The sequence below is a fragment of the Gossypium hirsutum genome, chromosome A06 (genome assembly GCF_007990345.1).
Source record: "Gossypium hirsutum isolate 1008001.06 chromosome A06, Gossypium_hirsutum_v2.1, whole genome shotgun sequence".
In the NCBI taxonomy this organism is placed as follows: Eukaryota; Viridiplantae; Streptophyta; class Magnoliopsida; order Malvales; family Malvaceae; genus Gossypium; species Gossypium hirsutum.
In genome coordinates, this window is record NC_053429.1 from 47,547,620 (window position 1) to 47,617,626 (window position 70,007).

General features: G+C 34.9%; 4 protein-coding genes across 9 annotated transcripts; 3 read left to right on the forward strand and 1 right to left on the reverse strand.

Moving 5' to 3' along the window:
• The first annotated feature begins 40,614 nt into the window (after positions 1-40,614).
• LOC107961762 (probable plastid-lipid-associated protein 8, chloroplastic) lies at positions 40,615-42,097 on the forward strand. Of its 2 annotated transcripts, none has more exons than XM_016897882.2 (4): positions 40,615-41,004; positions 41,083-41,206; positions 41,291-41,470; positions 41,713-42,097. In XM_016897882.2, the coding sequence occupies exons 1-4, from the start codon at positions 40,810-40,812 to the stop codon at positions 41,919-41,921; spliced, it is 708 nt and encodes a 235-aa protein (XP_016753371.1). In that variant the 5' UTR covers positions 40,615-40,809; the 3' UTR covers positions 41,922-42,097. The 2 variants fall into 2 exon arrangements, with proteins under 2 accessions (XP_016753371.1, XP_016753370.1); XM_016897881.2 differs by having other exon boundaries at positions 40,709-41,004; positions 41,279-41,470.
• Positions 42,073-43,382, reverse strand: LOC107961765 (protein FAM32A-like). Its single transcript, XM_016897888.2, has 3 exons — positions 43,251-43,382; positions 42,982-43,129; positions 42,073-42,628 (listed from the first exon to the last, which is right to left on the reverse strand). The coding sequence occupies exons 1-3, from the start codon at positions 43,380-43,382 to the stop codon at positions 42,375-42,377; spliced, it is 534 nt and encodes a 177-aa protein (XP_016753377.1). The 3' UTR covers positions 42,073-42,374.
• A 144-nt stretch (positions 43,383-43,526) lies between these two features.
• On the forward strand, positions 43,527-46,192 carry LOC107961764 (putative RNA methyltransferase At5g10620). 5 transcript variants are annotated; one of them, XM_016897884.2, is made up of 8 exons: positions 43,527-43,659; positions 43,736-43,767; positions 43,873-44,015; positions 44,096-44,162; positions 44,278-44,355; positions 44,632-44,777; positions 45,311-45,405; positions 45,803-46,192. In XM_016897884.2, the coding sequence occupies exons 1-7, from the start codon at positions 43,581-43,583 to the stop codon at positions 45,315-45,317; spliced, it is 552 nt and encodes a 183-aa protein (XP_016753373.1). In that variant the 5' UTR covers positions 43,527-43,580; the 3' UTR covers positions 45,318-45,405; positions 45,803-46,192. The 5 variants fall into 5 exon arrangements, with proteins under 5 accessions (XP_016753373.1, XP_016753372.1, XP_016753376.1 ...); XM_016897883.2 differs by having other exon boundaries at positions 45,336-45,405; XM_016897887.2 differs by having other exon boundaries at positions 44,636-44,777.
• A 3,447-nt stretch (positions 46,193-49,639) lies between these two features.
• Positions 49,640-53,312, forward strand: LOC107961766 (cryptochrome DASH, chloroplastic/mitochondrial). Its single transcript, XM_016897889.2, has 13 exons — positions 49,640-50,066; positions 50,279-50,418; positions 50,514-50,738; positions 50,849-50,974; positions 51,074-51,148; positions 51,271-51,387; positions 51,496-51,542; positions 51,715-51,791; positions 51,968-52,043; positions 52,146-52,215; positions 52,365-52,488; positions 52,708-52,757; positions 52,939-53,312. The coding sequence occupies exons 1-13, from the start codon at positions 49,673-49,675 to the stop codon at positions 53,134-53,136; spliced, it is 1,719 nt and encodes a 572-aa protein (XP_016753378.1). The 5' UTR covers positions 49,640-49,672; the 3' UTR covers positions 53,137-53,312.
• The last annotated feature ends 16,695 nt before the right edge of the window (positions 53,313-70,007 follow it).

A 70,007-nucleotide genomic window follows, 5' to 3' on the forward strand; every position in this document is an offset into this window, starting at 1 on the left:
AATCACCTTGTAAAAGTGATTTATCTATCAATAATCTTTCATTTTCTATCAAAAATTTCAATTTACAGCATATTCATCCATGGGTAATTTTCTAAACTTTGATTTTCTTTCAATTTAATCACCCAAATAAAGAAATTAAGCTTTCCCGATCTCAAAAATATAAAAATCACTAAAAACAGGACATAGAACTTACCATATCAAGCTTGAGAAATTTCTTTTCTCCCTCCTAGGGTTTCCATGTATTTTATGTAGAAGAAGATGATATAAAATGGATTTAATTATATTTAATCATTTATCATACTTTATTTAATTCAATTTCCAATTTAGTCCTTAGCCTTTTTCAATTTTTCGATGGATGACTCATTAAAAATATCTACATGTTTTTCATCAATAGTCTAATTGTCATATAAGGACTTCTCATTTTTAATTCTATAGCTATTTAGTCCTTATATCTACTAGAATTCAACTTTGACATTTTATTCAATTTCATCCTTTTTGCAATTAGACACATAATTGATAAACTTTTTTGATAAAAATTTTCATGCAATATTCCTATCATAATACCTATCATTTTATGATATTTAAATAATTTCATTTTTCGAACTCGAATTTGTGGTCTTAAAACCACTATTCTGATTTCACTGAAATTGGGTTGTTATAACTCTCCCCCCTTAAGGATTTTCGTCCTCGAAAATCTTACCAGTGAAGAGATTTGGGTACTACATTTTCATGATATCTTCAGGTTCCCAAGTAGCTTCTTCAATTCCATGTTTCTGCCAAAGAACCTTTACTAGTTCTATCTTTTTATTTCTCAATTCTTTTGTTTCCCGTGCTAAGATCTTAATTGGTTCCTCACTATACGTCATGTCGGGCTGAATTTCTACTTCTGTTGGAGAGATAACATGTGATGGATCCGATCGATACCGTCTTAACATTGACACATGGAAAACATTGTTAATTATTTCAAGTTCTGGCGGTAATGTTAACCAATAAGCTACTGGTCCAATTCTTTTAATGATCTCATATGGTCCAATAAACCGAGGACTTAATTTTCCTTTACGGCCAAAATGGAGAACTTTCTTCTAGGGTGACACTTTCAAGAATACCTTATCACCAATCTTAAACTCAATTTCCTTTCTTTTAAGTTCAGCATAAGACTTTTGTCTGTCCGAAGCTGCTTTCAGGCTGTCTTGTATCACCTTTACCTTTTCTTCACTTTCTAGAATTAAATCAATGCCATGAATCTTCTTTTCTGTGAGCTCTGTCCAGTACAATGGTGTTTTACATTTCCAACCATATAAAGCTTCATACGGTGCAATTTTAATACTAGATTGGTAACTATTATTATAGGAAAATTCAATCAGAGGCAAATACCTTTCCCAGTTACCTTCAAATTCAAGCACACAACACCGTGACATGTCTTCTATGATCTGGATCACCAGTTCTGATTGACCATTAGTTTGAGGATGGAATGCAGTACTAAAATGCAACAGTGTTCCCAGTGCTTCTTGCAATTTATACCAAAATCAGGATGTAAACCAAGGATCTCTATAAGAAACAATAGAAACCGATACACCATGCAATCTAAAAATTTCAGAGACATACAATTCAACTAATTTATCTAATGAAAAGTCCATATCTACCGGTATAGAATGTGCCGATTTTGTTAACCTGTCAACAACTACCCAAATGACATCTTTCTTTCTTGGTGACATATGCAATCCCGTTACAAAGTCCCTTTCCCATTTCCACTCCGGTATATTGATTGGCTGTAATAATCCTGAAGTCACCTGATGCTCAGCTTTCACTTGTTGACATATTAAACATTTGGCTACGAATTCAGAAATATCTCTTTTCATTCTCGGCCCCCAATACATCTTTTTCAAATCATTATACATTTTATTACTACCGGGATGAACTGACATTGTACCATTATGAGCTTCATACAAAATCTTTTGTACCAGTTCTGAGTTCTTCGGAACACATATTCTGTTTTTAAACAACAAGCAATCATCAGACCCAATTTGAAACTCTGAATCAGAATTCTTTTGACATTGTTCCCGTTTAACTTGCAACTCATTGTCACTCTTCTGTGCTTCATAAATTTGTTGTATAAATGTCGGTCTAGCTTTCAATTCAGCTACAACCGAACCATCATCTGAAAAAGATAACCGGCTGTTCATTGCTCTTAAAGTAAACAAAGATTTCCTGCTCAGTGCATCCGCCACAACATTGGCCTTTCCTGGATGATAGTCAATAATCAAATCATAATCCTTTATTAACTCGAGCCACCTGCGTTGCCTCAAATTCAAGTCTTTCTGTGTCATTAAATACTTCAGACTTTTATGGTCAGTGTAAATATGAAATTTTTCACCATATAAATAATGCCACCATATTTTCAATGCAAACACTATGGCTACCAGCTCAAGATCATGTATCGGGTAATTTCTTTCATGTGGTTTAAGTTGCCTTGAAGCATAGGCAACCACTATACCTTCTAGCATCAAAACACAACCTAAACCATTTAAAGATGCATCACAATAAATTACAAATTCCTTACCCGATTCAGGTTGTACCAACACAGGTGCTTCAGTCAACAAAGTCTTCAGTATATCAAAACTCTGCTGACATTTATCTTTCCACTCAAATTTTACATCTTTCTGCAGCAAACGAGTTATCAAAGAAGTAATCATTGAAAATCCTTTAACAAACCTCTGATAATATCCGGCTAGACCCAGAAAACTTCTAACCTCTGACACGTTCTTTGGTGGACTCCAATTAATAATTGCTGAAATTTTATTCGGATCAACCCTGATGCCTTCAACAGATACAATATGACCAAGAAAGCTAACTTCTCGTAGCCAAAATTCACATTTACTAAACTTTGCATACAATTGTTTTTCCCGTAAGGTTTTCAACACAATCCTCAAATGTTTAACATGTTCATCTTCACTTTGAGAATAAACTAAAATATCATCTATGAATACCACGACAAACCTATCTAGGTACGGTCTAAAAATCCTGTTCATTAAATCTATAAACACTACTAGTGCATTTGTTAATCCAAATGGCATCACAAAGAATTTGTAATGACCATATCTAGTTCTCAAAGCTGTCTTTGGAACATCTGAATCCTTCACCCGGAGCTGGTAATAACCCGAACGAATATCAATCTTTGAAAATACAGTAGCTCCCTTCAACTGATCAAATAAGTGATCAATTCGAGGTAGTGGATATTTTTTCTTTATAATAACTTTATTGAGTTGTTGATAATCAATACACAACCTCAAAGATCCATCTTTCTTTTTTACAAATAACACCGGAGCACCCCATGGTGAGAAACTAGGTCGAGCAAAATCTCTGTCAATTAATTCTTGTCACTGCGTCTTCAACTCTTTTAACTCGGCATGAGCCATTCGATAAGGTGCTATCGATATTGGTGTTGTTCCCAGAATTAAATCTATGGAGAATTCCACTTCTCTGACAGGTGACAAGCGAGGTAATTCTTCCAGAAACACGTTTGGAAACTCACATACGACTGACACAGATTGAATCATTGACTTCATTACCTTAGTATCTAACACATAAGCAAGACAAGCATCATACCCCTTCCTCATACATTTCTGTGCTACTATTGCTGAAATCATATTAAATAATCCATCTAGCTTGTCCAATTCAACATGAAGTAACTCACTGTCTTAACATTTCAACACAATATACTTCTACTTACAATTAACCACTGTATCATGTTGGGTTAACCAATCCATTCCCAATATCACATCGAATTCATCAAAAGGCAGTAGTATTAATTCAATCAAGAAACATTTATCCTTTACCATAAGTGGACAGTTTTTACAAACTTTATCCACATTTACACATTGACGCAAAGGATGTGAATCTTCCACCACAAATTCAGGGAATTCAACAAGTAAATTTTTAACATATACTAAATTTTTGCATATATACAAGTATGTGGAACCAGGATCAATTAATGCAATAATATCAGTATCTAATAAAGAAAAAGTACCAGTAATGGTATCTGGCACTAAAGCATCTTCTCGGGCTCGTACAACATATATTTTTACAAGAGCTCGGGCCTCAGCTTTAGCATTAGAATCTTTTGTGGCGCTTCGGCTACCACTAACATTTCTGGGGTGTCTAGGTGGTCTGCCCCTTGAAGTAGTGCTACCTAGTTTTGAAGTCTATTCAGCATCTCTTTCTACTATTTCTAAACAATCTTTCAAGAAATGATCAAATGAACCACATTTGTAACATGCATCGGTTTTCATTTGACATTCCCCATGATGAAATTTGTTACAATGTTTACGTTTTAGCTTCACGTTCCCCACACTTCCAATACTAGTAACTGACAGTGACGAAGACTTGGGATTAAAGCGTTGAAAACCACGCTCTTTACCGGAATACCCAACTGAAGTAGTAGATCCTTCTTGATACCTCTTTGATTTCTTTGAAGAAAATAATTGAGACCTACTAATAGGTCTTTTCCAAGAGAATCGGGCTTCTCTGTTTGCCTTCTTCTTTTTTTTACTTAGCTCCTCAGCTTTCTTTTCACGATCAGCAAGTGCTACAAACTCTTTTATTTTCAAAATACCAATCAGTAATTTTATATTTTCATTTAATCCTTCCACAAAACGTTTACACATTTCTGTCTCTGTTTGGACCTATTCACTAGCATATTGGCTTAACTGAACAAACTCCCTTTCATATTCTGCAACGGACCTATTCCCTCGCTTTAATTCTAGAAATTCTTTCCTTTTCTGATCTAAGAATCTTTGAGTAATTTATTTCTTTCAGAACTCAGATTGAATGAATTCCCAAGTAATATTTTCTTTTGGAACCACTGAACTTACTGTTTTCCACCAGTGATAAACCGTGTCCTTTAACTAAGATACAACACATTTCAAGCATTCAGCTGGAGTACATGATAATTCGTCCAACACTCGGGTAGTATTTTCCAGCCAGAATACAGCTTTTTTCGGATCATCTTCAATTGTAGCTCTAAATTCCTCAGCTCTATATTTTCTGAGTTTATCCACTGGAGCCTTACCAATTTTAACAATTTCAATACCCAATGGTCTCTCAAGAACAATCTAAGTATTTGGTGGGGGGTTGTGATTGGAAAGCAGTTAAATTTCTTCTCAAATATTCAGAAAACCATTTATCCAACATTTCAAAGAAAGCCTCTTTAGCATATTCACTTCGGCGCTCTGATTCAGACCTTCTACTACTACTACCATTTATAGCTCGTCGTACGGAAGCTTGAGAAGCACTCTCAGCTTCCTCAGATTCTGCTCTTGCTCGGTTGGAAGACATTTACTATAAGAAAAACACATTTAAAATGGTCAGGAGATATCACACTATCATTAATTATATAATGGCATGTATAGCTAAATTCACACTTGCTACGTTAGTTCGAGAATCGGCTAAGCCGTAGCTCTGATACCAATAAATGTAACACCCCTAACCCGTATCCGTCATCGAAATAGAGTTACGGGGCATTATCAGATTTATACACTAACATTTATACATAACCGAGTTATAAATATGCATTTCAAAAAATTCTTTTCAAATATTCAACTTAAAGTCCATAATATGGGCCTACGGGGCCCAATACATGCTTTGAAAATAATTCGGGACTAAACCGACAACTTTGAAAATTTTTCCTTGAAGGTAGGAGCACACGCCTGTGTGACCTGAGACATGGCCGTATGGCCAGCCCGTGGGGATCCCATAGTCGTGTGGCCAGCCCGTGTGGAATTCTAACTTCCAATTTCTTAAGTATTAAAGGGGCACACGGCCTAGGCACACGCCCATGTGGCTAGGCCGTGTGATACACTGATTTTTCACCATTTTAAGCCATTTTTACACGATTTTGACACACGGCCATGCTTGAAACTCGTGTCCTTCACACGACCAAGACACAGGGCTGTGTCTTCTACCCGTGTACTATCCTAAATTCATATTTAAAGATGTAGGGGACACACGGTCATTTCACATGCCTATAGACTGTTCGTGTGTCACGCACGGTCTAGGCACACGCCCGTGTGTCTTACCCGTGTGGATGAAATAAGGCCATTTCCTAGCCCTATTTCTCACCCAAGCTTAACCATTTTCCTGCATGAGAACTTATAAATATATACCATCCAATTCAACCAATTTCCATCATTCAATCTAACATTTCCAACTTTTAAACATACTTTAAAGCTTACCTTTACATTGGTTTGTAAATCAAGTTTTATGACAGGTGATTTGTATCTTGTTAAAAATGAACATACCACATTACCACAAAATACATATTACTAGCCATTCCAATGACTAAGTTGCAAACAAACATTTTACATTATCATTTGGCCTCATTAGCCTATACATGCCATTATATCAAAATGAGTTTATCGTTTATACCAATATTAAGGAGTTGATAGTGTGATGATACTCCGACCCGATCCAACCTTCACGAGCTTCGAGCACTATAAAACAGGGAAAAATAAACCTAGTAAGCATTATATGCTTAGTAAGTTCATATAACCAAACTACACTTACCACTCATATATAACAAGTAAATCACACATAAAGCAATTTATCCATCAATTTAGCAAACTAACAAATATGACCTATACACAATCATTCAACCAAAATTGGTTAGAACAAAAACATTATTATCCATAGATGAGCTCATCATGTCATTTCTTCTTATTTCACTTGTTAATACATTTCTGTTGAATTTTTGAATTTCCGATGGACTTTTCCTTTTCTAGTTGTACACTCAATGCGCACATTCCCTTTTCAAGTGGTACACACGAAATGTACATACCCTTTTCCATTTGTACACTCAAAGTGCATATAACCTTTTCAAGTGTACACATATAGTGTACCTTTCCTTTTCAAGTGGTATACACGTTCCTTTTCATATGGTATACACAAAGTATACCTTTCCTTTTCAAGTGTACACACAAAGTGTACATAAACTTTTCAAGTTGTATCATTCGGGTACATAAATACCCTGTCGGGTTACATTCTTTTTCATAATGAGATCAATACACAACCTCAAAGATCCATCTTTCTTTTTTACAAATAACACCGGAGCACCCCATGGTGAGAAACTAGGTCGAGCAAAATCTCTGTCAATTAATTCTTGTAACTGCGTCTTCAACTCTTTTAACTCAGCATGAGCCATTCGATAAGGTGCTATCGATATTGGTGTTGTTCCCAGAATTAAATCTATGGAGAATTCCACTTCTCTGACAGGTGATAAGCGAGGTAATTCTTCAAGAAAAACGTTTGGAAACTCACATACGACTGACACAGATTGAATCATTGACTTCATTACCTTAGTATCTAACACATAAGCAAGACAAGCATCATACCCCTTCCTCATACATTTCTGTGCTACTATTGCTGAAATCATATTAAATAATCCACCTAGCTTGTCTAATTCAACATGAAGTAACTCACTGTCTTGACATTTCAACACAATATACTTCTGCTTACAATTAACCACTGTATCATGTTGGGTTAACCAATCCATTCCCAATATCACATCGAATTCATCAAAAGGCAGTAGTATTAATTCAGTCAAGAAACATTTATCCTTTACCATAATTGGACAGTTTTTACAAACTTTATCCACATTTACACATTGACCCAAAGGATTTGAATCTTCCACCACAAATTCAGGGAATTCAACAGGTAAATTTTTAACATCTATTAAATTTGTGCATATATACAAGTATGTGGAACCAGGATCAATTAATGCAATAATATCAGTATCTAATAAAGAAAAAGTACCAGTAATGGTATCTGGCACTAAAGCATCTTCTCGGGCTCGTACAACATATATTCTTACAGGAGCTCGGGCCTCAGATTTAGCATTAGAATCTTTTGTGGCGCTTCGGCTACCACTTACATTTCTGGGGTGTCTAGGTGGTCTGCCCCTTGAAGCAGTGCTACCTAGTTTTGAAGTCTATTCAGCATCTCTTTCTACTATTTCTAAACAATCTTTCAAGAAATGATCAAATGAACCACATTTGTAACATGCATCGGTTTTCATTTGACATTCCCCATGATGAAATTTGTTACAATGTTTACGTTTTAGCTTCACGTTTCCCACACTTCCAATACTAGTAACTGACAGTGACGAAGACTTGGGATTAAAGCGTTGAAAACCACGCTCTTTACCGGAATACCCAACTGAAGTAGTAGATCCTTCTTGATACCTCTTTGATTTCTTTGAAGAAAATAATTGAGACCTACTAATAGGTCTTTTCCAAGAGAATCGGGCTTCTCTGTTTGCCTTCATCTTTTTTTACTTAGCTCCTCAGCTTTCTTTGCACGATCAGCAAGTGCTACAAACTCTTTTATTTTCAAAATACCAATCAGTAATTTTATATTTTCATTTAATCCTTCCTCAAAACGTTTACACATTTCTGTCTCTGTTTGGACCTATTCACTAGCATATTGGCTTAACTGAACAAACTCCCTTTCATATTCTGCAACGGACCTATTCCCTCGCTTTAATTCTAGAAATTCTTTCCTTTTCTGATCTAAGAATCTTTGAGTAATTTATTTCTTTCAGAACTCAGATTGAATGAATTCCCAAGTAATATTTTCTTTTGGAACCACTGAACTTACTGTTTTCCACCAGTGATAAGCCGTGTCCTTTAACTAAGATACAGCACATTTCAAGCATTCAGCTGGAGTACATGATAATTCGTCCAACACTCGGGTAGTATTTTCCAGCCAGAATTCAGCTTTTTTCGGATCATCTTCAATTGTAGCTCTAAATTCCCCAGCTCTATATTTTCTGAGTTTATCCACTGGTGCCTTACCAATTCTAACAATTTCAATACCCGATGGTCTCTCAAGAACAATCTGAGTATTTGGTGGGGGGTTGTGATTGGAAAGCAGTTAAATTTCTTCTCAAATATTCAGAAAACCATTTATCCAACATTTCAAAGAAAGCCTCTTTAGCATATTCACTTCGGCCCTCTGATTCAAACCTTCTACTACTACTACCATTTATAGCTCGTCGTACGGAAGCTTGAGAAGCACTCTCAGCTTCCTCAGATTCTGCTCTTGCTCGGTTGGAAGACATTTACTATAAGAAAAACACATTTAAAATGGTCAGGAGATATCACACTATCATCAATTATATAATGGCATGTATAGCTAAATTCACACTTGCTACGTTAGTCCGAGAATCGGCTAAGCCGTAGCTCTGATACCAATAAATGTAACACCCCTAACCCGTATCCGTCATCGAAATAGAGTTACGAGGCATTATCAGATTTATACACTAACATTTATACATAACCGAGTTATAAATATGCATTTCAAATAAATTCTTTTCAAATATTCAACTTAAAGTCCATAATATGGGCCTACGGGGCCCAATACATGCTTTGAAAGTAATTCGGGACTAAACCGACAAATTTGAAAAATTTTCCTTGAAGGTAGGAGCACACGCCTGTGTGACCTGAGACATGGCCGTATGGCCAGGCCGTGGGGATCCTATGGTCGTGTGGCCAGCCCGTGTGGAGTTCTAACTTCCAATTTCTTAAGTATTAAAGGGGCACACGGCCTAGGCACACGCCCATGTGGCTAGGCCGTGTGATACACTGATTTTTCACCATTTTAAGCCATTTTTACACGATTTTGACACACGGCCATGCTTGAAACTCGTGTCCTTCACACGACCAAGACACAGGGCTGTATCTTCTACCCGTGTACTATCCTGACTTCATATTTAAAGATGCAGGGGACACACGATCATTTCACACGCCTGTGAGCTGTCCATGTGTCACACACGGTCTAGGCACACGCCCGTGTGTCTTACCCGTGTGGATGAAATAAGGCCATTTCCTAGCCCTATTTCTCACCCAAGCTTAACCATTTTCCTGCATGAGAACTTATAAATATATACCATCCAATTCAACCAATTTCCATCATTCAATCTAGCATTTCCAACTTTTAAACATACTTTAAAGCTTACCTTTACATTGGTTTGTAAATCAAGTTTTATGACAGGTGATTTGTATCTTGTTAAAATGAACATACCATATTACCACAAAATACATATTACTAGCCATTCCAATGACTAAGTTGCAAACAAACATTTTACATTATCATTTGGCCTCATTAGCCTATACATGCCATTATATCAAAATGAGTTTATCGTTTATACCAATATTAAGGAGTTGATAGTGTGATGATACTCTGACCCGATCCAACCTTCACGAGCTTCGAGCACTATAAAACAGGGAAAAATAAACCTAGTAAGCATTATATGCTTAGTAAGTTCATATAACCAAACTACACTTACCACTCATATATAACAAGTAAATCACACATAAAGCAATTTATCCATCAATTTAGCAAACTAACAAATATGACCTATACACAATCATTCAACCAAAATTGGTTAGAACAAAAACATTATTATCCATAGATGAGCTCATCATGTCATTTCTTCTTATTTCACTTGTTAATACATTTCTGTTGAATTTTTGAATTTCCGATGGACTTTTCCTTTTCTAGTTGTACACTCAATGCGCACATTCCCTTTTCAAGTGGTACACACGAAGTGTACATACCCTTTTCCATTTTTACACTCAAAGTGCATATAACTTTTTCAAGTGTACACATATAGTGTACCTTTCCTTTTCAAGTGGTATACACGTTCCTTTTCATATGGTATACACAAAGTATACCTTTCCTTTTCAAGTGTACACACAAAGTGCACATAAACTTTTCAAGTTGTATCATTTGGGTACTTAAATACCCTTTCGGGTTACATTCTTTTTCATAATGAGATCAATACACAACCTCAAAGATCCATCTTTCTTTTTTACAAATAACACCGGAGCACCCCATGGTGAGAAACTAGTTCGAGCAAAATCTCTGTCAATTAATTCTTGTAACTGCGTCTTCAACTCTTTTAACTCAGCATGAGCCATTCGATAAGGTGCTATCGATATTGGTGTTGTTCCCAGAATTAAATCTATGGAGAATTCCACTTCTCTGACAGGTGATAAGCGAGGTAATTCTTCCAGAAACACGTTTAGAAACTCACATACGACTGACACAGATTGAATCATTGACTTCATTACCTTAGTATCTAACACATAAGCAAGACAAGCATCATACCCCTTCCTCATACATTTCTGTGCTACTATTGCTGAAATCATATTAAATAATCCATCTAGCTTGTCCAATTCAACATGAAGTAACTCACTGTCTTGACATTTCAACACAATATACTTCTGCTTACAATTAGCCACTGTATCATGTTGGGTTAACCAATCCATTCCCAATATCATTTTGAATTCATCAAAAGGGAGTAGTATTAATTCAGTCAAGAAACATTTATCCTTTACCATAAGTGGACAGTTTTTACAAACTTTATCCACATTTACACATTGACGCAAAGGATTTGAATCTTCCACCACAAATTCAGGGAATTCAACAGGTAAATTTTTAACATCTATTAAATTTGTGCATATATACAAGTATGTGGAACCAGGATCAATTAATGCAATAATATCAGTATCTAATAAAGAAAAAGTACCAGTAATGGTATCTGGCACTGAAGCATCTTCTCGGGCTCGTACGGCATGTATTCTTACAGGAGCTTGGGCCTCAGATTTAGCATTTGAATCTTTTGTGGCGCTTCGGCTACCACTAACATTTCTGGGGTGTCTAGGTGGTCTGCCCCTTGAAGCAGTGCTACATAGGTTTGAAGTCTATTCAGCATCTCTTTCTACTATTTCTAAACAATCTTTCAAGAAATGATCAAATGAACCACATTTGTAACATGCATCGGTTTTCATTCGAAATTCCCCATGATGAAATTTGTTACAATGTTTACGTTTTAGCTTCACGTTTCCCACACTTCCAATACTAGTAACTGACAGCGACGAAGACTTGGGATTAAAGCGTTGAAAACCAAGCTCTTTACCGGAATACCCAACTGAAGTAGTAGATCCTTCTTGATACCTCTTTGATTTCTTTGAAGAAAATAATTGAGACCTACTAATAGGTATTTTCCGAGAGAATCAGGCTTCTCTGTTTGCCTTTTTCTTTTTTTACTTAGCTCCTCAGCTTTCTTTGCACGATCAGCAAGTGCTACAAACTCTTTTATTTTCAAAATACCAATCAGTAATTTTATATTTTCATTTAATCCTTCCTCAAAACGTTTACACATTTCTGTCTCTGTTTGGACCTATTCACTAGCATATTGGCTTAACTGAACAAACTCCCTTTCATATTCTGCAATGGACCTATTCCCTCGCTTTAATTCTAGAAATTCTTTCCTTTTCTGATCTAAGAATCTTTGAGTAATTTATTTCTTTTAGAACTTAGATTGAATGAATTCCCAAGTAATATTTTCTTTTAGAACCACTGAACTTACTGTTTTCCACCAGTGATAAGCCGTGTCCTTTAACTAAGATACAGCACATTTCAAGCATTCAGCTGGAGTACATGATAATTCGTCCAACACTCGGGTAGTATTTTCTAACCAGAATTCATCTTTTTTCGGATCATCTTCAATTGTAGCTCTAAATTCCTCAACTCTATATTTTCTGAGTTTATCCACTGGAGCCTTACCAATTCTAACAATTTCAATACCCGATGGTCTCTCAAGAACAATCTAAGTATTTGGTGGGGGGTTGTGATTGGAAAGCAGTTAAATTTCTTCTCAAATATTCAGAAAACCATTTATCCAACATTTCAAAGAAAGCCTCTTTAGCATATTCACTTCGGCCCTCTGATTCAGACCTTCTAGTACTACTACCATTTATAGCTCATCGTACGGAAGCTTGAGAAGCACTCTCAGCTTCCTCAGATTCTGCTCTTGCTCGGTTGGAAGACATTTACTATAAGAAAAACACATTTAAAATGGTCAGGAGATATCACACTATCATCAATTATATAATGGCATGTATACCTAAATTCACACTTGCTACGTTAGTCCGAGAATCGGCTAAGCCGTAGCTCTGATACCAATAAATTAACACCCCTAATCCATATCCGTCATCAAAATAGAGTTACGAGGCATTATCAAATTTATACACTAACATTTATACATAACCGAGTTATAAATATGCATTTCAAATAAATTCTTTTCAAATATTCAACTTAAAGTCCATAATATGGGCCTACGGGGCCCAATACAGGCTTTGAAAATAATTCGGGACTAAACCGACAACTTTGAAAATTTTTCCTTGAACGTAGGGGCACACGCCTATGTGACCTGAGACATGGCCGTATGGCCAGCCCGTGGGGATCCCATGGTCGTGTGGCCAGCCCGTGTGGAATTCTAACTTCCAATTTCTTAAGTATTAAAGGGGCACACGGCCTAGGCACACGCCCATGTGGCTAGGCCGTGTGATACACTGATTTTTCACCATTTTAAGCCATTTTTACACGATTTTGACACACAGCCATGCTTGAAACTCGTGTCCTTCACACGACCAAGACACAGGGCTGTGTCTTCTACCCGTGTACTATCCTGACTTCATATTTAAAGATGCAGGGGACACACGATCATTTCACACGCCTGTGAGCTGTCCATGTGTCACACACGGTCTAGGCACACGCCCGTGTGTCTTACCCGTGTGGATGAAATAAGGCCATTTCCTAGCCCTATTTCTCACCCAAGCTTAACCATTTTCCTGCATGAGAACTTATAAATATATACCATCCAATTCAACCAATTTCCATCATTCAATCTAGCATTTCCAACTTTTAAACATACTTTAAAGCTTACCTTTACATTGGTTTGTAAATCAAGTTTTATGACAGGTGGTTTGTATCTTGTTAAAAATGAACATACCACATTACCACAAAATACATATTACTAGCCATTCCAATGACTAAGTAGCAAACAAACATTTTACATTATCATTTGGCCTCATTAGCCTATACATGCCATTATATCAAAATGAGTTTATCGTTTATACCAATATTAAGGAGTTGATAGTGTGATGATACTCCGACCCGGTCCAACCTTCACGAGCTTTGAGCACTATAAAACAGGGAAAAATAAACCTAGTAAGCATTATATGCTTAGTAAGTTCATATAACCAAACTACACTTACCACTCATATATAACAAGTAAATCACACATAAAGCAATTTATCCATCAATTTAGCAAACTAACAAATATGACCTATACACAATCATTCAACCAAAATTGGTTAGAACAAAAACATTATTATCCATAGATGAGCTCATCATGTCATTTCTTCTTATTTCACTTGTTAATACATTTCTGTTGAATTTTTGAATTTCCGATGGACTTTTCCTTTTCTAGTTGTACACTCAATGTGCACATTCCCTTTTCAAGTGGTACACACGAAGTGTACATACCCTTTTCAATTTGTACACTCAAAGTGCATATAACCTTTTCAAGTGTACACATATAGTGTACCTTTCCTTTTCAAGTGGTATACACGTTCCTTTTCATATGGTATACACAAAGTATACCTTTCCTTTTCAAGTGTACACACAAAGTGTACATAAACTTTTCAAGTTGTATCATTTGGGTACATAAATACCCTTTCGGGTTACATTCTTTTTCATAATGAGATCAAAAGATTATCCCTTTAGGAAAAACCTTTACTGCAACATATGCAAGATCTCATATACACGGTAATCACCTCTCTAATCAGAAATCAATATTCAAACGGATTCATGTAATATTTGATCATTTACATTTAAATCACAAATCAAGATTGATTTATTACATGTACATACCAATTATAAATCATAATGCACAATATTCAACAATCAATTCAACACATTTACATGCTTAATTTAGTTATATGAACTTACCTCGACAATTTATAGTATCTACTAATCCAAAATTTTTTCTTTCCCTCAATCTTTTTCTTTGTTTGACACTTCCAAATCTTTATAAATAAATTTAATCATCAATTCGATGATTTTTACATTCAATCAAGCCTACTTCACATTTTAGGAAAAAGTACTATTTTGCCCTTAAACTTTTGATTAATTCCAATTTCGTCCCTAGGCTTGGAAATTGAAATTCATGCAATTTACTCCTTATTCCAAGCTTATTCAAAATTTCAATATAACTTTTACAGCACATGTATTTCAGAATTTTCAAAATTTTTTCAAGAGTTTCACTACTTTGCAATTTAGTCCCTACACTTGTTTTCACTAAAAATCACATTGTAAAAGTGATTTATCTATCAATAATCTTTCATTTTCTATCAAAAATTTCAACTTACAGCATATTCATCCATGGTTAATTTTCTAAACTTTGATTTTCTTTCAATTTAATCACCCAAATAAATAAATTAAGCTTTCTCGATCTCAAAAATATAAAAATCACTAAAAACGGGACATAGAACTTACCAAATTAAGCTTGAGAAATTTCCTTTCTCTCTCCTAGGGTTTCCATGTATTTTATGAAGAAGAAGATGATATAAAATGGATTTAATTCTATTTAATCATTTATCATACTTTATTTAATTCAATTTCCAATTTAGTCCTTAACCTTTTTCAATTTTTCCATGGATGACTCATTAAAAATATCTACATGTTTTTCATCAATGGTCTAATTGCCATATAAGGACTTCTTATTTTTAATTCTATAGCTATTTAATCCTTAAAACTACTAGAATTCGACTTTGACATTTTATTCATTTTAGTCCTTTTTGCAATTAGACACATAATTGATAAAATTTTTCGATAAAAATTTTCATGCAATATTCCTATCATAATACCTATCATTTTATGAAATTTAAATAATTTCATTTTTCGGACTTGAATTTGTGGTCCCGAAACCACTATTCCGATTTCACTGAAATTGGGCATTACATCATCTCCCTTTTTCAGCTAGATCCCTAAGATGTTCTTTTTGATGTTTTTATTTTTGGAAAAATTTTTTACCATGGATGAAACTCGAAGCATGATGAATTAAGTTGTTCATTGTGGTTTCTTGGTTGGTGAATTTCTATCCTTTAGATACTTGAGAATAAGTATATGTTTTTTAATTTAATGCATCCTTAAAAGTTTTTGCTTGTAATCTTAATGCAGAAGGGAATGATATTGTTAGAGTTGTGACCCAAATTCTTATTAACCGTATAGAAGTTTACTTCCTCTATTTGATATTGATTTGAATAAGGTGTTTCAACCTTACTACATTACTTCTATTATATGTTGATTACAATAAGGTTTTCTAAACCTATAAATAGACGCAGTCTGTACTCCTTGTAATCATTTGAATTTGACATAGTGAATTTTCTTCTCCTTTGTATGTAGTTTTTTCCCCGAAAGCGTTTCCACGTAAAATATGTGTGTTATATTTTTCTCTTTTCTTGTAATTATCGATATTTTATTTTTGACAAATTGGTATCAAAGCTTTTCGAGTTGCTTATCTCGATCACGGTAATGGCGTCATTGAAGTATGAAATTTTGTTATTGGATCGCAACACCAGATTCGCGTTGTGACAGATAAAGATGCAGACAATTCCTACACAGATAAATTTGGAAAATGTCTTGCAGGGGATTGATAATATGCCTTCGACATTGACAGATGAAGAGAAGAAATGTAACGATTAAAAGGCCTTGATGCAATTACATTTGCATTTGTCTAATGAAATTTTGAAGGATGTAATGAAAGAGAAGACCACCGCTATATTATGGGCAAAACTGGAGCAACTATGCATGTCAAAAACCTTAACGAGTAAGTTACATATAAAGCAGCGTCTTTATGCTCATTATCTAGAAGAAGGTGCATCTGTGTACGGACACTTAACTATATTTAAAGAAATTATCTTAAACCTAGAGGCCATAGAGGTCTACTTTGCTCGTTGCCTCCGTCTTATTCAACCTTTAGAGACACAATTTTGTAGAGCTGCAAATCTCTTGCAGTTGATGACGTCTATGATTCTTTAACTTCAAATTACAAGATGAAGCATCTTGTGATTAAATCTGACTCTTAGAGAAAGGGTCTTATTGTTCGTGGGAGAAAAGAACAGAATACTAATGATAATCGTGGAATGACACAAGAATGAAATCCTCGTAGTAAATCTAAGGGTAGATTGAGATCTTCAAACAAAGGTAAAACGTGTAACTTCTGCAATAAGAAAGGACACATTAAATCTGACTGCTATAAGTTGCAGAAAAGATCAAAAAGAAGGCTACGAATCAAAAGGGAAAAGAACTAAAAAAATCTAGTGAATCTGATGTTGTACAAGACTACAGTGATGGTGAACTCCTAGTTGCCTCTGCCAATAATTCTAAAGTGAGCAAGGAGTGGATCCTTGATTCTAGTTGCACCTTCCATATGAGTCCCAATTGAGATTGGTTTACAAATTATGAAACAGTGTCTAAAAGTTTTATTTTAATGGGAAATAATGCTTCATGTAAAATCGCAGGTGTTGGAACGATTAAAGTTAGGATGCTTGATGTAACAGCCCGATTTTTAGCTAAATCAGAAAATGGTTTCAGAACGACAAATCTAAGGTTGTAAAATTATTTTAATATTATTTTTGGTGTTTATAGCATGTGAATATATGTGTGTGAAAATTTCATGAGTTAATTTTATCGTTTAATAGCTCAATTTGAGAAAAAAGACTTAATCGTGTAAAATGAAAAAGTAGCATGCTATAAGTTAAAAGTACTTAATTGCCATGGTTTATTAAATGAACGGTCCTTATGTCGTAATTAGACCTTTGATAGTGGAATTTGACTTAAATGGGCATTAAATGGAAGTTTTTATAATAGTTTCATTAAGGTTAACATAGGTATTTAGCTATTAAATGATATATTATCATAAAACAAAAATGAAATTCATATTATCATCTTTCTCTTGGCTGAATATCAAAGGAGAAAAAGCAAAATTTGGGCTTGAACTTTCGGCACTTGCATTGTTTGATTGAGGTATACTTTGATCTCGGTTTTTGATGATTTCTATGCTTTTGTGATCGTTGCTTCATGTTCTAACTAGCCCATGCCCTAATTTTTGAATTGGTTGATGATTTTAGAAGTTGAAATTGATGAATTCATGTGTTTTATGATGTTTTATGATGAATTATGAAAGCTTGGTGCTTGATATACATGTTTTGTAAAGTGATTTTGAGTAAAAATGCATATTAGGAATTAAATTGAGAAAAGTGTAAATTAAGGGGTTAAATTGTGAAACTAAAGAAAGATATGGGCTACTAAGGGCATAAGGGTAATTCGGTCAAGCATGGGTCTTATTGAATTTTGTGAATTTTGTGTATTTATGGAATAGGGACCAAATTGTAAAAATATGGAACTTTAGGGGCTAAAGTGTAAAAATGCCCAAATATGTGTTTTTGGATTAAATTGAATAAATATGTGATTGAATAAGTTAATTTTGAATACATCTAGATCAAAAAAGGAGGAATTCGGATCTAGATCAGGGGAAAATAAAAGTTATCGATTAAACGATTCAATTCGCTATTGTAGTATTTGAGGTAAGTTCGTACGTGATAAACATTGTTACAATTATGTTTTTAATGCTTTAAGATTGCATAAATAGTATATATGCAACTACGATTGCGTACGACAACAAATCGACTATGTTTGGCAGTTAGTGTGTGATTCGAGATAGCTTCGGCTATATAAAGCACTTAGTGTGCGAATTGCAATAGCTTCGGTTATATGTGGCACTAAGTGTGTGATACCAAGATAGCTTCGGTTTAATGTGATGGCACTAAGTGTGCGCTATCCTTATAGCTTCAACTAATCATTTTTGCACTAAGTGTGCGAGTTTTTTGAGTATTGAAAGATTTCTAGATGGTTTAACGTATGAAACAAAGAGGTGAAAATGTAATAAATAAATACGGGAAAGAACAGGTACGTACGAAACCTATGTGGTAGTTGATACTATGTGTATGAAGCTTGATGGATTTGTATATATATGATGAATGGTTATGGATTAGAATTGAATGATGATATGAGACTTACTAAGTGTTCATTAATTGATGATTTGTATAATATGAACTGTTGATTAAATATTTAGTACGAACTTACTATGTTATGAAGCTTACTGTGTCTTATTTGTCTTTGTTTTATAGAGTATCAAAGCTAGCTCAGACATCTAGGATCATCAGGAACCATTATCACACTATCGACTACTTGTTGGTATTTTTGTATGTTTGTAAATATGGTATATGGCATGTATAGGCTAATGAGTTGATGATATGTTTTGAATTATGATTTAAGCCATGAGATTTGGCTTACTTTTGGTTGAAAATGTTGGTATGTATTTGGTCATTTAAGTTGGCCTAAGTGATGTGCATAATGCCTTATATATATATTGGCTTGATTTGGGTATGTTGGCCTTAGTTATTGATCAAGTTTAATGATGTGTTTTGTGATATGGATTAGATGATAATATGATGAATTAATGTATATGGAACTTATGCAAGTTGTGATGATTTTGGTATAATGATTTGGTAGGTTTTGAATGTGGAATTGAGTAGTTGGAATGGTTGACGTAGATGGTATGATATGTGTGTCAATTGGTATGTTTTGGTTTCCTATAAGTGTGTGGAAATGGTATCATTTTGATGGCTAGGTGAGCATGAGAAAAGGGTGGCAATTTAGCTTTGCAAATGGCCTATTTTTGTCCATTCGGGCGTGTGTCTCAGCCGTGTACAACACATGGTCATGATGCACGACCGTGTGTCCCCTGGGGTACCCTTTTGAATTAAGGCATTATACCCTATAGTTTTAACACGACCTATACACACGAGTGTGTCTACTAGCCGTGTGAGACATACGGGCTAGCACATGGGTGTGTAGTCGGCCGTGTGACCTAAGTTAGAATGTATGCTCTATTTTCATATAGCCTGAGCCATGGGCATGTCTGGTGGCCGTGTAAGGCACACGGCCAGTTCACACGGGCGTGTGACCCTTAGATCAATGAAAATTTTCTAAGTTTCCTAAAGTTTGTAAGTGTTATCAGTTTAGTCCCAAACCATTTCTAAGCATGTTTTAAGGTCTTGTAGAGCCTTAGAAGGGACATTGTGCATGATTTGTATGGATTTTGTTTATGAATGTATAAATGTATGTGAATAAAGTGTATTATCTGATAATGGCTAGTAACCCTATTTCGGCATCGGATACGGGTTAGGGGTGTTAATGGAGTTTTTAGAACATTTAGTGGCTACGACATGTTCTACAATTGAAGATAAATTTGATTTCGTTGAGTACTCTTGATTTAAAAGGGTACAAATACACAATCCAAAGTGCGGTTCTAAAGATTTCCATAGGTTCCCTCATTGCAATGAAAGTGCAGAGAAAAACTACCATGATATATGTTTTGAAGGGTTCTACTGTTACTGGTCATACTACAATTGCTTCCTCTTCCTTGTTAGATGATGATGTTACTAGACTTTGGCATATGCGTCTTGGGCATATGAGTGAAAACGGTATGGTAGAATTGAGCAAAAGAGGACTTCTTTATGGGAAAGGCATTAGCACATTGAAGTTCTATGAGCACTGCGTTTTTGGGAAGCAAAAGAGAGTTCAATTCACCAGAGGAATCAATAACACGAAAGGAACATTGGATTATATTCATTCTGATCTTTGGGGACCACCCAAAGTGCCTTCAAGAAGTGGAGCTAATTATATGCTAACTCTTATTGATGATTTTTCTAGAAAAGTTTGGGCGTTTTTCCTAAAGCATAAAAGTAATGTGTTTTCCGCATTCAAGTTTTAGGAAACTATGGTTGAGAAATAGACAGGAAAACATATAAAACACCTCAAGACAGATAATGACTTGGAGTTCTGTTCTGATGAATTTAACGAATTGTGCAAATCAGAAGAGATCGTGAGATACTTGACAGTTTGTCATACTCCACAGCAAAACTGTAACACCCCTAACCTGTATCTGTCACCGGAACAGGGTTAGGAGTATTACCAGAGTTTACAGCATAAATGAACAGAATTTCAAACATTACATATCTTAACAATATTCATATAAAGAACCAATCAAAATCATTTATGTTGTCCCTTATAAGAGCCCTCAAGGCCATAAAATCGCACTAGAAACAAGTCGGGACTAAATCGAGAACTTAGAGAATTTTTCAGAAAAAGATGAAAATTTAAAAACTACAGGGGTCACACGGTCGAGAGACATGCCCATGTCTTAGGCCATGTGGGCATTCGAAGTAGGGACACACGGCCATGCCACAGTCCGTGTCCTAGCCCGTGTAACTCACTGACTTGGTCACATGGCCTAGTCACACGCCCGTGTGCTAGGCCGTGTACCCTTCGAAGTAACCCCACACGCCCGTGTGCTAGGCCGTGTAACAGCCTGACCTGCTACCTTTTAAAAACTACAGGGGATACACGGCCGTGCCACCTGGCCTTGTGTCACACATGGCTGAGATACATACCCGTGTCTCTACCCATGTGGACAAAAGTAGGTCATTTTACAAGTCATATTTCTCACCCAATTTGGCATCCACCTACGCTTAACATTGTGCATATAAACAATCCATATTATGGCATCCAAAACAAGCAAAATAAAGCCTTAAACATGTAGTATATTCACATACAACCAATACGCCCTTAGGCATTTCAAATGACAATGTATAAACATATCTAACCATGTATTCAAATTGACCAAATAATCAACAAACTTACATGCATATTTGCATCAATACATACCATATAAATTACTTGCCAAAGCACAACCATTTGGTACCAAATTGCCATTCTTTAATTAAAATCAATAGTCATTTAAGCTATTCAATCAAAATACCAATTCTCAACAAGTTACAAGCCACATATATTATGTATATTCATATGTGATCTCATTATTCAACCATATTAAGTCATTCATCAACCATTTTAAGGCTACTTGTATAAATATCAAAATATAACAAAACACAAGCCAACTCAAATGGTTATAATCACAACAAAACATATAGACCAACATTAGCCAAAATAACCTATACATGTCATTATAACCAAAATCAAAACATTCGTAAGTACCGATAGAACTGATGGATAGTGTGATGGATCTCCGACTAGTTTCCAACCCGATTGAGCTTCCGATAATCTGAAAAGTAAAGGAAACTATGTAAGCAATGAATGCTTAGTAAGCTCATATAAACTTTAATCATATCAATTCATTGCAAATATGAAATTTATACATATCAAGAATAACCTGATACCGGTACCGCAAGATTCATAAAGCTATATTCAACAACTCACAAGGTGAATAAATCCACAGCATCACTTATATATATCATCCCTAGCATAGTTGGATTTTAAATAACTTTAAACCATTTCAAATTTTTCTTATTTTCATTTGCATTTCATTACTTTCTATTGCATTTATTCTCATTAGCTTAAATAACATCAATTTAATTTATCATTTCCTTTTTCATCATTCTACACTTCAAGTATGAACTTACTATTTCATTACCTTTCCACACCCATTTTATATGCATAACACACAAGACATAAGTGCATCATTCAATCATAACCACAAGCTACTGCATTTAAATATAATTCTTTTTGGAACTAGCCACATGGTAAACCATTTTAATAGGAATTACATAATTTAAACCTTACCACCCTTTCATGATCACAAGCATATTTCCATTTAGGCATTTACCATTACAATGCATAACTTATAAGTTTAACGTGGTATAATCCAACCACAATACACTAACCATGTTAGTCATGTAAATTCATATATGAATTAATAATCATGGAAAATTCATATATGAATTAATAATCATGGATGAACTCAACAATTAATCAAATTTCCATATACATGTAACATCCATATCATGTATCAATACATCATGTAAAATCATTTCCATGTATTTTATGTAAATAACTGTAATAGTTTGTATCGAAATCATATCATTTTGTAACAAAACATTGCCTGTTGAACCATTTAGAATATCGTTGGATACTCGAGATAGCTCACACATAGTGTGCTAAACTAAAATATGACAATTCTTATACATGTATGCTCATACAAGCTATGAATCGGTATGCTCTCACAAGCTGTGAATCGGTAAGCTCATAAGAGCTGTGGTGTGTCCACAACACATGCAGGACCTCAGCTAAATCGGTAACCCTAATGACATGTTATTTTTATCCTACGAATTCCTAAGGTTCAAATAGGACTCGGTAATCATCGTACGTCGTTGGATTTACGTCGTTTCATAACACGGTAAATTACATACTGACACATATATATTGATTTAGTCACAATATAATCACATACTAATATTCAATTTAATCAACATTTTACAGAATACAGTTCATACGAACTTACCTGGCTAAATTGCAGAAATACCAAAGTTTAGGGGCATTTTGGTAATTTTCTATTTTCCTTGATTTTCCACCCGATCTTGATCTAAATTAATAATTTCATTCATTATATTAATTTAGACAATAAAACAATTCATTTCATGCAATTTGGTCATTTTTGACATTTTTACAAAATTACTCCTTAAGTTGTACATTTATTCAATTTAGCCCTGAGCCCAAAACATGCAAATTAACCATTTTTACCCAAAATTGAGCTTATCCGAATGTTCATGGTATCCAAAACAGCCCATTTATGTAAAAATTTCACATTAAATCCTTGTACTTTTATTAATTTAAAATTTTCCCTAATCGATAAATTTATCAAAAATCACTTAATAAAATACTTTTAAATATCAATCAACATTCTAAATTCATTATTTAACATCTAAAATCACAAGGTTCATCAATGGTAACATTCAAAATTATTTAACAGTTTCAAAATTGAAGGTACAAGCTAGCTGGATCTAGTTGCAACAATCTCAAAAACATAAAAATTATTAAAAACGGGACTAAAATGGATTTACATGCATCATCACAAGGCAAGCCGAAGCTTAAATGTCTTTCATGGATTTTTTTATTCATTCCCAATCGGTGAAGAAAACATTAAGATAATGATAAACATTTTGGTTTTATTTTATTTTATTTTAATTATCAAATTACCATTTTGTCCCTTTAATAAACATCAAATTTTCATGCTTTTAGTTGCCCAAAACCATCCAATACATTATTAAATGGTATAATTATGATTTAAGTCCCTTTTCCTTTATTTAATAAACCAATAAATCACTCAAATCAAGTAGTGATAAAATTTTACTTCTTTTATGATTTAGTCCTCTTTAATTAATTAACAATTGAAACGTTAAAATTTTTCAACGAAACTTTAATACCACCTTAATGACACTCTATAAATATTTATAAATATATTTACGACTTGGTTTATAGAAACGAGGTTTCGATACCTCATTTTCTAAAACCACTTGACCTTATTGTAACGCCCCGAATTTTAGGCCTAGAAGTATTAGGTCTTGAGTATGGAAGCAGTTAGGAAGCTGCTCATAAATATTTAGTTGTGTAAGAAAGTGACACAAATATAGGTCTACTTCAATTGTTATGTGTTCTGGGAGTGTTTGAGAAGTCTTGGGTTCAAGCCTGGGCAGGTGTAAAAAGTTTTGATCTTTTTAAAGGAATAAGCACTGTCTCTAGGCAATAGGCTTTTAAGTAAATGTGGGTAAAACATGATAGAAAGGGCTTGTTGGTCTAGGGGATAAGTGGCGTGTTACACTTGAGGTTTAAGGTTTGAGTTCTAGTATACGCAATATGGAGTTTTATTTTGCTGCTAGTATCATGGGAGTGTCCTAGCTCAACCGAATTACTGAAAGTTTGGAATGGAATTTTAAATTGGTGGTTGAGGAAGGGGTGGACGTTTTTAGGGAGTGGATTGAGGTATTCTGGTTTTTAGGGAGATTTAGAAAGTGTTTTAAAGAGGAAATTTTGGATAGAAGAGGTTGTGTGGAGTTCGAACTAGTTGGTGGAGAGATATGAGGAGATTTTTGAGGAGTGGATCAATGGAAGGAAGTAGTGGTGCCGAAATTGAACTCTTTCTCAAGAGAATTCGGCTACTATCTGTCATTTCATCATTTTCCTCCTAGTTTTAACGTTTTCGGTTTTAGGAGTTTTCTCTCTACTTCATCTTTTAATATTTCTGCTTTGGTGCCTTACCATCTTTTGTTTTCTACTTTTTTTTTCTGTGCTTGCTCCCTCTTTCAATCGGTTCTGATAAGTTACCTTCTCCTTTTCTCATTTTCCTATTACCCATTTCTCTCTTCTCTCTATTCCTTCGGCTTTTATCAAGTTCTCCTCTTGCATCGTTAAAGCTGAATATCATCTTCTCTTCTCCTCCTCCTTCGATTCTTCTGTGATTAACGGATCTCCCCTCTTTCTCATACTGTTACTTTGACTGAATACCTCATTTTTCCTATTCCCCCAATCGATTTTCTCTTGATCAATTAATGCTCATTCTTTCACCCTCTCTGTGTCGATTCTCCTGTGCTCTCTGTCGTTTTTAGTGGAGGCGCGACTGTTACATCTTGTGCCCCTGTTCGAGTAGGTGTTTCTAGGGGTAGCTCGAATACTACTGTCTTCTATTCTTAGTTTGCTCCTTCGGTAGTCTTTAAAGATTCCAAGCTATCCCTTACAACGGTTTAGTGTGATTGATCAAGGCGAGTGATAGGTTGGGGTTCTTGTGGGTTAGTCGAGCATTTTCGCAAACAGGTGTGTAAAATACTACCCCTGCTCGTAAATAGAAAAAAGCCGAAATAAGTGATCGATGACGCTACACGAGTGTGCACTCGCTCGTATGGTAAATCGAACGCCTAGCCATGGGCGAAAGATCATCGAGGCTGGCCATGAGCGATTTCATGGGCCGAGTCTGATTTGAGCCATGTTGGGCTGAAATGGGCAGTGTGGATCCCAAGGGCCTGTGGGCCACACAAGGGTAAACCACACGAAAGTGTGGAGAATATTGAGCCAGGCTATGTAGTTCACATGGCTAAAGCCATTTCTGGGCTATGTAGGCCACACGAGCGTGTGGGCCCACATGGGCCCGAATTATGGGCCTTGGGCCCACTTTCACTGTTTGACTATTAAGGTTGTACGGGTCGCCCGAGACGACTGTGGATCTACTTTTAGATCGATAAGTGTGCCTGGACCCCTAATTAATAAAATTAATATTTTTCCCTTATGAGGTAAAATGACTGTTTTGCCCTTATAAGGTAAAATGACTGTTTTGCCCTTATGTGGTAAAATGACTATTTTGCCTTTTATGGTAAAATGATTGTTTTACCCCTACGTGATGTATGTTTATATTTTAGCATGCTATTGTAATTGTATTAAATACATGTATAATATTATGACATGTTGCATGATGCATTGCATGGGGATAGGTTTTTAAATGATTGGAGGAAGTGTACTATACTGGCAGCTTTGCTGCAAATCACTAATGGCTTTAAGCCTATTATACTGGCATCTCTACTACAAATACTGTTTAGTGCTGCAACTGGTGCTACTTGGAGTGTAGGAATGGGTGGGTTGATTTTATCCCCATATAGAGTATAGGGTTAAACGGAGCTGGAGTGTAGAGGCTGGATGGGTAGGACTTGCATACTGTTTACTATTACTGCACTGTTTACTGTTACTACATGGGCCAAGACCCGAACATATGACCGTTTGCTTATATGGGATTACACACTGAGTTTTCGTAAACTCACCTTTCTGTTTATCTGATCAGGTAATCCTCAACCTTAGGCGGATCGGTGCTGCGAGGGACTCAATGGTGGCCACACAACTGCATGGACTTTCTTATTAGATTTTAAATTATAAGTATTTTAATATGGGTATCTTTTTATGTTATAATTCCTCTATAAATTTTTAAGCTTTAATTTGGGTTTTAATTATTTTGATTTATAACTACTAGCAGTAGGATAAGACGCGATTTTTCAAAAGATAAATGTTTTCCAAAAATACCAAGAATACGCAATTGTTTAAGAGCTTCCACAAGGGACAACGTTTGCAAAATTAAAGACGTTTTAACATGAGTAACCTTCGATAAACGAATGTTTTAAAATCATTAATAAGAACACATAACAAAGGTAAATATTAAAAAGGGGTTTTCTTTCGATATCACATTTTGCAAAAAACACTTCAATGTGGCATCACTAGATTCGGCCGTAACGTCTAGGCTGGGTTTGGGGTGTTACACTTATGGTCTTACCACTTGAACTTAATAAATCACTTATAAAATAAAAATCACTATATCAAAAACCTTTTCAAAGTCACAATTAACTCATAAATATTAAATATAATATTTACGAACTTACTCGTTCCCTGAACCACTATTTTCGACACCACTGAAAAGCGGGATATTACAAAAACGACGTTGTAGAACAAATGAGTAGAAAGATCATGGAGAAAGTTCAATGTATGTTGCCGAATGCTAATGTACCAAAATCTTTTTAGGCTGAAGTAGCATTTACTACATGTTTTCTGATCAATTGATCTCTATTAGTTACCATTGAGAAAAAGAGTCCACAAGAGATATGGTCTAGTAAGCCTATTGATTATTCTGATTTAAAGAATTTTGGGTGTCCTGTGTATGCTCATGCTGATAATGGAAAATTGGAACCAAGATCTATGAAATGTGTTTTTCTTGGTTATAAGGCTGGTGTAAAAAGTATAAGTTATGGTGTCTTGAAAATAGAAAAGTTGTAATTAGTAAAGATTTTTTTTATAAAAATGATATGCTACCTAAATTATCTCTTAAAGACTCTTCAAATAAAGAATAGAAAAAGTCGGTGGAGCTTTAGATTGATCTAGTATCTATAATAGAGTCGACTCCTTAAGTTAGTACAGAAAATCAGAACAGAGTCACTTCTTCACCACAATATTCTATTGCCAAAAATAGAACTACAAGAGAAATTAAACCTCCAAAGAGGTATGCTGAGGCTGATCTAGTGGCTTATGCTTTAAATTTAGTTGAAGATATAGATGAAAATCAAGAGCCATCTACTTATTTCGAGGCAGTTAGCTGTGAAGACTCAGAAAAGTGGATGTTTACCATACAAGAAGAGATGGAGTTACTCTACGAGAACATAACAAGGGATCTTGTGAAGCTTCCAAAAGGTAAGAAGGTTGTTTGTTGTAAATAGATGTTCAAAAGGAAAGAAGAGGCTCTAGGAGTTGAAGAACCCAAATATAAAGCAAGGCTTGTTACAAAGGGTTACAGTCAGATTCCAGGTATGGACTGATAACTCTTGAAAATAGTTATATTTCATGCCTTTAGACCTAGTCAATTGCTTGTCCTTAGGTACATTTAGTAGCATTTTAGGACATTTCACTAGTATTTTTATCATTGCATGAGGAGCTTGGACTATGTTTAAATATTATGCATTTTTAATTACTTGTGGTAAGGCTATGTTTGGTGGTTTAGCAGGTGCAGGTTGAGGAATAAAAAAATAAAGGAGTGAAGGTTTGTTAGGGAAAACGCTTGGACATTTTATCAGTACAAATGTCGTGGAAATTCCAGGAAGACCGAGTTAACACTCAACGCATACCAATTTCAGCCCAACTATACTTGTACCAAAAAAATCTGCCTGAAAAAAGGAGAAGATAATCTTGGGCTATTGAAAAAAGATTTTAAAAAAAGAGAAGATAAACTTAGGTTGTTGGATTTACCCTAAGGAAAAAGCTTATAAAAAGCCAAAGGAGGAAACCTTAAATGTCGAACAAAAAGTAGGAGATTCTTAGGCAAAAATAGAGGGTATTGACTGAGTAGAAACAGAAAGAGGAAGACGAAAGTAGTCCCTGTAACAACCCTATAGTTAGGGGTGTTAGAAAATGCATTCTCAGGACTCCGTTCCTGTAAATTAGACTCATAAATATTTATCAAAAATATTTACGAAGTTAGTTGTGTAGTTAATTAGATTTCGGTTAAATGAATTTGCATGAATTAAGAATCATTATATAAGGACTAAATTGCATATAGGATAAAAGTTGAAATATAGATTAAAAAAATTATTGAAGGACTAAAGTAGCAAATATACATTTGCCATGTCTAGTGGACGGCATTATGAAGTATATATATTATATGTAAACTTATTATATATATTATAATAGTTAATAAATTAAAAGTTAAAAATATATATGTATTATATAATATTAAAGTATAATAAATGAAAAGAAAGTGAAATTGGATAATAGAAAGCATGAAAATCGAATTGAAAATAAAAGAAAGAAAAGAAGAAGGGAATACACACAGCCTAAGGGTCTTCAAATTCAAACTTCAATTGGTTAGTCAATTTAGTCCCTTTTTTTGTAATTTTTATATTTTTGGAATCCGGGTGTTAAGTATTACCCGTCCCATGTTAAAATTTTAGCATTGATTAAAATTTTAAATGTTGTTAATATTGAATAGTTTTAGTATTAGGGATTAAATTGGTAGGTTTTCAAGCTAGAAATGGAAAAGGATTAAATTGTAAAACAAATTGTAAATTTTGAGTAATAGGGACTAAATTGTGAAAATTTTAAACTTTAAGCGTTTAATTGAAAATAGGGAGTTAAATTTAGTTTAAAGTGAAATTCGTATAAAATATAGGATTAAATGTAAAGAATAAAAATTAATCAATCTCGGATTAGGGACTAAAATAGATTTAAGCAAATATTGAGTAAAAATTGAAATATTCAATATGAAATTGAATTATGTTGTATTGATGTATTTTAATTGTTTTAATTTTGTAGTTAACGTCGTACCGGAATCCTCGACTAAAAAAGGGAAGGATAAAATCGACACAGAATAACTCAGAATCCACGGTTTCTATTTCTATAATCTGAACCTAGTTTTTAATTGTTGTATTTTGATTTAATGCATGTGGTAAGTGGTTGAGGTGAGAACTTTGACACTTTGATAGTGAATTGAAATTATAGTTGATTGAAATGGATTGAATTGATATATACATTATGAATGTATTGATTATTTGAATTGAAATGGATATATGTGTAAATGTGATAATGTGAAAATATGAGAATTGGATATTGGTTGTATTTGAAAAGTGAAATGAAACCCTATTAACTGTATCGGGTTGAATTGAATATAGATGGCATGCCATAGGATTGGAAGAGTTTAGGGATTACTTCAACCTTGAGTCGATGAGGCACTGGGTGGCAATTTGCTTCGGTTTAACCAATGAGACACTGGGTGTCAATTATATAGCGGTGGGCGTAGTTATTACTTCGGATTTATCCGATGAGGCGCTAGGTGCCAAACTAGTGTGTTGGTTGGATCCGTGTATCGATCCAAGTCCAAGTTGTGTTAATAGGGGTAATTAAATAATAAAGTTCTATAATTGATATTGAATGGCATGGTATATGAAATGGAAATGAGATAGTGAATTGAAACATGAAAAATGAGATATGTTGTGATTGAATGAAATACATGAGTTGTAATGCCCTGAATTTTGGGCCTAGAAGTTCTGGGTTTTGAGTCTAGGGATAGTGGAAAGATTGCACACATAAGTTAAGTTGTGCAGTTCAGTGGCAGAATAGGCCTACTGGTCTAGTGGTTGTGAGTGTGTTGGTTTGTCTCAGGGTTCTGAGTTCGAGTCCCTGTGTGGGCATTTTAGAAAACAATTTAGTTATTTTTTTTTTCAGTTAAAATAATTATTTTATTTATTTGTCTTTAGTGTTATTATTAATTTTTTTATTTTTATTTTTATTTTTATTTGCTTTTACTTGGCACGTTATTTTTTGTTCTGTTTCTTCTTGATTTTTTTTCTTGTATTCTTTTTTTTGCTTTTTGGAATTGGTGGTGTTGTGTGGTCGAAGGACCTTGACTTTCTGCTCCTCTGTCGTCTTCTTCATCATCAAAATAGGTGTGGAACTCAACTCTGACTAATCTACTTATCTTTTGTTTTTTACAAGTGTTGTTTCGGCTTTTCGTGAGAATGCTTTGATTCTCTAGTTTCATAGCTTTGAAGGCTGAAAGGGAGTGCGATACTCTATTTTCTGATGTGGTTTCGATAGTACCAAATTTGGGGGATAGTTTGGTGGCCAAAGTGGTGTTTTCGAGGCTGTTCTGGGGTGGTTTCATGGCTTCCCCGATGGCCACATGGGCATGTGCCGTGGCACACGGCCGTGTGGATTCGAGAAATTAAGGTTTCGGCCAATTTTGATGCCACACGGTCGTGTGGCTATTTTGGGGATTTTTCTCAAAAATCACACGGCCGTGTCCCTTGGTCCACATAGGTGTGTGAGTTTTGGAATTAGGGATTGAGATTTGGGGTCACACGGCCTGGCCACACAACCGTGTGACTGATTTGGGAATTAGCGATTCCACACGGGTGTGTGTTTTAGAACACACGGCTGTGTCTGGTGGCCACACGGTCTCATACGGCCATGTCTACTCTGCACTTGAGCTTAGTGAAATAGGATAGTGTCTTACACGGCCTAATCACACGCCCGTGCCTCTACACCACACGGGCATGTGCCTCTGTTACACTGCTGTGTGCTACCTTCACACGGGCGTTTGGACCCCCACACGGCTTGGAGTGCTCCACACGGCCAAAGCACACGGGCTTTGGGTTTTAGGTCAAATGCAAGTGCAAATGTGACTCTGTGTGTTCCAACCCTCGACTAAGCCTTATTGGGGGTAATTATGACTGTTATTTGGGCTTGATATGTGCACATTTGTGATTGTTTGTTAGATAAGTTGATACTAGATTCGAGATACGAAGGTACACATGTTTGATTCTGTAACTGATTGACTAGATGTGTGTGTCTCCTTTTGATTGACTATCTGAATTTGTATTCAGAATTGTGTACATCTGACTGCATACATACATACATATGGTTAAATATTTTTGGGTGAGATGTTGAAGAGAAGGGAGAGTTACGATTTGGTAGTTTGTCTGCATTCTGAAAGCCCTTAATAATACCCAGAGGGTCATGGGCGGTCCCAATACCCTGAGGGTCGTGGACATTACTGATAACAGTATAGTGGTTTGCCAAATTACATTATACCGCATGTACGTTAGCTACGCTACGTACCATTATCTGATCTGGCAGTTATACTGCATGTCTATACCGCAATTCACTACATTGCACAGTACAGCTTATACGCTAGCCTTGCTACGTAACAGATCTGATCTGGTAGTTATACTGCATGTCTGTATCGCGGTTTTTCGCATGGCACCGTACAGCTTACTGATAGCCCTAATACCTAGAGGGTCGTGGGCGGTCCCAATTCTCTGAGGGTCGAGGACAATATTGATGATCATCATTGCCTGACAACCCGGGATGACGTTCTGTAGAGTATAAGGTTGGATGGGCTTTTCGAGGTCTTACTCGGAGTGCAGGGATGGATGGGTTGATTAAATCCCCACAGGATGTGCCGGGTTGGACGGAGATGGTGTGTTGGTTAGATAGGTGGGTTATTTTATAATTCATTTGCACTCATATGCGTCTATGTGATTCTGTGACTGCAATATCTATTTGACTATCTGATTGACTGAGGAGTCGAATTGTACTATTTGATTGAAAGGCACTCATGTCTAAAGAAACCTTGTGTGATGGGCTAAGTCCTAGCCGATTCTGATTCTGGAAAAAGGGCTTAGGCCAGTTTGTGACTTCTGAGAATTTCTGATATTGTGTCTAACAGAGCCATATGATTGTAAAGTTACATATGGTCTGTTTTGTTATAGTCGCTCTGTAAGTGTGTTCTGCTGCTGAACTATTTTTAGGCTTACTGTATCTATTTCTGTTTTGGTAGCTAGTTAGTTTGATCTCACACTAAGCTCGTATAGCTTACCCCTTCTTTTGTTTCCCCTTTCAGGTACATTTCGGGATTTTGGATGCTGGACTCGGTATGCGGAGGACTCAGATAGTTTTTAGGCTAATAAGTTATTAGTTGTGGTTTCAAACTTTTATTGGTTATTTAGTTTTGAATATATGGTTTTTAACACTGTGGTATAATTCTGTTTTACGGTTTAATCATTTTATTATTTTGGTTTTTTAATACTCGATATTAATTATTTCAGGAATCGAATTAAGAATGACTAGTTTTGTAAGATTTTCTCACGATCACTTCGGTGGTCAATGTAGCATTCCAAATTCGGTCTAGACTTCTAAGCTGGGTTTGGACATGAGTTATGTACTCATGAATTGAATATGGAATGGATAATTTCATTATATAAATAAATGTGGATGGATATGTGAAAAGCTATTTATATAGCAAGTGATGTGAATTGAGATATTTGTTAAACAAATTAAATATGAGAGCATGTAAAAATTGAGTATAGTATGAAATGATCTGGAAATATGCATGAATTTGAAACGATGGTATATGGTAATTGTATGCTTAGATAATAGTATGTTTGTATAATTCAAATTATGCATTTTTGTTTCATTGTGTCTTTAATTGTTCGAATTATAGAAATATCACTGAGTTTTACTCAGTGTACGATTTTGTTTTCCATGCACAGGTTTGGTATTTCTCTTTGATTGCCGACTCAGCATCCAACAATGATCCCAATCTCAAATGTGGTGAAGTTTACCTTTTGTGATGGCATGTACCTAAGATGTCTTAAGTTGATAGTTATTTTGTAAATGGTTTGTAATAGAGTTAAAGTATAATGTTGGTTAGAGTATATATAGTATATATTTGTGTTTGAAGCCATAAATTGGCATGTTGGTTTGAACCAAGACTTGTTAGGTATATGTGAATTTTAAGTTAGATGTGTTAGGTAGATATAAGCTAGGCCAAATTGATTGATTTTGGCATGGTTAAAACCTTGAGTTGAATAATACATGGATGATATGTTTTAATTATATAACTTGCGATACCAATGAGCGTACATTGGTTAGGCACCTAGGATGATTGTTTTAGCATGTTTTGAGTATGTTTGACTGTATTTTGAATAGGTTAAATGAATGGTTTTTGAGTTGTAAGTAGGAAATGGTAAACTTGTTGTTTAAGGTGCATTTTATGTCCACACGGCCAGACAATGGGCATGTGACTTGGCCATGTGAGACACACAGCTGTGTGTCATCTGTGGGGTGCTTAGAAAGTAAGTTAGCTTGTAACATCCTAAATTAGAGCCTAGTCGGAATAGTGGTTTTGGGAACACAAATCTAACGTTAAAATAATTATTTTATAATCATTATGAGGTCTAGGATATGAGAATAAGCATGTGTTAAAATTTCATGAAGAAATTCTATGTGCAAGGTGTCCAATTGGACACCAATTCGAATAAATTGCAAAACTTGGGTTCTAGAAGAAATTTGTATGAAATTGCTTTGGAATATTAATTAGAGGTCCTTAAAGAGTAATTTAGTCAATTTCTAAGTTTTTGGACAAAAATGAGCATGCATGGAAAATTTTGGAAGTTTAGTAAGGAAGGGCATTTTAGTCATTTGGTAATAAACTAAATAAAAAGGGAAAAATCAAGCTAAAATCAGCTCATTTTTCTTCTTCATGCTGCCGAAATTCTAAGGGTCTCCATAGCTAGGGTTTTCCAACATTTAAAGCTTGACAGTAAATAGCCTCGTTTTTAATGTTCTTCGTATTTCTGAGATCCCCGTAGCATGCTCTTTCTATTTCTACTCATATCTCATGCTAGGGTTCATGTTTAGAAAATTATCCATGCATGAGATGCTTGTGTTTTGATGATTTATAAAAGAATATGAGAGTTTAAAGGATGGTAAACAACTTTTACTAAGTGGTTTTTCATGGAAATAGCTTAAAAGACTAAATTGTAAATATTGTGAAAATGGTTAGAAAAATATAGAATAAAGGAAAAACATGGGTTGCTATAAGTGTGAATAACATTCAACTAGGCTTGGATAGCCAAGGAATTACATGCATTTCATTATACAAACTTTAGGACTAAATTGTAAAATTGTGAAAGGTTAGGGGCAAACTGGTTATTTTGCCCGGTTGAGTTTTAATCCTAAAATGAAAAATGTAATGTATTAATAGTCTAATTTTATTCATATAGACCCCGAGGAAACAATTTCGAAGGTCGACCGTGGAAAACGAAAGGTTTTAGAATAACCGAGACACGAATCCGAAACGACTGCCAGGTAAGTTCGTATAACCCAAAGTAAACTCTTAATATACTTAAAAATACATGTTCTTGAATGTATGATAATTAGATATTCATTTCATGATAATCCATAAGACGTGCTAGTGTAAATGAAAAGATTATAAATGTTCCAGTTGAAATAAAAAGGGAAATCCGATGGTTAAATTATGGCTTACATGACTTGAGATCCTGCATGTGTTGTAGAGAAGGATTTAGCCCGGACAGGTAATCTGCTGATCCCAATATAGAAAATATCTAGCCCGGACAGGTGTTCCTTGAATGATCGAGCCTCCCGAAGAATATGGGTGCAATAAGGATTTAGCCTGGACAGGTAATCCGACTGAGGACTGAATTTAGCCTGGACTGGCAATTTAGATCCAAGTTCATGAGAGCAATTGTCGTTAAAAGTGATTTAGCCTGGACTGGTAACCCCGACAATGCTCTATGAGTTAATACTATGGGGGATTTAGCCTGGACTAGTAATCCTGTCGTATGATGTAAGGTTTGTGGGAGTGCGTACTTGAGATGATCACTTGTATGACTTGACGATAATTGGGCTATCCATCAAGATTTCCGAGGAATTCAACAGGATTAACATGAGAAATAGAGGATGGAAATAGTGAACTGATGAGCTCATCTAAAACTAATGACATGATGTATTGATATGAGACTAACTTGATGATTGAGTTCATGTGATAGGGAAACTATTTCATGCTTGTTGGAATTATTGCCTAATATGGTTGTATGCTAATTAGCCAATAAGTTTACTTTCCAGTTATCTAGACTTACTAAGCATGTAAATGGTTACCCCTCTTTCCTTTCCCTTATTTTTCAGAGCTCGAAGACTCGTGAAGGTTGGAAGACGGTCGGAGCTTTGTCAACACTAGCAACTTGTCTTATTTTGGTATATAGAAACTTTTATTTCGTTATAATGGCATGTATAGGATTTTTGGTTATTTTGTTATATGTGTCATTTGGCTAGCCAATGTAAGGGCTTGAATGATATGCTTACACCATTTTGTGTATGGCCATGAAGTATGGCTCATTTTGATGTAGGTTATAAACCTACTAAATGTGCATGGTTATGTGTGATGTTTCTTGTGAATGTCAAATGTGTTATACCATAAATGAACATGAGAATGTTGGCCAAAACAATTGGGAATGGTTTAGGTCATAAAGGTCATGAGTTATAAAATGTGATTATTAAAAGAGTAACCCTAAAACAAAGAGGGTATTATGATTATAGTTTAAAATGAGACATGTAGTAACGTGTATGTCCTTGGCCAAGAAAGTTTAAGGGTACAACTATACCTTATTAAATGTCCAAAGACCATGGTGGTATGTATGGATGTTAGAGGGTGACCAAAGGCTTGGAAAATAGCCTTAAAAAGGTCCACACGGACATGTGTCTAGGCCGTGTGTGACACATGGTCAGCCCTCATGGGCGTGTTGCTTGGCCGTATGTCCCCTGCACCTAGAATTATAAGTCAGTTTGCATGGTAGTTAACATACGGGCAGAGACACAGTCGTGTGTCTCAACCGTGTGGAGGACACAGCCTAGCACACGGGCGTGTGCCCCCAAATGAGTGATGACATCATAAACAGAATGTCTGGGTTTTTAGACATGGACGATGACACGGGCGTGTCTAGGCCGTGTGAGGGACACGGGCCAAGGACACGGGCGTGTGCTTGGCCGTCGGAAAACCCCTGTAGGTTCGAAATGGAAAATAAATCAAATAATTCAACACGAGTGAGGGGCACGGGTGTGTCCCCAAGCACACGGGTGTGTGCTTTGCCTCCTCATGGGCGTGTGAGGCATAACTCTAGGCATTTTACTAAAATTTTTTATAGTTTTCGGTTTAGTCCCTGACTGCTAATAATGCATGGTTTAGGCCTCATAGTCCCATAATAGGGAGAATATGATTTTGTTCAATTGGTTTGAATTTGGAAATGAAATTTTATAACTCGTCTTTCCAAAATGTCCAAGTATGCTTCTGGTAATGCCTCGTACTTTGTCCCGATCTTAAGTACGGGTAAGGAGTGTTACACAGCTAGTACACGCCCTAGCACACGGGCATGAGGCCATTTCGAGAGTTATATGGCCTGGCACATAGGCGTGTGACTTGACAGTGTGACCCAAGTCAGAGAGTTACACAGGCTGGGATATGGTCGTGTATCCATATTTCAAAAGTTACATGGCCTGAGACATGACCGTTTGTCTTAACAGTGTGAGTCACACGGCCGTGTGACCTCTGCAGTTGAAATTTTTCTAAACAGTGTGAGTCACACGGCCGTGTGACCTCTGCAGTTGAAATTTTTCTAACTTTTTCCTAAAATTTTCAAATGTTTTCAATTTAGTCCTGAATCATTTCTAAAGTGATTCTAAGGCCTCAAAGGCTTGAATAATGGATGATATGCATGTTTAATAATGGATTATGTTATGATTACTGAAATGTTTTAAAATGAATGATTTAGGTAATGGTTATTCCGTAATGCTTCAAAACTCTATTCCAGCGATGGATACGGGTTAGGGGTGTTACAGTCCCTCTTAGCCACCATAGGACATTATGCTACTAGAGTCTGAACTGGACACGCGAAAGTTGTCTTCCCAAAGTCTTTCGTATTTCTTACTTTGTTCTTTCGTGAATTGAATGATAAAAACGATGTTGAATGATATTTTGGTTTTCAATTTTATTTGCCAACCCATGAGCTAAATCTCATTGGGTTGGGATTACTTAATGAAACATTTATTTTCTTTAATGGTTGAAGCATAGATTTGAATTAATTTACTGTTTCATTCAATTGTTTTATTTCTAAATTGTATGTATGCAATCCCTAGACATAGACGACTATGCAACATGCCCATAAACTAATTTAATTCTGAAGAGGTTCGATTAGTTGGATTGATAATGATATGAGAAAGTACTCGACCGATACTTGCAGTAGACCTTAGACATAGAGCAATGGTCATACAGAAGGAAAACGATATAAGGTATCATATTAAGGCCTATAGACATGGGTAAGGTAACTTAAGGTTTTTGTTCTAAAAAGAAGCAAACCATTTTAAAACTCTTCTAAGGAATAAACTCAGTATGATTTTACTAAGGCATTATTGATAGTAAGGGTAGATTCTTAGTAATCCCGACCTTCAAAATCAAAATCAACATCATATATCTTTTATTCTTTGCTATTGTATATTTACCATATCATTCTTAGTTATTTACTTGATCGTTTAAATAAAATCACCATAGTAATTCTCATATTTGCCATTACATTTCTACTCTCATTTTGTCATAGCATTTCCAAGTATTCACTAATTCTACATATTGCACACATCATTATTCTTTTAATTGTCCTTGCATACTTGCCATAGCTTTACCATAGCATTAGTCGCATTTTATTATAATAACTTGACCAATTTTGTGCCTCAATCTGATCCTCGTGGGAACGATACTCACTCACCACTTTATTACTTGATTCTATGTGTATACTTTCATAAATCGCATATCATTTCACACGCGACATGAACTTCATAGATGTGTTTTCTCAAGTTGTGAAGCACAATTTGATTTGAGCCTTACTTGGTATTGTGGCCATGTATGATTTTGAGCTCGAATAGTTAGATATAAAAATAATGTTCTTGCATGGAGAACTTGAGGAGGACATTTACATGCAACAACCAGATGGCTTTATAGTCTCGAAAAAAGAGGACTATGTTTACTCGTTGAAAAAGTCCCTTTATGGCTTGAATCACTCACTAAGGCAGTGGTACAAGAGGTTTGATTCTTTTATGACTTCTTATGATTTCAAAAGAAGTAGCTTTGACAGTTGTGTTTATTTTAAGAAGAATAGTGATGGTTCTTTTGTGTATCTACTCATCTATGTTGATGACATGTTGATAGCATCGAAAGATAAATGAGAGATAAGAAAGGTCAAAGCCCAACTTAGTGAACAATTTGAGATGAAGGATTTGAGAGCAGCAAAGAAGATAATTGGTATGGAGATTCTTAAAGATAGAAAAGCAAGTAAATTGTATCTAAGTTAGAAAGGGTACATTGAGAAAGTTCTTTGCAAGTTCAATATGTAGAGTGCTAAGCCTATTAATACTCCTTTAGCGGCCCATTTCAAACTTTCATTAGCTTTGTCTCCACCACTAGATGATGAGGTTGACTACATGTCAAATGTTCTATATTCTAGTGCAACGGGATCTCTTATGTATGCTATGGTTTGTTCACGTCCAGATTTATCATATGCAGTCAGTGAAATTAGTAGATACATGGCGAATCCTGGTAAAGAACATTGGAAAATAGTTCAGTGGATTTTAAGATACTTACAAGGCACTACTGGTGTTTGCTTACAGTTTGGAAGAAATAGAGATGGAGTCATTGGGTACTTGATGCTGATTGTACAATCAGTTGGAAAGCCACCTTGCAAACTACTGTCGCTTTGTTTACCGCTAAAGTTGAGTACATGGCGATTACAAGGCTTGTAAAGAAGCTATTTGGTTAAAGGGTTATTTAGTGAACTCAATGAAGACCTTCAAATCAGTACAGTATTTTGTGATAGCCAAAGTGCCATCTTCCTTACGAATGATCAAATGTTTCATGAGAGAACAAAACACATTGATGTTAGGTATCATTTTGTTTGTATAGAAGTTTACTTCCTTTGTTTAATATTGATTTGAATACGGTGTTTCAACATTACTGCATTATTTTTATTAGATGTTGATAGAATAATGTTTTCTAAACCTATTAATAGACACAACCTATACTCCTTGTAATCATTCGAATTTGACATAGTAAATTTTCTTCTCCTCTGCACGTGGTTTTTTTCTCGAAAGGATTTTTACGTAAAATCTGTATGTTCTATTTTTGTCTCTTTTCTTGCCATTATCAACATTCTATTTTTTATAGATATGGAGAAAATTTTAAAAGTTTATATAACTATAGCATTACAAGAAATTGAAAATTCCCAAATAATTTATGGTTATGAGCACTTCAAGTAGGTCCAACTATTACCAATTCAAATTAGTTTAATGGTAATGAAAGAAAAAAAAATTGTTTTCTTTTTTCTTTCTTTGTAGCTTGGACTTGGGATGTATTTTTTTTTTTAAGAAAGGTGGAGGAGGTAAAAGTGAGGGCAACAATGGTAGTGACGATGGGCAAAGTGGAAGAACGTAATTTTTTAAAATCAAATTAAGAAAATTTGTAAATTTTAAAGGTTATTTTTAAAAGAATTATGACTGCATCGATATGATATATAAAATTTGATGCTTTTATTAGAATGAGGAAATTAATTATTTATCATGTATGATGTTTTAAGTTTAAATTTGATTATGATAAAAATTTTATAGATTTATTATATAAAAATATAAAAATATTCTTATAAAAATATAATTTAATTTGTATATGAAAAGTTAAGTTAGTAATTTCATAATTAAATTTATACGTACCACCAAATCAATAAGATACTTATGGATATGTAACCTATTAAAAATGAGGTATGGCAATGTGCTACGATATATATATATGTATGTATAAACTAAGAGAATAGAAAGACCCATTGGGCTTATTCATCTTCAAAATAAAAATCTGTGCAGATCCATTGGGGCAGTGCTTAGACAGAAAGTAGTTTGTTTAAGGAAGGGATAATGATGGATAATGCCGAACTCAAATTTCTGCTTACGTGGCAGCATGTAATCCAGTTCTTAACCGGGGCAGTGGGTCCCCTTTGGATTTCTCATTCTCCTTTCCCTCGACTATTGGTTTAAGCCAGCCACAGCTCTTCTGCTCAGAGTCATTTGGGATATCAGGCGGCCATGGCAGCTTGTTCCCTCACTCTATCGTCCTCCTTGCCTCAACCTAAACCCTCATTTTTTGGATCGAAACCCTCTCATCTATCCCTACACAGCACTTCGTTTGCGCTCAAATCCCAGTGTTTCAGGGTTTCCTCAAGTTCCGTTTCCATCTCTAGTCGCCCCGCCGATGATCTAGTTGCATCTCTTCTCTCCAAGGTCTTCTTTCTTTCACCTCCATTTAGTTCCATCAATTTGTTTTTTTTTTAATGCAACTGAACACCAAGTGAGAATTAGGTGATACAAACGGATGGTGGAGTTTCACTCACCACAAAACAGCACCAAGAGGTAGCTCAAGTGGCTAATGAGTTGAACAAATATTGCGTTGATGAACCAGTCAAATGCCCTTTAATCTTCGGAGGTAATAAACAGACCAAACCCAAATTCAAACACAAATTACTGTCAAGTGAAAAGTGGTTCAATGTTGGTCTAGTGGTTTTTCCAGATTGGGATGTGGTTTACTGCTCGAATCCCACGTCACCAGGAGGCGGCTACAGAAGTGCATTGGGGCGCCTTTTCTTCAAGACCAAGGACATGGTTCAGGCTGTTGAAGCTCCTGACTCCGTACGAAACAAAGTCTCCTTCTCTGTTTTTGGGTTTCTTAATGGAGAGGTCTCCTTGAAAGGTAAGGCCACTCCCACCCTATGTTAACCTCACTAGTCATCACTTGATTTAATGTCGGCGTGTTTATCTTTAACTGGCATTACCATGTTGCCACATTGTAATTTTATGACTAATAACCAAAATTGACTTATGGGTTGGTTCATGCATAAGCACCTAGAATCCCATTTATTCATCTTTTCCGTGAAACTCAATTAATTGTGGATGTCATCTCCACTGATACGTGTTCCTTCACGCATTGTGCAGGAAAGCTGAAGGTCTTGGATCATCAATGGATTCAAGTCATTTTTGAGCCACCTGAACTGAGGGTAGGAGAAATGGACTTCCGGTATGGTGGCGAGAGTGAGGTCAAGCTACAGATCACGTATATTGACGAGAAGATCAGATTAGGAAAGGGCTCTAGAGGTTCTTTATTTGTATTTCAAAGGCGGCACGGAGGCTCAACCAACGTTTGAGACCCCCTATCCTATGCCAATAATTGCCAATGTTATGAAACTGAGGTGAAACGTTAATTAAATGGAGAGAACCATGCAATCTGAGTTGTTGAGTCAAATGCAGAATTTGTATGTATGGACATGCTTTGGGTATGTAAGAACATAGATGTGATGGATCAAATATACAACTTTCATTACTCCATATGAAAACACCCTAAATAGGGATGAAACCATAAAAATTTTCTATGGTGCTAAGAGAGCATCATTACTCCATATGAAAACACCCTAAATAGGGATGAAACCACGAAATTTTTTTATGGTGCCGAGAGAGCTCGTCACAAACACAGCAAAGGTTCATTGAAACTGGAAAAGTTTTAAAATACTAAGTTTCAGACAATTGATTGCCCAAAATAACTTGGGCAGACTTTGGTGCAAACAATAGTAATGCCTTTAGAACTCTGAAATCCAGACAAATTAACCAGGGCCAACTTTAGGGATGTCATAATGCTCAGTTAGATTAGCCAAATATTGGTTAAATTCCTGAATGCGATCATGGTGTGATTTGGTGGCCATCTTTGCCAGTCTTTGGAGCTCAAGTTGGCGTGTCTGCTCTAGGAATTTTCTTTCAGCCGGAGTAAGATGATACTCAAAAGCAGTAGCTTCGTCGCCATCTTTTTCAGCCTCATGTTTGTCGTCGGTCGTATCTGTTGACAGCCTTGTGTTTTCACCTGTCAACCTCCAATATGATGAACACAATAACTTCGTGAGCCAAGACTGAACACCTCAGATTAGCAAAATTGAAGGGCAAATGCACTTAATAAATCAGAAACGCATGATTAAACAAAGACCAAGATACCTAGTTTGCATTGATTTAGAGGCTAACTTGGAAGGCAAAACAGAACAAAAGCTCAAAATCAACTACACATTATTAGTATAGAAAAGCTTCGGGCCTACTACACTTGGTTGAGTCTACATGGAACATTCAGTTTAATCATATCATAGAATTTTAACACCAACCCACAACTAATATCCGAAGTCTTAAAAGAGTTAAAAGTTGAAGCAAAGGGCAAGTGGAACCAACCCTGGGAGTGGGGGGCATAACGGTGCTTGTGCTTCTTCCTTTTCTTTTTGGAAATGGGATCTGCTGCTTCGGCTTTAGCTTTAAAAACGTGGAGGGGTTTCCCTTTCAGCCTCAGTCTCCCCCCGACAACGTTCTGGTAGGACGACATCTGTAGATATACAACACAAATGCAAATGCAAATGTTCCATCTATAAACAAAATTATACCAATTAAATAAATAAAAAAACTTAAAAGAGAAATGAGAATGCAAAGAAATAAGGATGAACTGCCTGTATATATGTTAAGAACAAGCTTCGCCTCACATCAGATCCCAAAGGTGTGATGATTGATGTCTTTTCTTTCTCTCCTCCTGCAGGTTCTAGAGGCAAAAGGACGCTTCCAGAACCCCGAACAAATCTCATTTAATTCTCGTATATTAATTAATTAAATAAAAGAGAACTTGGTATCTAGAAACGCTGTCGTTTCCACCCTTTTTCACACTTCCCACCCCACTGCTTGCCGCGATAAATGAAATCAACAGTTTCTTATTCGTCAATTCCAAAAAGAAAACAAGTTACGGTCTTGACGCCATTTCCAACTGTAGAATTATTAAGTTGGTGATGACAATGGCAACGGCAGTGGGTATCTCAGCGTGTGGGGTTAGTCTTCAGTGGACGAATCCCAACTCTTATTCGTCAGGTTAGCAGAATCAAACTACTAATATTCTCTCTTCACTTCTCTATTAATCACTATTTCAAATCAAAACTGTTTTCAGGTAAAGGATGCAAATATGCTGGTCAATCCGTGGTAAAATTTTCCCCCTTTGTATTCAAGTTAGGATGCCGTTTATCAATAGTAAATTAATTAATATAATAACTATGAGGGTCTCAATTCATTGGCGGGGCTGGGCAGAGAGCGTTACCTATTCGAATCCTAACGGTAGGGAAAAAGAGGCTCCCTGGTGTACAATTGCTGGTGGATGAATATATTGCAAAGCTCAAAAGTTATTGTCATGTTGATGATGTTCAAATTCGCTCCAATCCTAAAAATGCGCGGTACTTCCTTTCCTTTTTATCCGTTGATGTAATTAGTGGTCTTAGAACTGCAATTTCACGGGTTGAATTCCTTCTTGTAGCAATGCGATGGCTCAGGTTGATGATGAAGACATAGCTGTCATCAACCTTATCACGTCTAATGATTGGGTGTGTTCTCTAAAACAATTCAGCTTAACTTCCTTGTATTGTTCGTATATTTGTCCATTCACTTCTTTTTTTGACACAATAAATCACCCTTGATTTGAAACTATTTTACTTGTAGGTGGTGATTTTGGACGAGCGTGGACTAGATCTTAGCTCTGAGCACTTGGCTGAATTGTTAGGGGATGCTGGGAATACGGTGTGGAATACTAACCATTGAAATGATTATTGGGATTTATTTGAGGTTAAGATAGATATTTGTCACCACTATCAGCCTAGCACTTTTCTGTATTAGATGCTTGTAGCTACAAATATCTTAGTAGGCGCAACAATTTCACTTTTTGTTTGCAATTTGATGATATGGGAGGCATGCTGATGAATACTTTTAACTCCATATTGGTTGATTTTGATACTTAAGAGACTGACTCGTGCGAAACACTTTTTTTTTTTTTTTTTGCAATTTGTCATGTTTAAGGCAGCTTCAAGATTATCATTTTGCATTGGTGGACCATATGGTCATGGACAACGAGTGCGAAAACGTGCAAATGTGTCAATCAAGTTGTCGTCGATGGTATTGAATCATCAAATTGCACTTGTTGTGCTCATGGAACAAATTTATAGGTTAGAAAAATGTCACTTACAGTTCTATCTTCAGTAATATCTTATGCATCCAATCTTGTGAAATGTTGAAAAACATTCATTACGAAATCATATTGATACTTATAACAGAAAAAATGCTTCTTTGACAATAAGGTGACTTATTTGGTCATGTCTGTTCACTGGCTGCTTTCAGCTTTAGGTTAGGTTTTGGGTCTGGGTCAATCAATGGTGGAAATTATTGGAGATAATAAATGAGTTAAAACCTACTTGGATTGTTTGAAGTTGTTAGTTTCTTTCTGTTAACAGTTTTTATGGTGGATGGTTATAATGTCTAGTCAAAACGGATAAACTAATTGAATAGTTAAGTATATCTTCCCTTTTTGTTTCTTTCCTTCACCTTGTCCTCTCTTGCCTTTTACTTTTTTATTTATTTTTTGTGATTGCATATGACACTGGTAATCGAAGAAGAAAGAAAAACTTGCCCCGTTCTCTGCATTTTGCATGGTGCTTACCAGCAACTTGTGTTTTAAAAATCTCTGCACTTTACCCTACAGGAGGTGATGTATCATTTTATTTCAGATCATGGACTATTTTGAAAGGACAAAAGTACCATCATTAGCCTTGATTTCCGGCCAAGCATGCTGCACAGGTAATACTGAAATCTGAATCTGCTGCTTACTATTCATTCTATATGCTTATGCTATGGATACGATTTATGGTTGCATTAGTCGGATATGGAACAAAACATCCCACCGGGAATGCATGATACATATTTCATGCCCTCCCTCCTCCCGGCCTTTTCTTGTCTACGCTTTGTGTTGTTGTCAAGAATTGAAATCTTATATTAAGGTTTATAATTAATTATCATGCAGGCCTTCAACTCCATTTATCAAAGGAAATGAGTTTAGACTGCTTAATAGGACGGTCTTCTTTTACACCAGCTTAGCATACGTAGGATACCGCTGCATGTGTTTTATTTACCTACTTGCATCTCCAATTTTGATATGCCACTTCCCTTTCCTATCATTTTGCTTCTACATGTGCAGATTGAAATTTTTGTGAGAACCTACATTCGTAGTCTTGCACTCGACACCAATAGCAAATGAACTAGATGGAAAGGTGTCAAGTATGCTGCAGACTGACATAACAATTTTGAAGAGGCATAGACAAAGTTTGGGAGTTGTTGAACTCGGTAAATTAAGTTTATGCATTGTTTTTATTGTATCATCTAGCTACAACTAAGAAACTCACCGTTGTAGTTGTAAAAGGATTTAACATTCAAGGCAATCCCAAACCAGTAATCTGTGTACCAGATAAAAAAAGAAAGAAGGTTGAAATGTATTTGACATTGAAGCATATTATTGTTTTAGCATTTAGGGAAGATGGAGATGCAAATTAGCTTTTGGAGTAAAAAATGGAAGAAATGAAAGCTATTTGTTTTGGAATTGTCCAAAAAGCAGAATTTTCCAACTGATATCTATATTATATTATGCTGGAATGAGATTTGTTCATTGTGCCCTATGGGCAATGGTCATATATACATGGACATGAGATAGGAGGGTTTTATCCCCAAAGTAAGCCAAAATAAAGGTGAGCGTTTGACTGAATCGAATCAAATTGAATGAAAAATTTTTAGATAATCGAGTTGAATAATCATATTTTATCATTCTAACTCGATTTGAAATTTTTCCGATTCGAGTCGAGTGAAATGGAATTTAAATTGAATCGAATATATTTATTCGAGTTAAATTAAGAAAAATGATTTTGGGTTCGTGTAATTATTGTCATTAACTGTAATCAAATTTGTACATTGTAATCAAATTTATTATTAACTTTTATCCTTTCATAATTTATTTATTAATCTTTTATATATGTGTTAGCTTTTTACTTATTTAGATGTTTTAATTATCTTTTGATTCTTATCACTATGTATTTTGAAATTAAAAAATATATTAAATGTAAAAAATGTAATTTTTTAATAAAAATTATCTTAAAAGATAATATGTGAAATTGATACAACATAAAATTTTAACACGAATATTTTATTACATTAGTAATTCAATTTTAATAGAAATTTATAAAGATTTAATATGATTAAACAATTAAATAATATAAATAGTATAAAATGTGAAATTTAATTTAATAATATAAATAGTAGATATAAATAATATTGTTACTATTTAGGTCTTGGGGTTTTTTTTTGGTATGATTTTTTATTTTAGGATAAAAGGTGAGAGGTAAAAGTTTAGGAAAAAAATAAAAAGTTTTGAGCGTTGGGGTAGTAAATTTTTAGAGGAAAAATAAATGTGGAGAGTAAAATTTTGAGGGAGAAATATTCAAAAATAAATTTGGGGAAGACTTGGGGGGAGATGAGAGGAGAGTAAAAGTTTTAGGGAAAAAGCGAGAAGGAGAAAGTTTTGGGGGAAAGTAAAAAGGTTTGGGGGTTTGGAGTACAGATGTAAAATATTATAATTTGATATTTGATTTATTCGAATTCAAAAATTAAACTCGAATAGAACTCAAAATTCAAAATAAAAATTTAAGTGACTCAAATTACTCGATTAACTCGATTAGTTGAACTTAAAATTTAATTTTTTTCAATTTTTTCGAGTTAGACCGAGTTTTGCTCACCCATATGCCAAAGGAACCAAAGCTAGCTCAAATGTCAAACCTATAATATGTTATGTAATGGGGTAAATTGTCCAATTGAATACTTAAAATCTTTGTAATTTGGTCACCCAATTTTTAAGACGTTTTCATTTTAGTCACCCAAGTATTAAATTATTATGGCGGTTAATTGTACACATCAAACCATGCACATATTATGTTTACACTTTTATTTTGATCATCCAACTTCTAGTGTCACGAACTTAAATTTTTCACATTGCAATCCGTGCAACCTTAGGCAATTTCTTCATTCCAAAAATGTCTAAGTCAACCCAACTCCTAATAATTGAGATTCATCAGAATTCCTTTAAGGCATTAACGAAGAACAAAGTGGAAACAACACAAAAGTTGAAAAGAATTCGAAAGATGAATAAAGCCACAAAAAAGCAAGAACACTACAGAGAATGTTTGAGTGAATACTCTCAAGAATTATATTACTCAATGAATGAATTACAATGAGGGAGAGAAATTTCTATTTATAGTTGAGTCCTCCCAAAATCAACTGTATAGATCAAAATACATCAATTGTTAGGATTAAAAACTATCTACAAATCAAATCTCTAAGATTATAAAATCATATTTTCTAATATTACATATCATATTTAAGGTTACATATCTTCAAAAATCACGATCCATATTTGCAATGTTTTGTAGATGGGTTTTCAATCTCTCTAAGCAACGGACCAATCTAATTGGGCCAAATGACCTCTCTTAAAGATGATTGATCACACAAATGTGTCATGGCTGTGGGCTCCCATGAGCAACCCGTGGCACTAGGTCGTTTTCATTTTGGTCACAAAGAAATAAATTTTTTAACTCTTGATCTAGATTAATTTTTTTTACGGATTAAAGTAAAAAGAAAAAAGAAACTAAAATAATGCATTAAAAGTTGGCAAATAGCATTTGTTTTTTCCGTTCCCTGAAAAGTTTAAAATTTTCTTATTAATTTTAAAATTTTAAATTTCAGAACATCAAAATCAATTAAATAAATTGTTAAAAAAATTTTATCCCTTAATAATGTCAACCGGTTTGTTACTATAATAATGAAATTAAAAAATTAATTAATTTATTCTCTTCTAAATTTTAAAATTTTATTTTATGTTTACATATTATGCTAAATAAAATAAATTTAAATAACTCATATTTAATAATTATTTGTCGAACTTAAAATTTCTTTAAATTACATATTCTTGAATCTTCAGTGCTAAGTTAAAAGCAAAGAAAAATTCGTGCAATTAATTAAATTAATTACTTGTTGGGTAAAACAATGATGAAAATATTTGTAGGTTTTGTTTGGCGTGAAAGATAAAATTAATTAATTTAATTAATTGTAACGACTATTCTTTGGTTTTAGCTTAGCATCCAAGATTTAAGATCATATAATCAAAATGAATTTGAATTTTGTAGACAATTATTAAAAATGAGTTATTTAAGTTGAAAAATAAAATTTTAGTTTTTAGGACATTGAATTAATTAATTTCATTTTTATAGTAACAAATTGACTGTCACTATTAAGAGATGATTTTTTTCAATAATCTATTTAATTAATTTTGATGTTTTAAAATTAAAATTTTTTAATATTAAAAAAAGAAATTTAGAATTTTCAAAAATAGGTAAAAAAGTAAATTTAATAAATTTTAATGTATTATTTTAATTTCTACTGTTTTTCACTTTAGTTCTTAATTTTTTTTATCCTGATCAATACTTTAAAAAATAATTTAGATGACCAAAATGAAAGCGATTTAAAAATTAGATAACTAAAATGAAAGTATAAATATTATGTGATGTGTACAGATAAAAACACTTTAAAAGTTGATTGAAGAAATAACAAAAATTTTATTTTGATGACCAAAATAAATGTGTTGTAAAAATTAGGAATCAACCAAGAACATATCTAAAGAGACGGATAAAACATTTTAAAAATTATAAAGATATAAATTATAAAAATTATAATTATAATTTTACTTATCATAAACGTATATAATTTAATTCTGATGTTAAATTTTCTTTTTGTGAATTCACCCCGGTATCAACTAGGTAATTCAACCATTGTAATGTAACCTGTTGTTCTGTTCTGCTCTCCAACGACTGGCAGAGGCGACGATGATACAAATCAATTAAGACTTATCCTCTGGTTCAGAGAACGCCACGTCCATCATGTCCACGTGTTAACTTCTTAAGTCCTTAAAGATTTGCTTTGCCAGCTAGAGTTAGAAACTATAAAACTAGAAACTCCAACTACTCGCTATATGGCTGTTAATATCATTCTTCCTCCCTCATCGCTTTCACTTTGGAATACTAAAAAACTCATTTATTCTACTCAAATTAGGTTCCGGATCATGAGCTTGGCTTCAAAATCCCAACCCCAATCTGTTGCATCCTCAGCAGTGTACCAGGTTCCGGGGCTAGACTCCCATGAAATGGACAGCACTGCGGACAAGACCTTTGAAAGGTACTTATCAAACACAGCGAAGAGGAATGGGAAAGGGGTTTCCATTGTTTGGTTTAGGAATGATTTGAGGGTGTTAGACAACGAGGCTTTGTTTAAGGCTTGGGTTTCTTCCCAGGCTGTTTTGCCTGTTTACTGTATCGATCCTCGTCTCTTTCAGACCACCTATTACTTTGGTTTCCCTAAGACTGGAGGTATCACTTTTCTTCCTGCTTTCTGGGTTGTTGTTTCTTGCTTTCCTTTTTGGATATTATCGTTTGATTTGAAATATTGACTGGCCATAATCATAAATTGGCTTTGACATCAAATCATTCGTTTAGTTTAGTAGCTCAGCCTAACATGAAGCAATTCTCGTAGTCTTATTAAGGGCCTTATTTCTTTTTGTTTTCCATTTTTTTCGTGCTAGCTTTGAGAGCACAATTTATCAATGAATGCTTGGCTGATTTGAAGAAAAATTTGATGAATAAGGGCCTTAATCTTCTCATTCAACATGGGAAACCAGAGGACATTCTACCTTCTCTTACAAAGGCTTTTGGAGCTCACACAGTTAAGTACTGCCTACCACAATAATGTCTATATGACTTAGAATTACTAAGCCATCGTGTTTACACACTGCTTACTTCCAAGACTACTCTGCTCAGGTATATGCTCATAAAGAAACCTGCTCCGAGGAGCTACAAGTTGAAAGATCGGTTGCACGAGGTCTGAGACAGGTGGTGTTATCAACTGCCCAAGGGAATTCTAGCAGGTCAAGTTCAACCCACAGCCCTAAGCTACAACTTATATGGGGCAGCACTTTGTATCACTTAGATGACATTCCATTCAGTGTCGGCAGTTTGCCAGATGTATATACTCAGTTCCGTAAGGCACGATGCTAAGTTGTAATCATTTTGGGTTCATTACAGTCTAATCTAGTGTGAATGATTACATTGAGGTTTTTCACATTAGATTTTGTTGACAAAGTTATTACTTTCAGTCTGTCGAAGCTAAATGCACCATCCGAGGGTGCATCAGACTTCCAACAGCTCTCGGTCCACCTCCTAGTGTTGATGATTGGGGAATTATTCCTTCAGTTGAGCAGCTTGGACTTCACTCTGAAAAGGCAAGTTGACATGTCATATATACTACTTGAACAAATTAGTATGCTATAATCATTGAGAATGTTAGTGCTTACAGTGATTTCTATCCCCATTTATGACAGGTTGTAAAAGGAATGAGATTTTTGGGAGGTGAAACTGCTGCATTGAGCAGAGTTACAGAATACTTCTGGAACAAGGCAAGATTAATTGGCTTATTACTTTTATGTGAATCGTAGAATAATCGATTTAGTGAGGTAAAAATAGAAATTGCTTGGATTATGCTGCCTTCTTAATCAGTCTCACTTTCATGCTTATATAGGACTTGTTAAAAATATACAAGGAGACAAGGAATGAGATGTTAGGCCCTGATTACTCAACAAAGTTTTCTCCATGGCTTGCTTCAGGAAGTCTCTCTCCTCGGTTCATGTATGAAGAGGTAGCAAAACTTGCTAATTTTTTCCCCCTTTGATGCTATTGAATAACCATGTTATATAATGAAGACGATGATTATAACTCAGGCAGGTATGCTGATTAATACTATTAGGTAAAGAGATATGAAAAGGAAAGGCAAGCAAATGACTCCACATACTGGTACCTTCTATTGCTCTAGCTCTTGGCAGAAAACTTGATGAATTTTGAAATTTCAGTTTGTGAAATGGAATATACATGATTGGGATGGCATCTATTGTTTAATCTCATATGAGGCTTGATCTTCACTAAAATCTTATTTTTCTTTCCTCAATATCTATGGACATTGTTGCAGGGTATTGTTTGAATTGATATGGAGGGATTACTTCAGATTCATTTCGATTAAATATGGAAATTCCCTTTTCCATTTAGGTAAAGATTGAAATTAGTTTAATTTCTGTAGGAGTTTACTAATGCTTATGGAGACATTTTGCCACATTTTCGTGAAAAGGCCTCCAATTACAATCTTTGATAGTATTAACAATGTTCCACAAATGCGATTGAACCGGTAGTCATTTCATACTGATTGACAAATTTGGGTAATATAGGTGGCCCAAGAAAAGTGGAAAAGAGGTGGCATCAAGACCAAAAAATGTTTGAAACCTGGAGAAATGGCTGCACTGGGTATATTGTTTTTTCTACCTATATGCTTCATGCTTGTAGACGTTTCATTTTATCATATCTATGCTTTCATTATGTATTTACTAGAATTTTACAAATTTGTAGCTATCCCCTAATAGATGCAAACATGAAGGAACTATCAGCTTCTGGATTTATGTCAAATCGTGGCCGGCAGGTAAACTTTCTTTTCTTTTTTTTTCTTTTTTCTTCTCTCCTTTAGAATAGTAGACCGGCAGCAGTTTTCAAATCCTTAAATTAGCATCTCTGTTTTTGGAATTCCTAGAAGCTGTTAAACATGTTTTCAACATGATCAATGGCCTGCAGATAGTATGTTCTTTTCTTGTTCGTGACATGGGAATTGACTGGCGCATGGGAGCAGAATGGTTTGAAACATGTCTTCTAGATTACGACCCGTGTTCAAACTACGGAAACTGGACCTACGGTGCAGGTGATTCGCGTTACCTTTCTTAGCATCAACTAGTCTTAAGATATTTTCAAACCTAATATTATATTTTATATATTTCTTGTTTTATTAGCAGTTGAAAAACTGTGAAAGAGACATACCAAGCAGTTTTCTCGATTAAATTGTTAACTCATTTGTTCAATCTTTCTTTTGGAAAATGACAAGTCTTATATCCTGTCATTATATAATGTTCCTTCTTTTCAGGAGTTGGAAATGACCCTAGAGAAGATCGGTATTTTAGCATCCCAAAACAAGTAAGTGCACTTTTTCTGTGTGTATTTACATAAGTTTGCCAACGTCAGTTAGTATGACTGTAGCAGGCCAGGGTGTGGATAAATTTATTATAGCCGAGAAATAGTGGGAGGGGAATTGTTGAGCGTTACAGATTTTGTAGCTGTTCATTATTTTGATTAATTAAGATGAAGAAATTTTCAGGCAAAAACATATGATCCAGATGGAGAGCACGTGGCATTTTGGGTACCAGAGCTTCTTCCCCTCCCCAAAGAGAAAAGGAATTTTCCTGGAAAATCATATATTGAGCAAGTTGTACCTCTCAAATTTGGGAGCAGTAATAAGCACCACAGTCAAAGAAGCAAATATGGTGGGAGACACTCCGGGTTAGGCAATAGATGAAAGAATTCAACTGTTGGAAACACATTTTTCATATGCTGAAAATCTTTCAACTTGCATCGCATCGGGTACAATCAAATTTTAATTTGACAAAAAGAATACAGATGCCTGAGAATTATAAATTAAGTTACTAGTGAAAAAAACAATTGGATAACTATAAAATATATCTTTTTTAATAATTGCGGATTTTGTCTAAATAGTATTTTGATATAAATTAGTAGTAAAAGTCGTGATTTAAATTTAATTTACTCGTTAAATTGCAATTTTAATTATATATGTTTAATTAAAATTAATCTCTTACTAAGACTTTTGCCTTGAACTTAAATATGACAATTATTCACAAAGTATTTTATCGTACAAAAAGTTTGTATAATAAATGGAGTTGTGCTATTTTAACTTGCACAAATTATAAAAGAAGTTTTAAACTTCTAGCTGGAATGATTAAGCCATGCCAAGTGAATATTTGATGAGACATAAAATAAAGATAGATATTCTTCTTTTAAAAATTTTCAATTGCAACATCTTTTAGATAGAGTAAGTCGTTAACTTTAGAATTCTTAAGTAATATTCTTAATTGATCGAAATTTATCATCAATCACAATTTAATTAATTGTTACTCGACAGCCTTAAAAGATTTATGAAAATAACTAAAATATTCAAGTTACAACCTGTTAATATATAAAATTAGTTACACAATTCTCAACTGCACATTGGGTTGCAAGTAACAATGCAACTAGCAATATTAATGTTCTCGTCTTTAGCATTTTTAACCAAAAATTCTACAGCAATTTCTTCAAGCAAAATAATCATAATCATGCGGCATCGTCAAGATGAAACTCTACCTTTGAAACTCAACTAATCAACTCTGAAACCAATCATCATCACAATAAAGTTCATAGCATCAATCACAACATTACTACCAACACAAGAAGAGTTTCTAGCCATCCAAAATTAATTATAGACCTCATAAATCCATCATAAAAATAGAAAAGAAAATATTATTAGCCGAAAACCAACCAAACACAAGTATCCAACATCATTCTAGCAACAATGGCAAAAAAAGCTCTCCCACCTGACACTAACATTCGAATCCATAAACTATTGCAATTCTGATCTCCCCTTTTATGGAAAAAAATTCCAAAAGAAGTTAAAAGTGTTGGGGTCAAGGATGTAGGCCTTATAACGATTTGCTCGACTCTTATGCTTGTTGAGAAGCTTTATTTGTTTGTTCAATGAACACAATAACTTGTTTAGTGAGCTTAGCTGCTAGTTAATACAAGCTACCTTTGCATCAAGATATGCTAGTTTGATCCATTGCAGATGTTCCCTAAGTTGCAATGAGTGGACATTTGTTTCCTGATCTTACTCAAACTTAGGCCCTCCATCCTCTTCATTAGCTTTAAACCTTAATGCAACCTATTGGCCTTTATTCCACTTGCTTCAGTATTTCAATTCTGATTATTCATGTTTAGGTATATCCTCAGTCAGAAAAAATATATATATTTTCGTAGTAGTAGTAGAATTTGAAAGATCAATGAGGGAAATTGTAACACCCCAAAATTTATGGTATAACATCTGTCACTATTCTGAGACCGAATATAGTGAAATTTCGAGAAATGAAAAATGAGTCAGATAGAGAATTTTTATGAATGTAAAATTAATATTGGATATTGAAAATTAATGCAGAGTATTATGGATGTGAAAATGTGGAAAAAATGGATTAAATTGTACATTCTAAAAAGTTGGAGATTTAAAATGCAAGTTTGACAAAAAAAGTAAATATGAGCTATTATTGATTATTCTGGCATGAGAATAAGTTGGAATATATATTGATGTGATGAAAATCATTTTTGGACCAAAATGAAAAAAATTTGAAAGTACAAGGACTAAATTATAAATTTTTTATTTTTTATCAAAAGAAGGGTAAAAGTGTAATTTCCAAAAAAGACTATTATTAATATTTAAATTTTAATTATGATATTTGAGTTTGATAAATATTGATTTTTTTTGTGAAGAATGTGAAATAAGAGGTGAAAAGATAAAATGATAAATTTTTCACATAAGGACATTTGATCATTTCTCAAAAATTAAATATTAAAATATTATTATTAAGAGATATTTGATATTTGGAAAAGGTATGGACCATTGGATGTGATTATTTTAAAGAGATAGAATGTGAACCACATATTAGAAACTTTGACTTGGACTTTAACCAAGTTTGACTTGGTCTTAAATTGTATTATAAAAAAGGAAAGAAAAGGCAAATTTTTTTTCATTCATCTCCCCTTTGAGCTACTCCGGTTTCTTTTCTTTTTCATTTTCTTGCTTTTTTTCTTCAAATTTTCACAAGACCTCAACCTCTACCTTTAATCTTTTGTTAAGAATAAGTGGAAAACTATTCTTAAAGCTTTATATTTTCTGTGTGATCTGGCCCGGCGTTGATAGTCGAGTCAATCTAAGTTGCCCGATCGGCGTTAAGGAAGTATCGTTCGGTTTTGAGAAAAAGGGTGTATTTGGCTAGTTTGAGCGGAAGTTATCAAAGGGGTTCAAAGATAGGCTAAAAATGAATAAGATAGGTTCGGTCTAACAATAAGGTAGGATAGATAATTTGATATGAGGTGGAAATGGTAAAACGAACTTAAACGTCAAGAATGATTCAACACTATAGACAGTGTTGCCCCGGGACTTATATTGTTTAAGGTGGGTTAATGAAAGATAGAAGGATGGACCTTGTCCCGTTACTTAGGAAATTAAGAACCAAAGGTGTAGAAAGATGAACGAACGCCACACCAAGACTGGTGATAAGTTCGGATAGAAAGAGTTTGGGTTGACGCCACTAGCATGCTAGATAAGTCACTTGAGACTCGTACAAAAATAGATAGGAAGTAAACCTCACAGAACAAATGTTCATTCAATAATTTGGCAAAAAGTCCTTACAAAGTGATTTGAACTACATATTTATAGCCTAAAAACACGGCCAGCCGAATGGTCCCAAAAAGGAACTAATTAAGCACTTCAAATTTAGCTCAAATGAGTTGAAGTTCTTGGCAATTTCTTTGACAGCTTCCATGAAGCTTCCTTCAACTTTGGAAACGGCAATGGACTTTATCTAGAAGGATTCAATCAGCTGGACTTCAATGGAATAATTTGATGAGCTGAAATGGAATGTGTAGGTTCGACCAATGTGAGTAAATGCTCTTTAAGTGCATTGCTTTGTTGAGCCGAATGGTCTTTAGTTCAATTAAGTCAGCTTAGAGATCTCCAAGAGTTTTCAGGTGTGAACAAGTGAAGATGAATAGCTCATGGTGTGAATGCATAAAATCGAACAGCCTTGGAGTGTAAAAAGCATATTCGGCTGGTGTGAAAGCCTTTAAGTTGCTTTGGGGAGCTAACTAGCCACTCTTTTTGGCTCTTGATGATTCACGAAAAGTCACATGAGGAAAGAAAAACCAATAGCTCCTTTAATGCCATTCCAACTCCTTTAATGCTGTTCCATGCATCAGTAGCTCCTTTAATGCTGTCCCATGCATGCTTTTTTTAATACCCGCACATTAAATTCGGTCATGCATGCTTTCTTTAATACTTGCACATTAATTCGATCATGCATGCTTGCTTTAATGCCCACACATTAAAAATCAACAAACTAATGGAGTTTAAAACATATTAAAAATCGACAGCAACTAGAAAAATTAATTTGAGAACATGTAATTAATTTGTCTCAATTGGGACACATTAAAACAAATAAAGTTAAGGCACAAACTAAATTTGGCAGCAGCCAAGACACAATAAAAATATGCATTCAGCTAGAACATATTAAACACAAACAAATTAAGACACATTTATTTAGACTAAACTATATTAACTAACTTAAGTTGCTAGCTAGTAGTTTTAGAACACATGGACTAATTGAGCTGAACCAAATTAACTAATTTAGCTAAGCAAGTAATTATTCTAGCAACTAAAATGAAAGAAATTAAAAATAAACTCAAAACGATCAAACAAGCTTATTGAGTTGGAAATGAGTTGAATTAAGCTCAACGAGCTGAGATTAAGCTTCATTTTGCACTTGGGCCCTTGAGCTTAGGCCACTCTCGATGACTTCGAGTTGTGTCGAAACATGATGTGATCAGGTTTGCATCATTTTCAGCTAGGGTTTATATGGGTATTGAAAGAGAAAATTGAAGCTAGAGAGAGAGAAATCTTCAATAAAGTAATTGATCTGTCGTCAAATGTAGTAGTTATTTGGTTTATTTCCGCACTTAAGGAGGTTGTTTTCTATGCAATTTAGCATTTTATATTATGTTTTTGGTATTTAAACTTAGGATTAAATATCAGTAAAATAAGTTCTTTTAACACATTTTCTATATATTGTGACTTAATAGGCCGACACGGGCCTTAGGTAGTGCTAATATGTGTAATTGAGTGTGTAGGATGAAGAGTTAAAGGCCCAATTGACATGGAAGCAAGGGACGAGTGATGCACAAGCTTCTTGGGATATCTAATCATGAAATGAATGACACAAGACAAATTTCACCTATGGTGTTGCGCCATAGACATTGTATGGTGCAACACAGGTCGACTTCCTGCCCAAGTATGTCGAGGTTATTTTTGTTCACGGAATCAACTTTATATGAAATCCTAGGATGCACTGAAGACCTAATTTGGGTTTCTAACACTTCTATAAATATGTCATTAAGGGTTTGATGTAAAAAAGTCATCATAGACACAATGAAAATCTTAGTAGTTTAGGAGTAGGAGTAGATTAGTTTTCTTTCGGCTTTTCATAAACTAGCTTTTTTCTTCTTGGAATTAGTTTTGATCCAAGACTTTATTTATTTTATTGAAGTATTTCAGTTTACTTGTTCTTTGCATTTGATTTATTTCTTTATTCCAATTAAGAGATTTGCTACCCCGTTCTCCATTCAATATCAATCTATGATTATTCAAATCTCGTTTCTCTTTCGAATCAATCGTGTTCTTCACGTGATTTGTTCAATTGAGATAGAGATTATGAATAACATGAGTGGCTAAATCTCTTAGGGAAGTTTTACAAGTGGATGAGGATGTGATTGAAGAAGGATTTAGGGTTTCTTGAGAGGGGTTAGTTGGTATGAATTACGCATTCTTAATCCACTAGGATTGATAGCAATAGTAAGTTATCATAGGGTAGACGAGGTCGGGAGATAAGTCGAACCGAGTAAACTATAATTTATCCTAATTGAGAAAGTAAGATCAGGAGATAAGCTAGTATCAACCAATTGATTAGTTAATTAGAGGTTGGGAGGTAATAATTGGTTAATCGGTAGCTAATCCACCCTAAAACCCTAATCCGAAGTTAATTAAAAACCTTGAAGCGAGTTAATCTTCCTGATTGGTTTATTGATTTTTATCATTTGTTTATTTTCTTATTTTTTTGTTTTCGTTATTTATTTTTATCCCAATTATCTATTTTATGGTTTATCGCAATATAGGAATTAATTACTACTACTTAAACTTATTATTGTAAAAATATTTTCATAATTTATTCCATCCTCCCTTAAGTACGATCATTAGAAAACTTCCAAGTATTTTATTTTACTAAACTATATTACAATTTGACTCATGCACTTACAGACATCACCATTTTAAATTATTATATTTTTGGTGTTATATTTTACTATAAATGATAACTTATTTATAGGCGGTCAAGTTGTTGGCGCCGTTGTCGGAGAGGTTGAGACAATAAATCGTGAAAATATAATTTTTTACAATTAATAAGATAAATAGGAAAGTTAAGACCTATAGATACAATTTTAATTTTTGTTTATTTTTATTTTCTTTTCAGGTTCTTTATGACCTAAAGCTCTAGCACTCCAATCAAACCGTATCTAGATTTAGAGCAACTACTCAGGCGCAACTGTAAAGCTATGAATATCGACCCACTCGCGGGAATTAACTTACCCTAGGGAAATATGTTATTTGAGGATCTACGAGACAAACAAGGAAATAATCGGGAAGAAGTCCCACCGGCTCAGTTGACCTTGCGCGAGTACGCCCTACCTAAACTAGACATGGTGCGAGGAAGCATAGAAAGGTTGACGATTAATGCCAATAATTTCAAAATCAACACGACTATTATCCAGATGATCCAAAACACATTGCAGTTCAAAAGGAACATGATTGAATACCCGAATCAACACTTAAAGCAATTTCTTTTACTATGTGACACCTTTAAATACAATGGGGATCTGATGATGCCATGTGTCTTCAGTTATTCCCATTCTCATTGTGCGACAATGTGGCTGATTGGTTAGACTCATTAGAACTGGGTTCCATCACCACATGGAATGATCTAGCGGAAAAAAATTCCCTATAAATTTTTCCTGATTAGTTTAACCATTTAGTTGAGGTGAGAAATCGCCAATTTTAAACAATACGAAGGTGAATCTCTGTATGAGATGTGAGAGTATTTCAAGATAATGCTAAGGAAGTGCCCGTATTATGGACTACAAGCATGATTCCATATACAAAATTTTTATAATAGTGTTGATGGACACATCAAGTCTAGCTTAGATGGAGCATCTGACTGATCTCTCATGTTCCATACGTAGAAATGAGTATAAAAAATCATTGAGGGTATGGAAATGAATTCATACATGTGGCCCAATGAGAGGTTTATGTACAAATCTAAGCATCAAATGGTGAAAGTGGTTAATGAAGAAAATGACAATGATTGATTCCAATGAATTTTGGAAAAGCTTAACCGTTTGGAGACACCTACCAAGCCGATGAGAGTGGAGCCACGTTCGAAGAACTAATCGGATGAGGAGAGCTATATAGTTAATAGGGGTTGAGGTCCTTAATCAAACACCTACAATCTTGGTTGAAGGGATCATCCCAACTTTAAATGGGGAGGCAACCAAGGAGGATAAAATCAAGCACAAACTTGACAAAATCCTCCTTACCAGCCTCTGCCATTGCAATAATGATCTGTAGGAAATGACCATGTTGAATTTGGTTAAAGATTCAATCGATTAAAGGGGGAGATGCAAACAGTGAAGATAGATATTCAACAAGTCCAAGCTATATGTGGACGATTCGAATCCCGAATGGATAACCTCTGTGACCAAATGAGCCAGTTAATGTCGATGTTTCAAAAACAAAATGGCCAAAGTATCCCAAGCAATATAGAGAATAATCATTGGAGAGATGGAAAGGAGCACATAAAGGCAATTGCATTATGATTAAGCAAGGAATTAAAGTTACCAAGCAAGCTAACCCATGAAGAGGAGCTTTTCGAAGAGATCGACAAACTCATGGATGAGGAGGAAAAAGATGAGTACCATGAGTTGATCGAGGAGGTAGTCGAACCAGTGCCTAATCCGATAACCTCAACTTAAAGCATAACAAAGATACCCCCGAAATTAAAAGATTTGGGTAGCTTTAGAATTCCAATAGAGTAGGGAATCAATATCGTAGCAAAACCCTTTGCGATTAGGGGCCATCATAAATTTAATTCCCTATCGATATATCGAAAAATTAGACTTGAGGAGGTTAAAAATACCTTGATAACACTACACTTAGCTGATAAATCCTTGGTGCACCCAAAAGGCGTACTCGAGGATACATTGGTCAAGGTACAAGGATTCATAATTCTCGTCGACTTTGCAGTCCTCGACTTCGAGGAAGATTGAGAAATGCCCATTTTGTTGGGTTAGCCATTTTTGACCACTTTAAAATCGATTATCGATCTTAAGCGAAACATGCTTATTATAAAAATTAATGATGAAATAGAAGTGTTTAAATGTGGTCACGGTTCCCAAAGTGAGGGATTACTTAGGGAGGAATGTTACGTGTTATTTAATTTAATCTTTAACGACCTTGATCGAAGGCATTTCTGAGTGGTGCATATGTAGGTATTCATAAAGCTAGAGAATGAGACAAATGGCAAGGCTCCGATGGAATAAGGAGTAATTGGGAGAATTGAGATGGTTGTGAATGACGATTGAAGTTAATGGTAAAGTTTAGAGAATTGCCAGACAAGTCCAGTAGTACGACATAGTATTAACCTTTGAACTTTAATAAACTTGTAAAATATTGTAAATTAATTTTAAATTTTAAATTTTAGTTAGATTTTAGGATAATTATAGTGTAATTACATGCTACAATTAGGAGAAATCAATAATTTGAATGTAACAGAATGAAAGGAAGCTAAACAGGGACAAGAACAGATGACTGGAGGATATCGATACATCCCGTAAGGCTAAGAACAGCGTCGTGTCATGCCATGCATAGGCCATGGCGCAACACATGCATTTCAAAGAAAAAATGCTTGATTTAAAGTGTTTTGGTGTGCCATGCACAAGCTATGGCATGAAATGAGCACTTTGAAGCAAAAATAGGTGATATTAGGGCATTGTGTCGCCCTACTGCTGTGGTGCATCACACTTGTGTTTACAGCCAAAATTGGTCCATTTCAGGCATAAATCCCAGTGGAATTCTATTTATAGTCACCGATTCTAGGCATAAAAACACACACCAAAAACACCAAAAGAAGAGAAAACACCCTCTTGAAGTCTCCACACATATTCGTTGCAATCTAGCTTCGAGTTTTCGCACTCCCACCCTTCGATTCACATAAGTAAGTTATCTTTATTTCTTTACATTTTAGTTCGTATCTTTTCATTTTTTGTCATTCCACATCGATAAAAAGCCAAATTTCATATACAATTACCCGAGGTATCGTGTTTTAAGCTTGATATTTATCAATTTTATTACTTGGGTTTTGTTATTTTACGTTAATTGGAGAATGGCACTGCGTAAACAACAACATTCCACTCAGGCACCAAGCAATATCGATGCCAATTTCTTCCATAACATTAAATTTGAAAGGTTTTTTCTTCAAATGAGTGGACATTTATTTATACAAGAGCGTGGGTTCAATCCCACCACGTCTGCTTACAATGAAATATGAGATTTGGTACAATCCCGCCATTGGAATGATTTTTGCACAACCCTGATTGAACCGGTAGTTGACACCATTGCATACGAGTTTTATGCCTCCTTGAAAGATAGGGAGAATCAAAAGAAATGTAATGAGGTGATCACTCGCGTTACTGTCCAGGGTAAAGAGGTGCCGATTACTCATTGAGAAATTTGTTGATACTATGATGCCTCATATTATACCCAAAATCACCTAGAGACCTTAAAATTATTTAAGTTTGAGATTTTGATATGGAGGGTATTATCGATTATTTGACAGAGGGGCGTGGCTAGTGGACTAGCCAAGCCAACTCCGAGGCATGACCGTCATGTTCCCAATAGCCAAGATGTGGATGCAATTATCATGTTTGGGTTCATGAACATGAGAATGGGGTTCTGAAACCACTCAACATTTAGTCATTGTACCTTAATTAACTATAACACCCTATACCCAGCCTGGTCGCCAAGCCCGAATATTAAGATGCCACAACACCGTCTCATGTCATAACCAACAAGTAAATGCTCATGCTAACAAAGCATCCATCAGTTTGTTATTCGCATCGATCTTAAGTCAATCATACTAGCTAGTTATAATTGTCATGTGCTAAACTTACATTAAATAGTCTTTATAAACATATTAAAGCATGCATAAAGTCCACTTAGCAAAATTCTCAAACTAGGTCTGTAGGTATCGATACTGACATTAAGGTATCGATATTTTCTTTAAGTGGCATTGATACCACCTGGAATAATGATACCAAACTTGAATTCTATTTCTCGATTAAAAATCAAAGTCTCAAAAATTATCGATACCTATCATGATGTATCGATAAATTTACCCAGAGTATTGATACTTGAGCAAAGGTATCAATACCAAATATAACAACCCATTTTTAGTGAAATCAGAACAGTAATTTCGGGACCACAAATCTGAAGTTAGAAAATATATTTTATTATTATTTTATGGTCTATTGAATGATAATATTACCGTATAAAAATTTTGTTAAGGAGTTTTACCATTTACATGCTTAATTTGATAAAAAAGACTAAATCACGTAAAGTGCAAAAGTTGAGTTCTAATTGCTAATGGTATTAAATAGCTATAGAACTTAAAAGTGAAGGTCCTTATATGGTAATTAGCCCATTAATGTTGATAGCGGATGAGCATGGTTTGGCATTATTGAAATTTTGGTTAGTTTTTAAGGTTAATTTTGGAAATTTGTAAAAAAAAGTTTAATTAAAATAAAACCAAATTATCATCATCTTCCATTTCATTTCACAACCAATACTTAAAGAGAAGGAAGCCATTTTTGGTGTTTAACATTCAGCAACCCTAATTCCTTCAATTAGGTATGTGTTTTTAATCCGTTTTTAATGATTTCTATGTTTTCGAGATTATTGTAGCTTAATCTAGCTAGCCCGGGGACTAATTCGTGAAACTGTTAAACTGTTAGGGTTTACCATTAATGAACATGCTTGAGTTTTAAAGGTTGATGTTAGAAAATGAATGGTTGTTGTTATATAAACAACTTTTGTAAAGGAATTTTTGATGAAATTATCAATTAAAGACTAAATTGAAAAATGTGATAAATTCATGGTAAAATTTGTGAATTTTTGAAATATGTGGGCTACTGTAAGCATGTATAAAAATTGGCTAGGCTTGGGTAGGGGAAAAATTGCATGAATTTCATTTTTCGAGCCTAGGGACTAAATTGTAAAGAAATTAAAAGTATAGCGGTAAAATGGTAATTTTTCTAAAATATGTGTTGGACTAAATTGAATATGAAATATATTGAATTGGGTTAAATTTATTTGTATAAACCCAGTTAGATTGAGGCAAGGAGAAAATCTCGGATTAATCGCCTGCGTATCTGTGTATATTCGTCGAGGTAAGTTCGTGTAATTAAATTGAGTATTTATATATTTTAATTGAATTATATGTATGTGATTTGTATAAGTGCCATGTATAAATAATGATTGTATACCTGACGACGTACAACGATTACTGAGTCCCGTTTGAACCTTAGGAATTCGTAAGAACCAAATGACATATTATTAGGGTTACTGATTCTCAGCTCGTATGAGCTTATCAATTTACAACTCTTGAAAGCTTATCGATTCTTAGCTCATATGAGCTTACTGGTTTACAGCTAATGAGAGCATATCGATTCATAGCTCGTATGAGTATACATGTACTGGAATTAACGGATTACAATTTAGCATACTATGTGTGAGCTATCCCGAGTATCCAACGATATTCTAAATGGTTCAATGGGAAATATTCTGTTACAAGATGATATGAGTTTGATAATCGGGAAATTCTATTAATCAGTATCAAAGAAATCAAAAGAACATCACAACAGTTCTACAACTTCTGTGGATCATTCTAGTAGAGACAGAGATACCTGACGCTCTAGTCCAAAACCTCAAGCTACATCTGTAGTGAGTGTGGGTAGTGTTAGAGATGCTAGACCCTAGTGTAAGCATTGTAACAGACCACATTATGGTGAGTTTCAAGTGAAGAACGGAGCGTGTTTCAGGTGTGGTTCCTTAGACCACTATCTTAGAGATTGTCTAGAGAAATCCGAGAAAGAGAAAGTTCAAACTACAAGACCGATCAACACAGCTGCGAGAGGTAGACCACCTTGTAATCCTAGAAATAGAGTGGTAGCCATGATATGACAAAAAACTATGCTGTGAGATCTGAGGCAGGAGCACCAGCTAGGGCTTATGCTATTTGTAACAGCCCAATTTTGGGTCTAGTCAGAACAGTGCTTTCGGGCCCACAAATTCGACGCAGAGAAATTTATTTTTTTGTATTTTTATGGTCTAAAGTTTTATGGAATGATTTTGTGAAAATTTTGTTTGAAAATTTTGATGTTTGAGACTCAATTTAGAAAAAAGGACTAAATTGCAAATAGTGCAAAACTTGAGTTCTAGAAGCTAGAGGTGTCTATTTGCTATGAAATTTTAAATTGAAGGTCCTTATATTGTAATTAGAACATTTATTAAGTTAGTGGACAAAAATGAATATTAAGTAAAAGAAATTTTAGTGTTTTAAGAAAAGGGCATTTCGGTCATTTGGTAATTAAATGAATTAATAAGCAAATTAAAAGCCAAGTTTTGCTCATCTTTTACCCCTTGGCCAAAATTTACAAGAGGAAGACATAACTAGGGTTTTTCAAGCTTCCAAGCTCGATTGTAAGTCCGTTCTAGCCCCGTTTTTAATGATTTTCATGTTTTTGAGATCCTTGCAACCTAATCTAGCTTATTCAAGGGCTAATTTCAAAGAAAGATGAAGATTAAAATTTTATCCATGATAGATATTTGTGTATTTTGATGTCTACCGGAAGAAAATACATGTTTGGTGTCAAATAAACAACTTTTGCTAAGTGATTTTCGGTAAAAATGTCAAAAAGGACCAATTTGTAAAAGTAATAAAATAAGTAGTAAAAGTGTAATTAAGTAGAAAATGGGCTGGTATAAGTATTATAATGGTTTGGCTAGGCTTGGGTAATGAAGAAATTGAATACATTTTATTTTACGAGCCTAAGGACAAAATTGTAAAAATATGAAACATTAGGGGCAAAAATGTAATTTTACCATAATATGATTTTTGGACTGAATTGAACAATGTGAGTATTAAATAAGCTAAATTTGTTATTATACTTCAAGAAAAACGAGGTTCGAACCTAGATCGAGGGAAAAATAATGTGTTAGACGATTAGGTGAACTTCTACTATTTTTGTACCGAGGTAAGTTCGTATATAAATAATGCATTGTTATATTTATGTTTTAAATGCTTTAATGTTGTATAAATTGTAATTGATTCTTTGGACGAAGTCGACAAGTTTCGATAAGCGAGAATTCCAGTTGAGCCTTAGGAATAGAATAGGATATGAGTGGCATGTCACTAGGAACCCATGTGTTTATGTGATCCGAGTGCTGGTCTTGTACGTCCTACCAGTGGCTGGGTATGCCAGTATATGTTACAGATACCTGACAGCTTGTGTGAGCAGCACTGTGTAGCTTTGTCCTGACTAACAACTTGTGTGAGCAAGCCTGTGAATAGCTCGAGGGCGAGCCTATATGTATTATGAGATATGAGGTAGCTTTGGCTACATGTATGGCACTTATGTGCAAAATTTTTGAGTATCCGTTAATATTCTGAGTGTTTAACGAGAATGTCAAAGTTGTGAAAGACTATGGTTATGTTGCGAGTTGGTACAGGTATGTACTTAAAACTCATACATGACGAGCTCGATATGTGATGAAACCTTGGTAAGGTTGTGATTGAGTAAGTTACGACTATAAGATTTTAAAAACATTCATCCTAATTTTCATCATGTTAATTGCATGTTAAATGTGTAGTTGTGATGCTTATTATTTGCACAGGAACCTGCTAAGCTTTATAGCTTACTCCCCTTCCTTTCCCCTGTCTTATAGTTTCACCAAGCTAGCTCGGGATTCGGAGATCGTTTGAGATCCACTCATACTATCAAAAATTATTTTTGGTACCAATGATTTCAACATTTTGAGTTATGGCATGTATAGGGGACTTGGTCATTTTGTTATGTGTCGTAATTGATTTGGCCAAATGTGTTGGCTTATATTGGTTAAAAGCTCATTTTGTATAAGGCCATTTGAAATTGGCTACGATTGGGTTAAGCAATTTATATGATGATGTCTTTTATGGATGTGGAAATTTACATGATTTGAGTTGATGAGTATGTGATGTTTGTGTATAAAAGATGGTAGCATGTGAATGATGTGTTGATGTCTTAGTGGTGGTTGATTTGGTTGTATATATGTGCTTGGATTAGTGCTATGTTGTGTTGTATAGGTGTGTGCACGAAAAAAGGTGGCAAAATGGCTCAATGAATAGCCTTATTTTTGTCCACACGGGTTGGCACACGAGTGTGTGTCTAGGCCGTGTGTGACACACGGCTTGCCCCATGGGCATTGTTTAGGCCGTGTGTCCCCTGCGCCTTAATTTTGAGAAATAGAATGCTCAAAATTGAGCACACGGGTAGAGATATAGGCGTATGTCTCAGCCGTGTGGATGACACAGCGTCAAGCACGGGCGAGTGTCCTGGGCGCGTGAAGTCTGCACTTATTTTATTAAAATCATAAATTTTAAATCGACCACATAGGCTAGCACACGGGCGTGTGCCTTGACCGTGTGTCTTGTAGTTGTTCTTGGGTGAAAAACAGAGAGTTACACAGGTTAGGGACACGAGCGTGTGTGACCACACGGGAGCGTGACTCCTATTTAGGGCAAAATTTTCTAAGTGTTATAAATTTTCTAAAGTTCGTGGTTTAGTCCCGAACCATTTCCAAAGCATGTTTTGGGCCTCGTGGGCTCATGTTAGAGACTTTATGATTAAATGCAATGAGTTTTAATTTGGACGAGAATTCATGGCTCAGAAATGTATGTTTGCTTGTGTTTAAGTTTGGTAATGCCTCATAGCCTATTTCAGTGTCGAACATGGGTAAGGGGTGTTACACTATTCATGCACGCAAGGATGCTTCTACGCCAGAGGTTATTATCAATACTTTCTCTATTTTTGATACTGATATTACTGCTTTGATTGATCCGGGATCCACTCATTCTTATGTGTGCACAAATTTAGTGTCTAGTAAGAATTTACTTGTTGAGTCCACTGAATTCATGGTTAAAATATCGAACCACATAGGTTAGTATGTGTTAGTTGATAAAGTTTGCTTAAATCGTCCTCTGATGACTCGGGGTTACAGTTTCTAGCTAATTTGATGTTACTACCTTTTGATGAATTTGATGTGATTCTGGGTATGGATTGGCTAACTCTGCTTGATGCTGTTGTAAACTATAGACAAAAGCTTATCGTATTAAAATTTCAGAATGGTGAGACACTTCGTATTGAATTAGATACTCCAAGTGTCTAAATTGAAGCTTGAATCAGTGCTAGTGGTTTGCGAGTATCCCGATGTGTTTCCAGAGGAGTTGCCTAGATTACTGCCAGTTATATAGGTTGTGTTTGCTATAGTACTTGTACTAGAAACATCACCAGTATCGATAACACCTTACAGAATGGTTCCTACCAAATTGAAAGAGTTGAAAGCACATCTATAAGAGTTGATAGATAGGGGTTTTGCTCAACCTAGTTTTTCACCTTGAGGTGCACCAGTTCTGTTTGTTTAGAAAAATGACGGATCGATGAGATTATGTATTGACTACCGTTTGGCTCAAAAAGGTTACAATAAAAAATTAATATCCATTGCCTCGAATTGACGATTTGTTTGATTAGTTGAATGGTGTCATAGTATTCTCGAAGATTGATATTTGTTCTGGCTACTATTAGTTATGAGTGAAAGATTCGGATATGCCAAAAATTACATTTAGAACCAGGTACGAACACTACGAATTTCTTGTGATGCTATTTGGTTTAACTAATGCACCTGCAGTATTTATGGATTTGATGAATAGAATCTTCAGACCGTATTTAGATAGATTTGTGGTGGTACTTATTGACGACATTCTGATCTATTCTTGAGACGAGTCTAAGCATAATGAACACTTGAGAATTATTTTGCAAACCCTACGAGATAAACAACTCTTTGCTAAATTTAGCAAATGTGAGTTCTGGCTCTGAGAAGTCAGTTTTCTGGGACACATAGTATGAGCTGAAGGCATCAAAGTTGACTTGAGTAAAATTTTAGCAGTTGTTGATTGGAAGCCACTAAGAAATGTATCTGAAGTCAAAAGTTTTCTGGGATTAGTTGGTTATTACAGAAGATTTGTCAAAGGGTTCTCAATGATAGCTACACCAATGACGCAGCTATTATAGAAAGATGTAAAGTTTGAATGGTCTGAAAAATGTCAGCAAAGTTTTAATCAATTGAAAGCATTATTAACTGAAGCACCAGTTTTGGTTCAGCCTAAATTAGGTAAAGAATTTATGATTTTCAGTGATGCATCTTTAAATGGTTTAGGATGTGTTTTGATGCAGGAAGGCAAAGTAATAGCTTATGCTTCCAAGCAGTTAAAGCTGCACGAGAAAAACTACCCAACACATGATCTAGAGTTGGCAACTATTGTGTTTGCATTGAAAATTTTGTGACATCATTTTTTCGGTGAAAAATGTCACATATTTACCGATCACATGAGTTTAAAGCATTTAATGTCGCAGAAAGATTTAAATCTGAGACAGCACAGATAGCTCGAACTGTTGAAAGATTATAAGTAGAAAGTCCTCTTTTGCTCTACACGTTATGAATACTCGACTGACATTATTTGACAATGGATTGATCTTAGCTGAGTTGGAAGGTAAACCGGTGTTTTTACAACATATCTGCAAAGCTCAGAAATGTGATAGTGAATTGCTAATTAAACGGGTATAGTGTGAGTCGACTACTGCTTCAGAATTTTAGATAGGACCAATGATTGTTTATTGTTCAGAGGTAGAGTTTGTGTACCAAAGAATCCAGAGCTCATTCAGAGAATCTTATACGAAGCTCATAGTGGTAGCTTGTTTGTTCTTCCGGGAAGTAATAAAATGTATAGTGATTTGAGACAGATGTACTAGTGGCCAGGAATGAAATGTTAGATATCTAATTTTGTATCAAGATGTTTGGTATGTCAGCAAGTTAAAGTTGAATATCAAGTACCTTCAAGACTATTACAGTCAGTGATGATACCAAAGTGGAAATAGGATAGAGTTACTATGGATTTCTTATCGGGTTTGCCCTTGTCACCGAGGAAGAAAGATGCCATCTGGGTTATCGTAGATCATTTGACGCAGTCTGCACATTTTGTTTCGGTACGTACAAACTACTCCCTTGACAAATTAACTGAGTTATACGTTTAAGAGATTGTTAGATTACACGGAGTGCCACCATTATTTCGGGTAGAGATCCGTGGTTTACATCACGAT

Excerpts from the sequence above, each read along its gene's own strand:
- LOC107961766 (XM_016897889.2), top strand. The coding sequence starts at position 49,673 with ATGGCTGTTAATATCATTCTTCCTCCCTCATCGCTTTCACTTTGGAAT. Across the intron at positions 51,149-51,270 it reads CAGAATACTTCTGGAACAAG|GACTTGTTAAAAATATACAA; the intron begins GCAAGATTAATT and ends ATGCTTATATAG. Across the intron at positions 51,388-51,495 it reads CTCGGTTCATGTATGAAGAG|GTAAAGAGATATGAAAAGGA; the intron begins GTAGCAAAACTT and ends TAATACTATTAG.
- LOC107961764 (XM_016897883.2), top strand. The coding sequence starts at position 43,581 with ATGACAATGGCAACGGCAGTGGGTATCTCAGCGTGTGGGGTTAGTCTT. Across the intron at positions 44,356-44,631 it reads TAGGGGATGCTGGGAATACG|GCAGCTTCAAGATTATCATT; the intron begins GTGTGGAATACT and ends GTCATGTTTAAG. Across the intron at positions 44,778-45,335 it reads CTCATGGAACAAATTTATAG|ATCATGGACTATTTTGAAAG; the intron begins GTTAGAAAAATG and ends ATTTTATTTCAG.
- LOC107961765 (XM_016897888.2), bottom strand. The coding sequence starts at position 43,382 with ATGAGATTTGTTCGGGGTTCTGGAAGCGTCCTTTTGCCTCTAGAACCT. Across the intron at positions 43,130-43,250 it reads TGTTCTTAACATATATACAG|ATGTCGTCCTACCAGAACGT; the intron begins GCAGTTCATCCT and ends GTATATCTACAG. Across the intron at positions 42,629-42,981 it reads TTATGCCCCCCACTCCCAGG|GTGAAAACACAAGGCTGTCA; the intron begins GTTGGTTCCACT and ends GGAGGTTGACAG.
- LOC107961762 (XM_016897881.2), top strand. The coding sequence starts at position 40,810 with ATGGCAGCTTGTTCCCTCACTCTATCGTCCTCCTTGCCTCAACCTAAA. Across the intron at positions 41,005-41,082 it reads TTGCATCTCTTCTCTCCAAG|GTGATACAAACGGATGGTGG; the intron begins GTCTTCTTTCTT and ends AGTGAGAATTAG. Across the intron at positions 41,207-41,278 it reads ATGCCCTTTAATCTTCGGAG|TGGTTTTTCCAGATTGGGAT; the intron begins GTAATAAACAGA and ends ATGTTGGTCTAG.